General features: G+C 40.9%; 2 protein-coding genes across 3 annotated transcripts; both read right to left on the reverse strand.

Annotated features, from left to right (window-relative positions):
* Positions 1 to 382: 382 nt before the first annotated feature.
* TMEM165 (transmembrane protein 165) lies at positions 383 to 21,419 on the reverse strand (the record flags this gene model as incomplete). Its single annotated transcript, XM_084232883.1, has 6 exons — positions 383 to 459; positions 1,366 to 1,471; positions 4,981 to 5,163; positions 5,655 to 5,830; positions 12,627 to 12,852; positions 21,213 to 21,419. 6 exons carry the CDS (start codon positions 21,417 to 21,419, stop codon positions 383 to 385), a joined length of 975 nt encoding a protein of 324 aa, XP_084089009.1.
* A 13,180-nt stretch (positions 21,420 to 34,599) lies between these two features.
* On the reverse strand, positions 34,600 to 49,646 carry SRD5A3 (steroid 5 alpha-reductase 3; the record flags this gene model as incomplete). Of its 2 annotated transcripts, XM_084233834.1 has the most annotated exons (5): positions 34,600 to 34,859; positions 35,978 to 36,112; positions 40,762 to 40,959; positions 42,221 to 42,363; positions 49,426 to 49,646. In XM_084233834.1, the coding sequence occupies 5 exons, from the start codon at positions 49,644 to 49,646 to the stop codon at positions 34,600 to 34,602; spliced, it is 957 nt and encodes a 318-aa protein (XP_084089960.1). The 2 variants fall into 2 exon arrangements, with proteins under 2 accessions (XP_084089960.1, XP_084089961.1); XM_084233835.1 differs by lacking the exon at positions 35,978 to 36,112.
* Positions 49,647 to 72,089: the final 22,443 nt, after the last annotated feature.

A 72,089-nucleotide genomic window follows, 5' to 3' on the forward strand; every position in this document is an offset into this window, starting at 1 on the left:
CCAAGAGAAAATTTATATTCCTTACAAAGGGGTCAGTGCTAGAAGAAAATTGAGTGGTAGACCCCACTGCACAATGGTTCTGCATATCCCTCCCCCCCTCCAAAAAAAAAACCCCAAAAAACAAAACACCCAAACAATAAAAGGAACATAATTATGCTGGAGAAAAGAGAAATCCACACTTAGACATGAGGTTTCTTTTCAAAATCCATGTTGCAAATAGAATCAATGATTATTTCTTTAGGACATAATACTTTCATTAAATGGGTCAAACTCACAAATCAATGCTACAAAATACAGTTTTTTCCATCACTTTTAGTTATAATGTACACTATGTACATAGAGTTACCTATCTTATACTAAATACAAATGAACAAGTAGCTTGTTAAAAACCAGATTCAGGACTTATAAATAGTGCAGAAAATGCAAATGCCAAAAATATGATGCCTCCTATGATTGTCACTGTAAGAGAAGAGAAAAAAGTTAAGATAAAATCCCTGTAGTTTGATACTGTACAAAATGATGAAGGAACAAAAATACGTATTCGTCCAACCTAGTAAACCCCAAAAACAAACACAACCCCATTCCCATAGCAAAGAACATTTAACATGCCTGATTATCAACAGTAAGAAGCAGTTTGTTCTCCAGCATTGTTTGAAAATAATAATTCTATTCAGGAAGTGTTGACAAGCAACAATAGAACTGTAACTCATCTTAAAACCCAGTTTTAAGAATGTTCAACAGAGAAACTGTTTTCATTACATTTTTAGGACAACCTAACAACTATGTGGGAAATTTCCAGCAGAAGGAGTAAATATGGTTTCCACCTATGATTCCCAGTCTTGTAAGACACATTATAAGGCCCAAAATTTCTCACATTTCCACATGATGATTCTAATAACTTAAATATGTTGACCCAAGATTAGCATTACAGACCAAGTCAGTCTACCTCAGGAGTAAAAACTTAAACTCCCTTTTAAAAAATCTCAGTGGGCCTCCCTGGTGGTCTAGGGGTTACATGTCAGTTCTGCCACCATAAGGGCCCACTGCCACGACCTGAGTTTGATCCCCAACCAGGGAGCTAACCCATATTACGCAGCAGACCTCTCTGATCTTGCCGGCAGCTCCCCCTCAACAATGTCTTTCTCTAGATCTGCCTATTCTGCCCCCTAATCTGTCTCTGGTGAATCTTCTCACGATCACCTCCCCCTCACCTCACCTCCCCCTCACGCCACCCCTCAGCTCACCTCTGGCCTATATCCCAGTTCCTGTATGCATAAATAAATCCTTTTTAAAAAACAAAAATCTCAGTGATTTTTTAAGAGCTAAAACAAATGGTATTTTCTTTATAAAAATAAAAGAACTTACCTGTTCTGACAGAGATTTTTTGTGCTATCATTCTTCCTCCAATTACTGCCAGTCCTGTGCACAAGCAGTGTCCCACTGTTCCGCCCACAGCTACACCATAGGGATCCTGGAGAGACAAGGACAACTATATTAATTTAAAGCCAAGGTTGAAACTGCTCACTGAGAAAGCTAACTATTAAGTGCTAAAAATTAAGTTCAAAACAACAAAAAAATCCCATAGAACTATTCTAAAAATTCAGGTGCATAATAAACTTATGATAAGTAGGATAGACGCTTGAAGGAATACTACCAATTATGAGTGCACCTAAAAGTAGAAAAAACTTAGCAATTTGCAAAATCAAAATTTAGTTTACAGGAAATGCTTTGCTCCTATGTGAAAAGTGCCGAGGAGGCTTAATTTGGACGTCTCTTCCCTCGTAGTATGTGATGCTGTGAGGAAGCTACACAAGCCTTACAGTAGAGTCTGACTGTGCTGCTTAAGTACAAAGACTCTGCCGCCCCTAATTCTCCACGGTGCCCTCTGCTCTAGCCCAGCAGCAAGAATATTCATTCAGTAAAAGCTTATTACCAGAGCCATCTGGGAGTGCTCAAGATTGGAAAGACCAGAAAAGACAGCTCTAAAGAACAAGCAGGAGGACTTCCCATTGTTTTGCGGGAGGGAACGCACTAGTAGATGACAGCAGGTCAGCAGTAAAAACCACCGCAGTCGTTTAGCCAATGCTAGAGAGCCAATGAATGCAGCGAGGGAAGTGGCGGGGCTGTCATGAGGCACCCTGTAAACTATACTCTGGTCTGGTTTTAGCTGGGGAGTGACAGAAGAGATTCATGCTTTAAAAGTGCAGAGTAGAGAATGAAATGGCGGGGACGAGACTGCAAAGTGGCCGAGGGGCTAACGCAACAGCCCTGTTAAGAAACAACGCTGGCCTGGATTGCAGTGGGAGAAAATAGGCAGACAAATGCAGATGGATCTCAGGGAAACTAAGGACGCATAATTAATATACCTTAGTGATAAGTGCAAGGTGTTATGAAAGAAAAAAAATCAGCCATGACACACAAGTCTCCCACCTATAGTTCCCTGGGTAAATTATGGCAATACCAATGTAATGTAAAAGATCAGAGAAGCAGGGGAGAAAGGGCTTATGGATGCCGACAGGAGTGAAAAGTGAAGAGGCTCAAGAGCCAGCTGACTTCAAGGATGAATAAGCTACGGGATTAAATGCAGTAACTGTAGGAGAGCATGCAAGGATACTGACAACACAAAAAACGAGGGAAGAAAGCAAACGCTAAAGTGGTGACAGGAAGAATAGCCCACAGGAGACTGAAGAGGGGGCCGGGCGGCGGAGGTGCTAACATGACCACAGTGGACCTGCTGGCGGCTGCAGTCACTTGGTATGATGTATCTTCAAAACCAAAAGCAGGACACATTATCTGCTAAATGTACTGACCTGGATCCTCCCCCCCTTCTTTTCCCTTGCCTAGTGCTCATAAACATCTCAGAGGACCCCAGGATTCTGTGAAGGTCAATGTAGAAACACGAAATTTAGACTAAAGTGGATTAAACTAGCCTACTGCATAGTTTATACAAAACAAACAAAATGAGGCAGATTAAGGGAACAAAAACAGACCACCGTATTTCTCCCTGAGGGGTCACTCCATAGCCCAGGATAACACGGTGCTCACTACCAAGGACCTACATGCATTACCTTCCTCCACAGAACAAACCATTAAGTAGGAAATCCCCATTTTCAGGTGAGGAAACACATGGTGGTGCATAAATATAGTTATACAGGAAGAGATGCAAACCTAGTCACATTGGCCAGCTGCTAGAACCCAGTGGACCAAGGCAACTCTTGAGCCTCTTAAGTCATTCTGTGCCATTTAGAAAAGGAATTAAGAAAAATGCAATAATTCTGCCCTGACAGCGCAGCACAGCAGAACCTCTATCTCCGCCAACGTGTGTCACTTACTTTCAAGTCCCAGTTCTGGCAATCTGAAAGCCAATGAAAAAGGCTAGAAAAAATATAGGGCACAGGCACATTTTTATAGAAAGTTTGTCTTTTTATAGAAAGTTTGTCTTAAAACACGGGAACAGAATGAAAAACCAAGTGTGTGTGTGTGTGTGTGTGTGTGTGCACAGAATGAAAAACCAAGAGAGAGAGTGTGTGTGTGTATTTCTCTTCAAAACACAGCATTTTTGAGGCCTCTCATAAAATAACACTGTCCCAACTATCCTGGTCCTGGCTTTCAACTCTTGTTTCACATTTAAACTAGAGACTCTGATAAGGAACATGTTCTTTTAAGTAGACATTTCCTAGGACTTAAAACCACATTCAAATTAAGCTCATTTTAACCCAATCATCTGATAAAAATAGTTTAATAGATGTAGTAATTGACATGTGTTAACTATAAGAGACCTTAGGTAAAACTTTACTATTCCCCCAGAATATGAGATTAATTTTTAAAAAAAAATAGGTATCTTTTAAATAAGTGGCATTTGACAGCTATGACCAAGATATAGTAGAAAAAGCTAGAATGGGGCCTCCCAGGTGGTGCAAGGGGTTAAGCACCACACTATGACGCAATCCTGGATCCCTGGCCTGCCAGGGAACAGTCCACATGGCGCAGCAGACCTCTCCTGACTTGCCCGCTGCTCCCCTCAGCAGTGTACTTTGTTCAATCTGCCTGTTCTGTTCCCCACTCTGGCTCTGGTGAATCCTCTCACCCCCCGCACCACATCTCTGGCCTGTACCCCAGCTCTTACATTCATAAAGAAATTTTTTTTTTTTAAAAAAAAGAAAAAGCTAGCATGCAGGCAGCCTCAATTTTAATCCCTGTCCCAGCTTACTAACTAGCTATGTCGTTGGGAAAGTCACCCCATCTCTCTGGACTCAGGTTCTCTAACTGCAGAGCAAAGACTAGAACAAAGCAGTCTGAGGTCTCGTCTAAGTTTATCATTTTAGGATTTAGCATTCAAGATTTAAATGTTCTGCCCAGAACCAAATAATGTACTGGTAGTAGCAGTGCCCAGAGACAAGCACTGCAAACATTCTGATTTCCTTAAGTCTTTCTTCACTGAAGACTGGCACCTTCAAGAGCTACATAGAAATTTATAAATAATTGGACTAATTTTCTGCAGGACAGTTAGGCTCTTTCTAATTTCCCACAAAATATTACTTTATAAGTAGCCTTTAAAACACTCAATTTCTTTAGCATAAGGAGTGAAATAACCCAAATATACCCACTTCAAATGTGTTAAGATAATACATTGCCAAATTGGCCTTCAATAATAATATACTAGTTCATACTCTCCACAAGTACACAAAAGAAATTTCTGAGAAAAGAAAGCCAAGGCAATTGCCATAGCATTATTTTGACAAAATTCCGGGGAAAGTGAGTCAAATGAGAGCAATTTAGTCTGAACACAAGAATACCATCTGATGATAAAAATTTTGTCAATTTTAAAGACCAGCAGGATTATTAGACCTAAAACAGATAGTCTGTTTCATATGCATATTCCTCGGCCCTCTCTGACTTGGGCTCCAGTGTCCTCTGGAGCAATGTACCATTAGTTATGCTTAATGTTAATACAGGCGCAGCCTCTCAAGTCTCACTTACCTCTCTGGCTGCCAAAACAATTGTAGTTAGCTGGGAGCGATCACCCCACTCTGCTAAGAATGTCAGTGTCAGAGCTTGAACAAAGATGGGCGAAATAAAATGCAGCCACTTTTTCTGAGGTATCGTTGTGCTTGTACCTGTCTCGACATCACCTGGTCCATTTAAGAGTTTGGTTCGTTGAAACTAAATTTAAAACAAAAACATTAATTTCAGGAAGCAAATTAAAACAGTACAAAATACTTTTTTAAAAGAGTTTAAATTCTATAGAATAAAAAAATAAATAAATTCTATGGAATATGTTCCTTTTGGATCCTGGTCTCACAGAGCAGCAGATGTTGTATTCTCAATGCTTCTGTTATTCTCCAACAAAATAAGTCCAACTGTTTTACTCCTCACTTGCTATTCTATTGATAGTGTGGAAAGGATTATGTAAAATTATAAACTATGGTTCCTGCTTTTCAGGAGCTTATTATCAAATTAAGGAACCTGATTACAGCGGTCAATCCAGTGCCCTTTCTGAACCACACTCACACTAACCCAGAGTCACGTTAGCCAGTGCAAGCACGTAAATGCAGAAGAAGCACACCACAGACATGGATGGCCACTGTGAGACCCCTGGGTGTTGGTTATTGAGTGCCTTTTTGGTCCAGATAGTTAACAGTGCCAGAACTTACTTCTTCATCTTTTTTCTTTAATTCTGCTTGAACTTCTTCCAGTTCCTCTTGACCCTCATCTGGACTCATCTTTAAGCCTTCCCGAAGCATTCTAATGCCAAAAATGGCAAATAAAGCAGTTGAGACATAGTATGTATACACCCTGGGGATGACTGTGGTGGCATAACCAAACAAAACTGGAAAAAAAAATGCAACAGTATATCTGGTTAATTAGCAGGCATCACAACCAACCAGAACAGGTAACTTGGGAAATCTTAATACCTTTCCTTCCACCAATATTGAAATCTGAGTAATCAACGACACAATATAGCTTATGATGAAACCAGTGATTCCGCTGAAGAGAACCTCTGCAGACATGCACAGTGGGGGGCATAGCCCCTTCACATGTAAGTGGCATTTCTTAATCATAAATTTTTGAATTACAAACCACCAGAGTGAAGAATCATAGTAAGATTCTCATACAGCATGATTCAAACTCTGTGCCTTTGTCATTATTTAAAATAAGTATATCTTATGAAAGAAAATGAATTCCTTATACATTTATTAAAATATTTACAACACAATATGACTGATAAGGGCTATTAATATCAAGATACATTAGAAAACACACAATTCAACAATTACAAAAACAAGCCAATTAAAAAATGGACAGCAAATATCAATAGGAAATGCACCAAATAGGATATCCAGAAAGCTAAAAGACATAGAAAAATGTTCACCATTGCTTCTAAGAAGAGAGAGGTGGTTAAAACCCCACAAGATACCCTAAGGTACCATCTAAAGCCTGGCACATACTAAAAACATCTCCAACACTAAGAGAATGCAGGAAAGAGTCTATTATACTGCAACTGGTACAACATTATGGAAAGCAATACAGAATTATCTTAAAAATCTGAAAATGGAAATAGCATCCAAACCTGCAATCCAACTCTTGGGCATCTATCTAAGAATATGAAATCATGGGCACGAAACCCTGTATGTTCTAGTGTCCACAGCAGCCCTGTTTACAGCAGCCAGGACACGGAAGCAGCCTAAATGTCCACTGACAGAAAACTGAATCAAGATGTGGTACAGCCACACTATGAGGAACTACTCGGCCATAAAAAAGGATGAAATGCAGCCATTTTTTAACACAATGGAGGGCGTCTGAGAAAACTCTGTGTAATAAGGCAGGTCAGAAGGATAAAAACAAATACTGGACATTTACATAGCAGACAGCTATATAATGTGTAAAACTTTCAAAAACCCCTGAGGGGCGGGGAAGGAAAGGAATAAAGGGAAAAAACACTGGTTTCTGAATAAAAGGAAAGAGAGTAAGAGCGTGGCTCTGGATGAGAGTCTGGCATCGGGAATGTTATAGCTAGTCTGATCATCTGACCAGATCATTGAAATCTCTTAGTAACAGTTAAGGCTGTTTCACTTTCTTATCAAAGATATGTTCACTATCTTAGCACTTTTAATTTCCTTCAATAACTTCCTGTGCATTCACAACCTGTTTAACCATAAGGTGCAGGTTAGGACTTCAGTCTCCTGACTTTTGACATGTCTTCCTCACTAACCCTAACCATTTCTAGCTTTTCACTGAGAGAGAGGTGTGACTTTTCCTTTCATTCAAACACTTACAGAAGTCATTGTAAGGTTATTAATTGGCCTAATATTGTTGTGCCTTAGGGAACAGGGAGACCCGAGGACAGGGAGAGAGGGAGGGAACGGCAGGTCAGTGGAGCTGACATAATGTTTGCCATCTTATATAGGCACAATTCGTGGTACCCCACAACAATTATAATAGCAACCTCAAAGATCGCGGATCACAGATCACCGTAAGAGAGAATAATAAGCTGGAAGAATTGGGAGCGTTACCAAAATGTGACCCAGAGACACAAAGTGAACAACACGTGCTGTTGGACAAGTGGCGCAAGCACCTCTAGGATGCAGGCTTCCCACAAACCTTTAATTTGTTTGCAAAAAGCAACAAACCAAAGTACAATAAAATGATTTATGTCTGTATCCTTTTAAAAAAAGTTTGTATGATAAAACACAAAATAACAAACTGTGGGAGCATTTCAGATTAAGAAAACTAAAAAGAACTAAATGCAATACCTGACACTTAGATAGCTCCTGTACTGGAAGGGGAAAAACTGCTAGAGAGAAAAATGACTAGGTCAAATGATAAAACTAAAATAATGGGTGGATATAGTATTGTATCAATCTATGTATACAGAAATATATATTACATGTACACATTTATATTTAAATCCCTAGATATAAATTATGTGCGTACATACACACGCATACTATTATTCAGATATAGCTACATTACACATGCTAAAGCAAATGAAGTAAAATGTGAACAGGTGAAATGTGGATAAAAGGTACACAGGTGTTGTTTGTACTGCTTTATTTTTGCAACTTTTTTTTCTTTTTAAATTAATTTTTTTTTTTTTTAATTTATACAAGAACCAGAGTACAGGCCAGATGTGCGGGAGGGTGAGAGGATTCACCAGAGACAGAGTGGGGAACAGAACAGGCAGACTAACTGAAACACACTGCTGAGGGGAGCAGTGGGCGAGAGAGAGAGGTCTGCTGCGCCATGTGGGTATCTCCCTGGCCGGCCAGGGTCGAACCGGCACTGCAGAGGCTGCGGACAGCTTCACAGTGCTGTGCTCAACTGCCTGTGCCACCAGGGGAGGCCCTATTTTTGCAACTTTGTGAAATTAAAATATTGTCCATTAAAGTCTAAAAAAAATTTTAAGAAATATATAGCCAACACTTCCAAATTTCTAAACTTAGATTTTTTTTTCCTTTCAGATCATCTAAAACAACTGTTTTACTACTTACTGACACAATCCCACCTTTTCTGTCTTGACATCTCCATAGAGAGCAAATTTACTTGGTAATATAACTTTGTTTTTCTTCTGGTCCTTCTATTTTCTCTTTCTTTGGAAACCTTTCCTCAGACACTGAAGTGCTTTTCCTCTGGCAACAACGAGAGGTTATTCTCTTTAAGCAATTGCTTTGCATTAAGTCAATGCAGCTACAAATGTATTGAAGATCAAGAAAAATACTGGGAGTGAAGATATAGATTTGGGAATCACTGACTTACAGGTCATGAAGCTGAGAGCCCCCAGCACAAGAACATTAGTGTGCTGGCGGGGGGTGGGGGGGTGGCGGCGCAGGAAGGGGAGGAAAGGGGGTGGGTCAAGGAGAATTATCAATATTTTTGGCACCAAATTTTTTTTTTAGAGAGATAGAAATTTAAGTAGAAGCACATGGTGTCATAGAGCCCAACAGAGCAAATAGATGGGAATACCCACAAATGTGTTCTGCGGGACTCATTAAAATGAAAAGTGAACCCTCTAATAGGGAAAGCTGATTACTGAAGCCTTTACAATGGTGTTAGATGTAGAAGGCAAGTGAGTGAGGAGTGAAGCGGGAGGACAGGGAACAGCAGCAATAATAAAACTCAGATATGATTTATCCTCCCTGTTGTCAGAAGGCACTGAGGCTAGGTAAACCCCCAGCTACACCAGGACAGAACATAAACAGGACAGCTGCGTGCAACAGGCAAGCAAGAGAGGCAGGTGAGTAAGCGACAAGGGAGGATGATATGCCCCCAGGATTACCCAAGGACTTTACAAGGGGGCATGGACGAACATCTTGGGAAAGATTCTGTTTTCAAAAGTTCAACTTCCATTTGTGCTTTCCTAAATCTCATGTGCCTGAAAATAAGCTTGTGCTTGAGTCATGCGGGTTCTCCTTTCTTACATCCCTTCTCTTCATAGCTGCTCTTTGCCCACATTATCAAGTTGCCTTCTCCTGGCCTCCCACGGAGTGTTCCCCACGGCATGGAAAATATAAGCCCTAGGGCTCCACAGAGGGGGTGATATACTGAAAGCAGAGATGAAGTTTCAGGTCATAACTCATGTTTCTGATAAGATCACAGTAGCAGAAGTTGGGTATTTTGGCCATGGTGGGAATGATTAATTTCACTTAGAATTCTGCCTCACTCAGCCAGCATTTAAAAAATAATGCATTTCCCTAAGACAGTCTTGCTACAGCAAAGCAACGAGCATCAGAAAGAAATGCTAAAGCCTAGAGACCTGGGTTCCCTGCCTCACCCTTCCATTTTAGAATTAGAATTCTAAAATAGATGGTTGTCATGGGGATGTGTATTATGTTTACTTAAATAAAAAACCCAACTCAGATAGTTTACTATGGATTTACTAGGACAGCCACATGGCAGTTAGTAACAAGGTAGCCATTTTCCATAAGCTTAAGGGGTTAAATATGTAGCCCCAACATTCCAGCAAAAATATATGCTGCGATAGGATTAAAATGAAATCTTTAATTGGCAAAAGTACACTGAAATCAACAATATTTTAATTTTCTCAAGCAGTTTAAGAAGGACCTTCTAAGTAAAAGACTAACATGTATAAAAAGTCATTTGATAAATTTCAGAAAAAGCTTTTTTTGGTATACTTAATGGTTTCCAATTCTTTGCTTGCAACAGAATCAATAGAAGAACTTATTGTCAGTTGGTAAATCACTAAAAATCATTTTTTATGACAGACCACTATGTGATTTTTAGTATATAACTCAGGAGTTCAATAAATCAAGTGAAATGTCTATAACAAAATTTCTTTCAATGTATTTGAATAAAATTTCTCAGCCCTAACATCTATTTTTTTCAAAAAACAAATCAGAGTTGATGCAAAACCTTGCCTTATTAGAGCAATAAACATCATTCATGGGCATATAAACTAATTTTAAAAGAACAGTTCTACCTAAATGTATCTAAGAGATGCATTCCCCACTCACATAGCATATTTAATTATTTTGTGGTATATTCGATTTGATAAACTGTGTACTAATAATAACTTATAGTTCAATCCATACAAATGTTAAATTTAGAGGCTTACAGGAAAATTTCAGCACTAGAAAATTTATATGCATATTTTTGCTACAAATAATGGCAGTGGGTCCATTCAACATTTTTTTTAGATTTATTTATGTGTACAAGAACTGGGTACAGGCCAGATGTGGGGGTCGGGGGGGGTGAGAGGATTCACCAGAGATAGAGTGGGGAGCAAAACAGGCAGACTGATTGTAATACACTGCTGAGGGGAGCAGCAGGCGGGTCAGGGGTGGTCTGCTGCGCCATGTGGGTAGCTCCCTGCCTGTGGATCAAACTCGTGCTGCAGTGGTTGTGGATAGCTTCACAGGTTGCATCTTAACCCCTTGTGCTACCAGGGAGGCCCTCATTCAACATTTTTAAGCAAAAACTTATCATTAGAATTTTATGAAAATAAGAATGAAAGGAGAAAAAAGGATGCACATTTCCAAGTGTTTATTCATTTTTTAAAAAACAATGATGGTATGGTATCAAATTGTAGTAGTAATTAAATTCACCTGGTTCTATTTAAAAGAATACCAATTGCAGTTTAATTTTACTGAATATCAAATTGTACTTAAAATGAAAAGTTTTAAATAACATCAATGAGAGGGGCTAGATAGCTTATCAAAGTGATCTGAGAGGTAGACAAGGAAAAAAGGTTTGGAGACCACTAATACTGAGAAGAGTGAGACAGGTGAGAAGAGCAGACAGTCAGGACCAGCAGGCAGGCTCAGGGTTTAGATAGAGACTGATCCAGCTTTTACCCAAACAAAAGGAACTTAACACATAAAGAGGTGGGGGGAACTGATGGAAGCCTGGGTCTAAGGAGGGAATGGTTACAGCTTTCTCATTCTAGAAGGTAATATTTTACTTATTTCTAAAATAAAATCCTCTAATATTATTCAAACTTACTCCTGACAAGTGATTTCACCATTTGCAACTCCTCTCCCACTCCTTTCCTATTTCCTATGGCCAAAATTTGCTTTTGAAGAGAATACTAGACATTTATTATGAAACATGAAAAATGTTTATACTAATTTCCAAAACTGAAAAGTAGTTATTTTAATCAGTGAAATACTTATTAATAAGACTTGGGGCCCCCCCTGGTGGTGCAAGGGGATAAGTCTGAGCACTATGAAGCTATCCTCAGCCACTGCACCCTGAGTTCATCCTGGGCCAGGGAGGTGACCCACATGGTGCAGCAGATCTCTTCTGTCTCTCCCACTACTTCCCTCAGCAGTGTATTTCAGCAGATCTGCCTGTTCTGCTCCCCACTCTGTCTCTGGTGAATCCTCACACCTCCCCCCCCACCTCTGGCTCTTGTATGCATAAATAAATTAATCTTTTAAAAAAATAAAAAAGACGTAAAACTTGAACATGGGTTCTGCCTGAAGCAGAACTTGCTGTACGTTTAGAAGTGAATTTCATGAGAAAACTACAACCCTATGTAGATCTTATCTCCATTTAAAGATGGGGAAACTGAGAGGTGAAGTAACTTATCATTAGGCTAATATAGAGCAGAATTAGCCTCTAAAGGGAAAGTTACAAATTCCTACCAAAACAGGGAGTCCTTTAAATCAAAGAGTGAGCCATAACTAATTATTTAGTATTAAGCTTACTTTTTCATGGTCTAATTCTTCGAAAAACTGAACCCTACGGAACAGTAACACAAACAGGGAAAATGTACTTTAATATAACAGGTACACAATGAACTGAAAGTAACTTCTCAGTTATTGATTACCAAAGGTCCTTCAACACGGAAAATAAGTGTTTTCTGTGGTTGCTGGGTCATATTTCTAAAGTATAAGATATAAAAAAGTATATCTGGACTGAAAAAATAAAACAGCAAAAGCAAGGATAAAAAGCTAGTGAAAAATGAATACGTATCTTGACTGTGGACAGTTACAAAATTTTTAAAGTGCAATATGGTTTTTTTAAGTTTATATACTAAAACCATTTTCTGTTTACTAAGTTCTGAAATATGGACCAAATTCCAATACAACTAGCTGAATTATTCAATGACTCAATGCCATTCTCTTAATTCAATAAACTCATTACAAGGGAAAAGGCATACTCACCGGATAAGCACGTCATCAAGCCCAAGGCCAGCATAGCACCAGCCAATACTGTCAATCGGTTATAGCGCATCGCCATGATGGCGGCTATGAAAAATGTCTTATCACCCAGTTCAGACACAATGATAACTGATATGGCAGCGACAAATGCATGGATAAAGCCCAAATTAGTTTGTGTAGCTGGATCTTCTTTATTGGCATGAACTGGAGCAACTGGTGTAAATCCTTTCTGAAATAAAAAAATATAAACATCAGCTACTTTTTAAAAAAGTATTTAAAATTCTTTTATTTTGCATGTGAGTAAGAATTCTTTTGTCATGGTCATTAGACTGACTTACTGTCTAAATCACTCTGAAAATCATTAGTAATGGCAGCAACCTGATGGATCGGCTGCCAGAATGCAGATCCAAATATAATTCTTTTAAAAAGAACCAGCTATATTTACACATTGAGATTATCTTATTTTCTAAGTATCTGTGATTTGAAATTTAGTTCTTAGCTATGTCTCATTCAAATTTTTATTTATAACTTAGATGGAACACCTGGTTATGTTTATCAAACATTCAAGTAACAGGAAGCTGAGAGAAATTTCACTAATGCTTTAGAGGAAAAAGATCCAGAAAATTTTCAACGGGATAAAGCAAGAGATGGCTCTAGCTAAGATGAGGCCTGGTATAGTCTGATGTATGAACCACCCTATTCTAAAATTAAAAATATCCTCGTAGGTAATGCAGACTAATAAAAAAGATAAACCAAATGCTGGGTTGGCACTAAGGCCAAGTTAAGTTGAAAATGTGGCAAAAGCTCCCAAAAGACAAACATCTTAAGCACTTAAAGAGTTAGTGACAGATGCACCATTCTCTGCTGCTCACCCCTTACGGAAAGTTCGGTACTGGCTCTAAGGCACTACTTTTTAAGTAGGTACTGACTGCCCTCTGAAGATCACACCAGATGGAAGAAAATCTAAAAGTAGGATTAGCTAGCAATGGCTGAGACCAAGTCAGTCTGTGCCAGCTAACAATGTATTTAAATATTTAAACATGCAAAAAATAAACTGAGGGAGAGAAAAGGAAAGGAAAATTACGCAATAGAGACCTTATATAGCCTACAAAATATGTGGCCTGCAAAACCAAAAATATTTATTATATGGCCCATTACAAAAAAAAGTTTGCCAAGGCTCTAAAACAACCACAGTAGGAACTAGAAAAGATTTGATACCTATGTTCCAATATCTGCAAGAGTGTACCTACACTATGCGGTCCCAAGCCGGAGAGCTAAAAAGATGCAGGTGGCACATTTTACCTTAACACAGAGAAAAGATTTCTAACCCAAGAGAACCACCTAAAGCTGAAATGGACTGCTATTAAGGGGACAAACTCCCCCTCCATGTCAGCACTTCAGAGAAGGAAACAGCCACTTACAGGACATGAAATTATAGTGCCCCTCAACTAGGGCAATTTTGTCTCCAATGGGTCTGTTTGCAGTATCAGGGACCATTTCTGGTTTTCACAACTGAAGGGGAGCTACTGGTATCTAGTGGGTAGAGGCCAGAGAAGAGATGCTGCTTATAGACAGCATTATATTTCACAGCACCCTCATAACAAAGATTATCAAATCCAAATATAAATAGTTTCCAGGCTGAGAAACCCTGGACTTAGATGAATCATTTCCAGAGGTCTTACCAATCCTAGTAGCCTATCTTCAACTAAACAGTACAGCCTATGAATATCTAGGAACCCAAGTTAAAAAGAAAAAGAAACCCAAGAACATTTGACAGGGTAAAAGAGAAGTATTTTTATTTACAAAGGTCCCAGTCAGAGATAAGAATAAAATGTTAAATTTTTAGTGTGCCTTTCTTAACACACAACAGAACTATGACTCCCAGGTCCCATAGTGAAGATCAGAAATTTTTAAGCATTTCTCAAATTAGACTTCGAGCAAAACATTGGTGAAATTTAACATTTTAGAAAATGATTGGTCTTAGAGTTAAAGGCAAAGGTCAGCCCTGGAAGCCAGTTCTTGATCAAGCATGTACTATTTTTAAGACATTCTAGCTTTTGCCCCATTACCATATTAGTTCATCTATGCTGGCGTTTCTTTAAAAATGATCTTTCTTTCTCTTTCAATACCCTATGAGAAGCACCATTTCATTCATTCACATATATGTACAATCTAGACACATAAGAGCTCACTACCCATTCTTAAAACCTTCGTTTATACAGAACACAAGAAAATTCAACTTACCACTTTTGTTATAAATTATAAGCTGGTCCCAGGGACTCAAAATTAGTGTTAAGCTACCACCAACCATGGTGATAACAATTTAAAACAAAAATATCAAGGTATTATGAAGACAGAAAATGTTTAAAACTAAAATGCGAATCAGTAGGTTCAGAAAATGGTCAGTTATTTTTTTCTTTTTTTGCCCAATTCTCAAGTGCTTGCTATGTGCAAGGATGATGACCTTTTCCTAACTCACCTTCAGAGTGATATAATTAAGTCGTTTACTACATGAGTTCTGGAATCAGACTACTGGGTTCATAATCAAGGTGGTCATTATCAGTTACTTTACAGGGGGCAGTAACATTACTTCCCTATAAGTCAAATTTCATCTGTAAGATGAAGGGCCTACAACTTAAGGTCTGTTAATATACATGACCCCTTAGGATGGTGCCTGGTAAGCAGTGAAAGTTAGTGTAACACACCACCTCGTGACAAATTTAATCTTCCTAAAACTCAGTTAATCACATTACTTCACTGTTTAAGAAATGCTGCTCCCCTCAGCAGTGTATTGCAGCCTGTTCTGCTCCCTACTGGTGAATCCTCTTACCCCCTGTACCTCTGGCTTGTACCCCAGTTCTTCTACCCAAAAATAAATAAAATCTTTAAAAAAGGAAAAAAATCACAAAGGTATTTTAAGTTGAAGGAAAAAAAAGTACTTATGTGTATGGCGGATGGGGAGACAGGTAGATAAAAATATATACACAGCTGTTTTAATGCCCGCCAAATCTCAAAGAAATAGTAACAGTGAGTGTTTCCAAAGAAGGAGCCAATATGATTAATACAGGGGTCATTTTTTCTTTAAGGGCCCAATATTTAATTTAATGGGTAATAAAATCTTTGTGGTAACCACTCAACTCTGAGGCTGTAGCTTGAGGACAGTCACTTGTAGATTGAGGAGAGACAATACTTAAAATGAAGTATGGCTTTGTGCCAATCAAATTAACAGTAAAAGGCAATCTAGTGGTAAACTACAGTTTGCTGCCCCCAACTCAGAATACAAGAGAAGGAAGACACAATTTACTGTGAATTCATCTGTACCTTTTGGATATTTTTTTTTTTTAACCACAACAGGATTACAGACACCGGTTTTATACCACTTCAAGATCTCTTGATCCGATCCTTGTAAGGTGTAATTGGAATTAGGTCCAAAAAGAAAGCCCTGCACTTGCTCATTCACTACCCAGAAGTATGGAGGAGTGAAATGAAGATTGCAGGGCAACTTTTGACCAAAAGGGGAAGTCAGTTCTGAGGTTCATTTTGTAAGTCTCCTTGAAAGTCTCAGGGGGATTCAGTACTAATCACTGATGGAGCAGCTAACATGAGACTGCTTTGGGGTACATGTATTTACCTTCTTCCTTGAACTGACAATTTGAAAGAACACAGGCATTTTCCAAGAACAGGGAGTAAACTACCAGGTGAATGGTTGGGGTAAAATGGGAATGATAAACTGGACCCGGACTAAAAATCTTACATGTGTATGGACCAGGTTAGAGGCAATCGATAAGCTTTCATGTTTTCAAGTAGTAAGCCTTAAACACAATTTAAGTCACCATGACTGACAGATCAGGGCATATATTACTCAATTAACTAGGAGGGCATGTGCACAAGATCAATGTTGAAGATAAATTATGAAGGAAAAAATCCTGCACATGATAGAAAGGAAAAATTGACAGAACTTAAAAAAAAAAAAAAGGTGTTGAATCAAAGATGATGGTAATGTTTTTTGCCTGGTTAGCTGGAATAAATATTCATATTCCCACAAGTGGGAAACAGGGAATAAACTAAGGGGTTTGGTTTCAGACATGTTCAATTTGAGGTGAAGGTTTCCAAAGGGCATGAGAAATGGAATAACCGAGTTTAGATAGCACAGCCTCCAGGTATGTATCTTGTTGCTGGCAGCCTACATTTATCAGTTAAGAAGGCTGCAAATAGGTAAGATTTCTAAGGGAAAAGACAGAGATTAAATGGAAAAATGAGCCTTAAAGAATGTCCATATTTAGGAAAAGGGTTAGGGGGTGAAGGGAGACAAAACTGTGTTAGATATTTCGAGAGCCAAGCAGTACAGCTTCATAGATGACAGGTCAAGAGCAACCATCACTTGCTGAACTACTAACTTGATGCTAAGTGTGTTGATATACATAGTTTTACTTGACACACAAAAACCATTAAGAACTGAGAAATAATAGGACTAAAAATTTCTCAAGATCATACAGCCTAGATGGGGTAAAAAATAAAAGACTGAAAAATAAGAAAGACCCCTGGATTTAGCAATTAGAAAGAATACAAGTATCTTCAAAAATCAAATTTCACCAAAAAAAATCAGGGAATAAAGCCAGGTAATGGAATACTAAATGAAAAAGCAGCTAATTTTCAGTAAGAAATTCGATTCATAAAACTGAAGAACAGAAAATAATGCAGTCAAGCAGAGTTAAATTACAGGCTATTCACCCCCATCTCCCACCCCAAATATGAAAAGCCGGCACGCACGCATATGTAAGCTGACAGAAAGGAACCACTGAAAGGGAGAGAATAAAGTTACTAGGGAAGGAAGTACTAGAGGTCAGAAGAAACCAGGCACAGGAACAGGGACTCAGAGAGGAGGTATGACAAAAAGGTAGTTTTGTCCAAAACATGGCACTGGCAGAAAATATGGGAACAAAAGCGAATATTAAGATGTGTACAGGAAGGTCAGGTGCAGTGACTGTATAATTCAAATTTTGGTATTCCACTATCAGTTACAGTGTTATATTATAGTAAGTAATGAAATACCAGTGTTTTCTTTGGGATAAATATCATTTCAGTATTTTAAAGTCTAAATTACTTCCATCTTGAGAGCAGAATCAACACTTTTTTTAAAAATCTTATTGGCTAAAACTCTCGTTAACCAAAGTTAAAATTAATTTCAAATTGAAATGTTGTAGGGAAAAAATACCCTCCTTTAGAAAGTATGCTTTCATGACCTTCAAAAGAAGGCAGAAAATGACAATCAACAAAGAAAAAAAATCCTATTCTAGTTCTAGATTTCAAATGGACAAATACGTGACTATTGAAACTGACACAGATACCTGCATCGTAATCTCCATGTACACATGATGAAATTAGAGAAGATGCAGAGATGCTTTCTTTGAAACAAAATCTATAGCCTGCTACCAAGAAAAAGACTGATGTTCCCGCAAAAAAAAAAAAAAAAAAAAAAGTTGTTCAACAAAGTTATCAAACAAAAGGTGAGATTATTTGAAGACAAAGGAGACGGAGGGAAATACTTTAAGTTGGCTTAGAACTGCCTCACCATTTATCATAGTCTGAAAAGCTTTTCTGAAGTTGGAAAAATGTACACAACATACATGCAGCTGAATGATACCATGAATTTAAAAAACTGCATTAAAATAAAAAATATAGGGCCTCTCTTGGTGGCGCAAGGGGTTAAGTCTCAGCACTATGAAGCTATCAGCAGCCACTGCCCAGCCAGTGAGCTAACCCATATGGGGAAGCAGACCTTTCCTGTGTCCCTGCTGCTCCGCTCAGTGTTGTATTTCAGTCAATCTGCCTGTTCTGCTCCCCACTCTGTCTCTGGTAAATCCTCTTACCACCCCAGGCAGGATACCACCAAACAAATTCAGTAACCTATTGATCATTTCATCCTGGCACCGCATTCATGAGATAGTAAAGTCCTCATATCTCAGAGCCTCTCCATCTTAGCTGTAAAGAAGCTAGCACCGGGAGGTTGGATGGAACTGAACTACAACTTAATGAAAATGGAAAATATCATGGGGAAGGTGTTCTCATAGTCAAAAGACAATAAAAAGAAATGCCAAGAAACAGTAAAGCAGAATACAATAATAAGAATTTGTACTGGGTAAGGTAATAATAGGCTTTCAGACTTTCATCAAACAGTGCTGTGCAAACATTTTTTTCTTTGGACTTCCAAAATAAAGGGCAATTTACAAATTACTTTTATTAAATCTATCTGATCTCTGCCAACTAAAGGAACTTAATACATCCTGTATTACATATTCTGCCCAGGGAAGAAATAAGGGAAAAAACTAAGTCACCAGAAGCACAAATTGCATAAAAGAAAGAATCCAAGCAATCAACAGAATTTTTTCCATGGGTTTGCAAACTGCAGTTCAGAGTTAACTCCCCTAGCTTTATCTTTTACCTTTAATACAGAGAGGGCAAAACATGCCCAATGCAGAAAGCCTTGTTAATTCAGTTATCTTGCTTTAAAGCACACTACAAGATATGACATTTTTATAGTCAAGCTTATCCAGGAATGCCTACTAATGAGAGATTCCCCCCCTCCATTTCCCAGAAGTGCATTCTCATACAGTGGCATGAAGAGAAAATTTAAATGTCCTATTCTGTTAAAAGACCTACTGCATATAGTTGCAAAGAAAAAAAGCTGAAATTTCCAGGGATTTAGCAATGTTGAACCCTACTTATGTGACTATTAAACTGAACTTTGACCATTTCTTAGCTTTACCAAGTATACCCCCCCCAAAAAAGCAAATAATGTATTTACATAGTTTTAAAAACGTAAAAGAAAAATCCCTTCCAACATATTGTAGCATTTTGAGGAAAAAACACTATCAAAGAGTTATATGAACATATAATTAAAACATATAATTAAGACAGTTAAATTTTGCTACCATAGATAGTAGAATAAACTCATTGTAAAAAAAAAAAAACCATCAACATATCAAAATATTAAAGACAGGTGGGGGGCAGGAGGGGGAAAAAAATCCCAAAATAATAAAGACAAAAATCATATTGCGGGCCTCTTCTCTCCAAATTCCAAGTTATGAAGATAAAAACCCTTAAGATTGTTTACATACGGTCACTGGACACCCATGCATTTGATATTTTCCCCAGCTGTCTAAAAGGATATTAATCTCTATACCTACCACTATTTGTATCTCAAAAATCACCCTATGACTCATATAGACCATATGCTACACTCATCAATTAATTTCAGTCAATCAAATTGATAGAAAACTACATTCATAAGCTATCAACTCTCACAAAATTCTTTAATCCCAAAGAATTACTGCTTTAAAATAAACTGCAGTTGAAGTAAAATGACGGAAGACTAAATGCTGAACACTAAGACTACAATTCATGAGTCAGCAGCTCAGTTCGATTTCAGAAGTGGAAATGATTCAGAGGAGTCCAGGAGAGAGAATCACTTTTAACCAGGGCATTTCAGGGACACCTTCACAGAAAGGAGGTTAAGTGCAGGTCCTTGAAAGGTAGGTTTCTGACCAATGAGCTAGGAGTTCCCCGAAGGCCTGTTTTTTAGGGAGGTCTTTTGTTGGCGAATAGGAGAGCACATGGCAGTCCCGGGTTGGAGCACAGCAAAAGCGCAAGGGAGTGGTGGCTAAAGAGCCTAGAGGTAGATGGAGAAACCTGAACATCCTGCTAGAGAGGCTGGCCTGAAAGGAGATGCCAGGCGACTCACTGCACATTCGGGACTAGTAAAATGCTAGGGTTCAATATTTAGGAAGATTATTAGGTGTCCACAGCTGAACATAGCCTGGGGTGGCAGTGGTGGAAGACACTGAAAGACGCTGATGAAACTTTGAATACAAGCTGATTCCAGCAATATAAATGAAGATGTTCATTTCTAGCTATTCGTGCACACCAAACTCAGGAGCCTGGCGTCCTTATTAAATTCAGTGTTGGCTCTCCACCCCGCTGCAGCACTCTGCACTGTCAAAGACAAATGATTCTCCTGCGTTCCCGAGGGCTACTTCCTCCAAGCCAAAGCACGTTTTTTTTTTTTTTTTTTTTTAAAAAAAGTGAGAATCACGCTTCCTAAACCATATGCATCGGGCAAAAATTCAGAGGTCGTGCAGAGCTCAATCTAGCCAAGCAGTTTGGGATAAACTGTGGACACAATGAAATGGCCGAGGTGATTATCCTCAGAGACCCCGGAGAGTCCCAGCTGCCCTCGGCCAAAAACTTTCTACTTGGGAGGAGGCTTCCCAGCTCCCCAGGATACAGCTGATCAAAAAGCAGCCAGTGGGTGGGCAGCCCGGTCGTGCGCCCCAGATGAAGGTTCACAGCGGGCCCCCGGCTGGGAGCGCCCTCTCCCCTCCCCCAGAAGGAGCCGGCGCGGCCGGCCCGCCCCGGGAAGAGGCGCCTCCACCCGCCTTCCCCCGGAGGAGGCGCCGGCTCCCCTCCCCCAGCCGGCGGCCGCGGCGGAGGGCGGCGCTCCTCAGCCCCGAGCCGGGGACCCCGAGCAGCCGGCTCCGCAGCCTCGCCCGGCCCGGCCCGGCCCGGCCCGGCCCGGCCCGGCCCGCTCACCTCGGCCCGGGCGGCTTCGGGGCCCTGCCCCGCCGCGGGCTGCGGCTGCAGCTGCTGGGCAGGCGCCGGCGGCTCCTTGTTCCGGTGGCTCAGGTCCTCCTCGGGCACGGCCCGGACGCCGGCCGCGGCCCACAGCAGCGGGGCCAGCAGGAGCAGCAGCAGCCGGAGCGCAGATGCGCGGCCGCCCCCCCGGGCCGCCGCCGCCATCCCGCCCGCCCGCCGGCCGCGCTCGGCGCCGCAGGAGGAAGTGCGGGCGACGGGAGCCTCCGCCCGGGCCGCCCGCGCCGCCCGCGCCGCGCGTCCGCACGCCTCGCCGCCGCTCAGCGAGGGGCCGGCACCATGCGGGGAGCGGCAGGGGCGGGCGTGCGCGGCCGCCGGCTCGTCGGTCCCCCGGCCCGCGGTGGCCACACGACTCCGCCAACCGCCTCGGCGCGGCCCAGCCCCAGCTTCCCCGGGCCCCGCCCCCGCCCGAGGCGGCCTCCCATTGGCCCGGCGTCCGCCTCAGCGTCGTGACGTGCGCGGGCAGGTTGAGGCGCGGCTCGCGCCCTCCTCCCATTGGCCCCGCCGCCCCGGCAGGTACCCGGCGCGGTGACCTTCCCCGCATCCTCCGGCGCCCCACCCGGACCCTCGGCCGCCCGCGCTTCCCGCGGGCCCGGAGCGGCGCGTCTCTTCACGTCTGCGCCCGCCAGAGCCTTTCGCCCCGTCCCCCGGCCCGCCTTTCGGTTCTTGCTCAGCTTTTTCTAGATGTCAGATTCATTGGAGCGCCTGGTTACGTGGCACTGGCTGCGGGAACCGCCACACCTGGCCCGGTGCTGCGCGGGGTGCCGGGGCTCCGCGCGGGCCTCCGACGCGGCCACCTGCAGCGTTCTTGGGGGTTCAGAGCCCATCGTTTACAACAGTACACCTGGAAGGCGATTTCGGAAATGACGTGAAAATGCTCGAGTCTGGTTTTAGTTATTGTTGGCTATTTAGATATTTCCTCTAATAACCCCCGAACAAAATAAGAAGCGACGTTGGCCTTGTTCTGGAACGCTTTTCCGTTTTGGATACTTGTGTTCCACAGTCCCTCTTAGACTGACCCCTTAAAACGTTTGGCTTTTGAAAAGAGCGTTTAGGATTTTTGCATGATAGGGATTGGGATAGGGAAGAGTAAAAAAAAAAAACAAAGAGGTTTGATTGGATTTGAACGTATCTTTACCTCTTATTCTTTAAAAAGTTGAGATGTCTAATTATCAGAAGTTTGACTAAGAAAGTGCTTAGTGCCAGACATTAAATTCTAAGTATTTTATATATGTTAAAAATGTACTTTGAAGAGCGAAGGAAGGTTATCACTAAATACTGGAACAAGGAATGAATCCATTGAGGCCAGATGTGGCAAAGTGGACAAAGCTTTGAGTTCACTGAAGAGACTATGCTATGTCTTGGGTTAGTAAAGCTTTCGCTGCACCTTCTTTTTCTGACAATAATTAACTTCCTCCATTCTGTCATTGGAAGCTACTCACTCGTTCAAAACCTGTGGAAGCAGTCTTACTAGAAGTGTTCTCCAGCATTTCCCCTCCCAGAATTCAAGTCTCTTGCTTCATGCTACTGTAACTTGTTGCATGTATTGTGTAAGTAACCAGGAAGTCTCCCTCACAGTTTGGGGTAATCTTGTGCCTCCCAGTTCATCCCAGAGTGCTAATGTTTGCACCCTCACAAACTGATAATAAAAACCCCCATGTCCCATGTATCCAGACCATCTCCCCCTGTGACTCTCTCTGCATTAAGCCTATTGGACTCCCTGGTTTCAGACATGTCTGAAAGGGAGTCTAATGTCTCAGTGTAATGGCCGAGGCAGAAGGAAAAATGTGGCACACTGGTCATGTGGCCCTGATTCCTGGAAGGTGCTTGATTTGTTTTCTGGGATGGCCCATCACTCCATAGCACTTTAACAGGAAGTGTTCCTGGCCAAATTCCCAGTCACCTTAGAAGAAAAGGCGCTGAGGACCTCTGGGATACAGCTGCAGAATTGATGCTAGGCTCTGGCTGCTGAATGAGAGGTGGCTTGAGGGCAAGGAGCAAAGCAGGGTAGCAGAAGTTATAAAGTAAACATATATAAAGTGCCCACAGGACACTGCCAGAATCTGAGTCAAAGTGTGGCCTTTCCTGCCTGCCCTAGAGTCACCCTGATCTCACAAGTCTAGGCTCCAGGTGGCAGATTCTAAAGTGAGAAGTTCTTTTGTTACACACACCCAGGTACCTAGGCCATGCTCAGGAATGCACAATCAGGACTGGTTCTAATTGTCACCAACCTGAGGAATTACAGGTATTGTTCTATGCCTCACTGGTGACTAACTCCTTTAGAGAGAAAAAAAGACAAAAAACAGGTGGTTACTTTTCCCAGTGGATACTAGAACTACTTCTTTGATCCTACCCCTGAAGCATGCAGAAGCTCACCAATTCCAAGATGATTTTTTTTCTGTCCTGGCCTACATAGAGTCTTAGGAAACGTGAGATTCAAAAAATGTAAGGCTGGAGCCTCCCCTGGTGGCGCAGTGGTTGAGCGCTGGGCTGCGGGACTGCCCATAGCCTCTGCAGCGCTGGTTTGATCCCCCGCCACGGCGAGGGTCCCACATGGCGCACAGACCTCTCCTGCAGCACCTGCTACTCCCCTCAACAGTGTATTTCGGTCCATCTGCCTGTTCTGTTCCCCGCTCTGGCTCTGGTGAGTTCTCTCACTCTCCCGCGCTTCTGACTATGCCCAGTGCTTGTATAAAAAAAAAAAAAAAAGTAAGGCTGTATCCATGTAGTTTCTTCCAGTAAGAAACCCTACTTTACAAGCATCACACTGTGTGTTAATATTTTTATTCACTCCTACCGCCTTACTGAGCCTTAAGCTCCTAGATGGTAAGATTATGTCTTTGATATAAATATCCCGGTATCTAGCAGATTCCCTAACATGATAGTAGCCATGGCTGTCATTATAGTAGTAAACATTATAAATCTTTTTTGAGTGCTTAGTCTGATCCAGGCAGTACACTGAATGGGTTACATAAGTGACCTTACCAGGTAAGTACTAATTTTCGTTTTTATAACAGAGAGATTTGTAATTTAAAGTCAAGTAACTTTCCCCAAGTCACACAGCTAGTAAGTGGCAGAACTGTGCTTGATATCTGTTTCATTTAACTGTTCCCTACTTACTAAAAATCCAAATATATAAAACCTGCCAATTACCTGTAGACATTAGCATTATGTGTTAGAAGGGGATGATGCCCTTTCTATAGTCTAGGTTTCCATCAGAACTGTTTCCTGGCCTCCCTCAGAGCTGTAACCACTTCACTTCTGCTGATATAGGTGAATCTGGGCAGAGTAACTGGATGTACTGGGCTTAGCTCCCCCACTGTTTATCTCTAGGGAATAGGTGTTTTTCCTCAGGGGAAACCATTTTCTGCTGTTCTCCCTGGGACTGACAGCAACTGGGGGACAGCTCTTAATTCAGAAGTTCAGTATTAGCCCAGCACACCAGGCTCCGGACCGAAAGTCCTTTCTTCCCACCTGGCCGCCTGTCTGTTCTACCTTTTGTTTTCCTCCACAGCTTTTCAGAAGAAAGAGGGGAGCTATTTCCTCATCTATGTTAGAGACCGCACCTGCATCCTAGTGTCATCAATAGGTGGATTAAAGCTTTTTACGTTAAACAGTCCACAGAGTAAATGTTGGTTAGAGAAGCCAGGACTGCAAGTGGAGGAAAAGGAGAGAGAACAGAAACCAGAAAAGTCTGTGCTAAGAGTCAACTGAAGATTTTGGGGCCTCTCTGGTTGTGCAAGGGGTTAAGCACCGCACTATGAAGCAATCCGTAGCCAGTACAGCACTATTTCGACCCCCGGACAGGGAGGTGACCCACATGGTGCAGCAGACCTCTCCTGATGCGCCCGCTGCTCCCCTCAGCAGTGTATTTCAGTCATTCTGCCTGTTCTGTTCCCTGCTCTGCCTCTGATGAATCCCCTCACCCTCCACACCTCTGGCCTCTTCCCCAGCTCTTGTATGCATGAATAAATAAATCTTTTTTAAAAATTAAATCTTTTGTTGCAAATTGAAATCTAAGAAAATGACAAATAGAAATTTGCAGACTGCCTGACTTTCTCAACTCTTCAGAACGTTTCTGCTTGTGAAAAGAAGCATACTACTCCCTATAGGTCTGCTAAGACCCTTTACATAATGACTTAGGACCTTGTTGGGGACTCTGCTAGTCCAGGGAAAAAGGGAGAGAGCTGCCCACTTTAGCCTGTATTTAGACTTTCTTAGATTTCCATCAGTAGGCAGAAAATTTTTTTTTAAATGATTAACTACACTCTCATTTATCCACTATTTCTTTCCCTTCTCATCTATATATTTATTTCACACACAAAACAGAGGCCAAAAAAGGTCTCTCTTGATTGCCCTCCACAAACTTGTTCCTTCCCCAGGCTTCCCATCTTAGTAAATGGCAACAGAAATCCCCTATCCGATCCCCCCTACCCCACGTTCAATTCTGATCAAGTTCTGTTGTCTCTGCCTCTGAAACAGATCCTCAGTCTGTTCCCCCGTCTCCACTGGTACCATCTTGTCCAAGCTAAATGTCCTTTCTCACCTGAACTGTTAAAATGCCCTCCTGATTGCCCCCTTGCTTCTACTCTTGCCATTCCATATACTCTAGCCAGCAGGCAGGACGAACTTTCAAAATTACATAATTTCTTTCCTCTATGTAACATTATCTGACGGCTTCTAAATGCTCAGAATAAAGTCCAAAGTCCCTATCTCTGAATTAAAGTTCTAAGTGATCTAAGTTCTGCCTTCTGTGTGACACCCTCTCTCGGCTTTACCTCATGTGCCATGCCCAGCCGAGCTTGCTTCCACATCAGGGTCTCTGGACTTGTTTCTCTTCTTAAAGCACTCTTTTTTCTGATCCTATTCTGGTCAGTTAGGTGAAATAACACCTCCTGAAGGGATATGTTCCTGCCCACCCATCTAAAGTAGGCCCCTCCCTCACCCTTGTTGTCTCTCTCACCGTTTTTTTTTTAATAACACTTATCACCATCTGATATTATCTTGATTGCTTACTTTTATTATCTGTATTTTTTATTTTTATTATCTGTATCAATTAAAACAGAAGCTCCAACAGGGCAGAAATCTTACTGTTTTGCTCACTGTATTCTCAAGATATAAACTGCCTGTCTATAGAAGACACTCAGACATGAACAAATCATTAGTTTAATAAATTCTGACTGTGGAAGATGCTATCATAGCTGCAGTAGACTCACTTACTGTAGTCATGACTTTTATTTTTTATTTTTTTATTTATTTTTTTGGTGCAAGCATCTCCTGCTGAGGGTCTCAGTGGGTCTTTATTTATACGTTTAAGGCAAGTGATGGGATTACATCATCGTATGCACAGAAGCAAAATAAAACAATCAGTACATTCCTTTCCCATAGACATTTTGTTGCCTACGTGGTTTTTTTTTTAATACACTTTTATTTATTTATTTAATATTTTATATAATTCTTACATTATTTTTTATCTTTGCTCAGCAATCAAAAAAGATAAACACATGCAGTTTGCAGCAACATGGATGGCGCTGGAAGGGATCATGCTCAGCGAAATAAGTCAGAAAGAAAAAGAAAAATACCTGATGGTCTCACTCATAGCAGGAATTTAGAAAACCTAAATAAGAGACCAGGAAAAAGACTAATCAATACAAAGTAATAATCAAAATCAACAAGCAACTATGAACCAGAGACACACTGAGGGCGGGTGGGAGGAAGAACTAGAGTCATGACTTTTAAAGATACCAGAAAGGATATTGTGGGGTTCACTGAATTAGAATTATTTCTAATGTGAAATCTTTGAAGGTGTGTGCCAACTTGATCAGAGGTACAAAGGAAAAGAATCTCAGCATGAAAGCACCAGTTGGAATGCCTACCAAGACTCGGAGAATGGATACAAGAAAAGCCCCATGTGGGCCTCCCTGGTGGCGCAAAGGGTTGAGTGTAGCTCTCTGAAGCTGTTGGCAGCCTCTGCAGTGCAAGTTTGATCCCTGGCTAGGGAGCTATCCACATGGCACAGCAGACCTCTCCTGACTTGCCCGCCGCTCCCCTCAGCTGTGCATTTCAGTCTGATACCTACTTATGCAAAGCAAGTTGTTTAAAAATAAAATAAAATAAAATAAAATAAAATAAAATAAAATAAAATAAAATAAAATAAAATAAAATAAAATAAAGGGAGAGGAATGCCCCCTAACACCAGTGTCAGAAACACCTTCCTTTGTGGACTCTATCAGTTTGGAAATGTTTTGTGGAAAATGATGCAAAGAGAAAGACTGTAAGTTTTAAGGTTGGCATCCATCATTTTTCCATCCTGACCCACTCCCCAAAAGAAAGTAGCTGGAGAAATAACCTAAGAGGACAAAATAAGTTGTATAAAGATCCATCACACTGGCTGTAAAAGTAATAGCCCAAGATCTATGCCAGGGAGGGCAAGCCCAAAAGTCTCTAGCAGCAGAGGGAAAAGACCTGGTGTGGTCTCCATCCCTGTCTAAAGCATTCAGCATCAAGTGTCCTGCTGTAGACAATTGTTACAATGAGCAATATGACCCCAAGTTTACCAGATATTTGAAAATGTCAAGGGAGAAATCAGAAATCAGAATTTTTTATGTGAAATTTCCTAATTTTTGAATTTGGAGTACATTCCACTAAGTATAAAAGAATGTTCAAGATCACATTTAGATAGATAAGAGAGCAATGTTTTTCTCTCAAGAGAGGCAGCTCCACAGTGATTAGGGATCTGGGCTCCTGCCAGCTTTCTACTCTATCCTGCCTAGGGTGTGGTCTTTATCTTCATGACTCAGTATGGAAGCTACATCTCCAACAACCAAGTTCAGGCAGCAGGATGGAGGACTAGCTGGGAAAAGTCAGGGTCATGTATTTCTTTTTTTTTTTTAAAGATCTATTTATTTTTATACAAGAACTGGGGTACAGGCAAGAGGTGCGGGTGGGTGAGAGAATTCACCAGAGACAGAGCACGGAACAAAATAGGCAGACCAAAAACACTGCTGAGGGGAGCAGTGGGCGAGACAAGAGAGGTCTGCTGCGCCATGTGGGTATCTCCCTGGCTGTCTGGGAATCGAACCCGCGCTGCAGAAGCTATGGACAATGTCACAGTGCTGTGCTCAACATGCTGCACCACTGGGAAGCCCCAGAGTCATGTGTTTTAAGGAGTTGATCACAAAGCACATCTGCTTATACCTTACTCGCTAGACTTTAGCTTCATGGCCACAGCTTACTGCAAAGGAAGTTGGGAAACATCACATCATTGAAGTTTACATTCGTGTTTTTCTATTACAGTCCTTGGGGCGGAATTCCTTCTTCTCTGTGAAACCTCACATTTTATTCTCAAGACCTTCAGTTTATTTAACAAGATCATTCACGTAACTGAGGGTAATTGCCTTCACTTAGTAAGCAGTTTGTAGATGTTAATCACATTGACAAAATATCTTCACAGCAACATCTAGATTAGTGTTTGAACAAACAACAGGACTGTAGCCTAGCCAGGTTCACATATCAAATTAACCATCACAGCCATTAATTCAAAATTTAAAAATCTGTGCAGACAACACCTATCTATGAGTCAGGTTTGGCATGTGACCCGCCAGTTTGCAGTTCTTCCTTCTCATGCTGGAGCAAGGATCAAGGAGCCTGGGCCTCTATAGACCTTCAGTATAAAAATATCCTGGCTGTGCACCTTCTATTCGACTAGAGTATCCATGTATGGTAATGTTACAGGGCAGAGAGAAGGGCACCCCAGAACCCCCCAACCTGCCCACTCTAAATAAGTTCTGCCATCAGCCACATCAAGACAAAACATATAAAACCTCTAATGGAAAAGAACTTTAATACAATTAGTGTGCCACAAAGAAAACAGGAAGAATAAAGTTTCCAAATCAAGCCCCTGAAGTTACCCATCCCCTCATGGGTTAATGTCCAGCCAAAGAGTGTTGGCCCAAAGCAGGGCCCGAAAGCCTGCCACAAGTCTAAAGCACTTTCTGGTGGGAACCCACAGGAAAGGGGCAGAGGGGACCAGACAAGGCTGGAAGGAAAAGTGCAAAATCAAAATAAAGATAAAAGCTGCCGTTGTTAACCCCCCCATGGGTCTCTCACCCACCTTTCAACCAGTCCAGGACCCAGAAGCAAGTGCAGCTTCTTCACAAATCTCTGCTCCTTGTACCTCCTACAGGTCTCCTTCTGGCTCTCCATCCTTTCTCCTTCCTTCTCCAGTCTCCTCTCTAGCTTCTTCTCCCTGCTCAGTGGGGCAGGAAACCTGGAACCCCCCCCCCTTTTCCTGGGGACCACCTTGTAATGGTAACAGGAAGCCTGTGGTGAAAGTCCCACTGTTTCTGGAAGACTTTACTAGATAAACAGCTAGCCTTGGTATTTGTGTGTGTATTTACCATGGTGGTGTAGGGTGCTATTTGATAACTCTCTTTTCTCTTAGGCCCAGTTCTAATTCATTAAATTATTTTCACTGTAAAATCCACATCCTCTTCAAACTGTGTTCTTTGAGAATAAGAATCTTGTCTTCCTTAACCTGTATTCACCATAGAACCTAATTCTACGACTTGCATATAGTAGACCTAATCAAAGTTGGTTGAATAGTTACACTGCTATTGTTTTGTTTTCAGAGGTGTAACGTGTAAAAAGCTAGAAATAGATAAGTGCTCTTTTTAGAAGAGGCACTAAACTGAGGCCCATACAAAAAAAAAAAAAAAAAAAAAAGAAAAAAGGCATCTGTTTTTCTGATCCAGAAGGAAATATGAAACATTAGTAGACATTGTGCTTCCTCTGCCCACCCTACAAGCGTGTAAACTTCCTACATTTAATGGGAATCTTTCTGTCTTTGCCTGTACTTACAGAGATTGTCATCTTTGATTTCTAGCCCTTTTCCTTTGTTTCCTAAAAGGACTTAGTTTTTTCCAGATCCAAGAATAAGACATTAAGAGTTTTCAAAGGTCATTTTGCAAATACTGTCTTTTTTTTTTAAATTTATACAACCACTGGGTATAGTCAGAAGCGCGGGAGGGTGAGAGAATTCACCAGAGCCAGAGCAGGGAACAGAACAGGCAAAAGGACCGAAATACACTGCTGAGGGGAGCAGCGGGCAGCAGGAGAGGTCTGCACGCCATGTGGGACCCTCAAGAGGCTGCGGGCAGCTTCGCAGCCCAGCGCTCAACTGCTGCGCCACCAGGGGAGGCCCTGCAAATACCGTCTTAGACCAAAGTATGAAAGACTGCTAACTACAGAGTACAGTGTGCAAGCAGAAGGAACTGGGAAGGAGCAAGGTTTATAATTTTGCCTATAGCTTTTTGTCCAATACTGTCCCTTTTAGTAGGAAAATCAGCTACTGCTTCATCAAGTAGCAGAAGTATTTGCCTTGGTCTTTCTTGCTTCACTTACTATAAAAAAGTTTAAATTTTATGAGGAAGACAGACTTTGAGTCATGTAATGAAAGGCAGGCCTGGATATCAGAAGGCCAGTTACAAGTGAGTCTTTAGGTAGCCAGACCCTTGGCAACCCTCTACTAACCATTTTTAAGGTCGAGTCATATCCCCAAATACCTTCAGATCTTGATAATAAGTTTACACCCTTTGAAAAAGTAAGATTAATAGGCATATCAAAAATGGCATGCTCAGATGTTAACTGATTCATTCTTACACACTCTCATAATACCAGGTGCTTCTGCATCTAAATTATACCCCAGTAAAGACATTTGAGAATGCAATCCAGGAAATGAAAATAAAATTCATCTGAGTTAAGCTCCTACATCCCTCATATAAAACAACAACAAAATCTAAAAATCTGCAAAGTTTTCTGAGAAGGGAAAAATATTAAATTTTAATTAATTTAATAAAAATTTAATAATAAATTTAATAAAATTAATATTAAATTTAATTAAAATTTAATAAAATATTAAAAAACCATGATTTTGGGATAGGGTAAACTCTGACTTTTCAACATATTCTGGAATTCTAGAATGGGAAAAAAAAACTCTGGAAAAGTGAAAGAGGGATTTTACCAAAGAGAAACAATGTGTAATAAACTGAGAGGATACAAGATCACCAAATATATTACTGAGACGATGAACGAGTCTCTAAATGAATTTAAGTAAACATAGTTAGATTAATAAATTACTCAGAAAAATCAGGAATTTTGATGTCTCCTCCATCTCTAAGTTTTTGTTCCTAATTTCATGGAAGGCACTGATCCCCTAACAGATTTTAGTCCCAGAATAGTTGACTCGGGGGTACGGGAATGCAGAAAGGAATCCATTTCTATTTCACTGCTGCTCATCAACTACTGTAATCCTGAACTGCACAATTGTCCTAAAGTTCCTTCCCATATCTCAAAAAATAATGGAAGGAGACTCCATAGACAATTTCAGACGAAAAAGAAGAAAGATGAATTGGAAATAAAATTTTGTCAGAATTTGGCAGGAAGGAGAGTAGGCCCCAACGTGAGCTGCCTTTGTGCCTACAGAGTTCATGGCCAGCTATCATGGGGATGTGGTCTTTTCACAAATTCACAAAAGGTGCTGGGGAGGCCAAGAAACCTACATGTGTGCTATCAGGTTTTACCTGGATGCCTGGCTACAAGATGCAGATTTACTTTTCTGCTGAGAAATCCATTGTGTTCTTTTAGCCTCTGGGTCTTTGGTAGGAAGAAACCCAATATTAAACTTTCTCAACTCTATGCACAGAGTAGCACTTATAATAGTTTTCATTAGCATAATTAAATTTTGCTTTCTCCAAAATCTAACGCATGGCTTTCTAGATGATTGGTATTTTGAGAAAAACAGTGACATAGCCATCACATGTACTATCTCTGTATCACTATCACCTGCTTTCTTTCTTGTCTACCTATCAGCAAAGTCTTAGAAGGTTAGACTAATATATGTACAAGAAACAGTTTATTTTTTCCCCCTAATAAACAATTTGACAGAGTGGGCAGAAATTGCTTATTAAAAGGATGACAAGAGTATAAAAATACCTACTTGCTTATTTACTATTTTAACAGCTGATTTAATATATCAGTCCATTTTGAGATATATTACTGATGAACGGTCCTTGAGCTTTCAGGTATTTTTAGTTATGTCAATGTTTGCAGTCTCCTTAAACTATTAAGTGTCACATAAAAATATCTGCAAAGGTTCTTTTTTGGTAGGAATTCTAACTCTAACCAAGCATGGAATTAAAAATGTAATATAAAGCATAGCCTTGTGGAGAAAATAACCCATGCTCACTGGAAGTACATGTTAACCTAGAGGATGAGCTGCAACAGTGGAGACTCAACAAAAACACAGGCTATTTTTAGCACATTTTTATCGTTAGTGGTAAATCAGGGAATGCTGTTAGGAGGTAGTTCAGTATCATTTCCACAAATTAATAGTATCAGATAATGAAAGATGAGGTTATTCAACTCAGCCAACAGAAAAATCAAGAATATCCACTGCCAAGCGCTTTCTAGATTATCCATGTGAAGAATCTGCAGACTCTCCATGGTATTCTCCCTCAGGCACATGGAATATTTTCTCTAACACAGAGAGCAAAGCTGATTGTCCTCTGCAAGCACAGCACAGTTCTCAGTTATTTACCACTGGCAAGATTTCACTAAAGACCAAGCTACTTTGTTCTGAACCCCTTTGAGAATATTCCTTTTATACCTTCACTTAGAAATGCAATATTTGCAAGGCAGGGGAAAGGAAAGTAAGAAGTGGAGGATGTGTAGGGACCTCTGGGACCCTGGGGATTGGGAAGGCTTTCTCAAGCCTCTGGAAATGGGGCCTCATTATTTTCCTTAAAAGCACAATGACATTCCAGAACGGTGGTCAAATTCCAAGTCTACCCCTGGCATAATGGTATAACATCGCATGCTAAAGCAAAATATACTCTTCTCCCAAATTATTTGCTATTAAAATGGTTCATGCTACCTGTGTGGAAATGGAGACCAAACTGGATATGCTTCACATTTCCATCACAGTTTTGCCTTCATGAGTCGTGATCCCCAGGATGCCAAATTTAAATGACAACTGAAATGTTTCTTGATTTACACTGAATTGATGGTCCTAAGTGGTATTCCATTCATGGGAAAGAAAATGCTACATCAGAATTATCATAAGAACTTCAGCATATGCTTTGATATGCATAGGTTGTAAATTAGTGAGCAAAGACTCTCAGTTTAACAGCACTGGCTTACCACTCCAGGGATGGGGGTGGGGCTGATATTCTTGGACTGTGCATTTGAAATGTCTAATAAAAATGAGATTCCTCCCATAACAAGGTTCACATTAGTGTAAGACTTTAGTACCTACCAGATTACAATATGACATCTGCATAAAAGGAATAAAGTTAATACCTCAGCCAACAAGTCAGGAAATCTTACGTGGCATGAACGTGCAGTTTTTACTGTGCTGCTCAGGCTACAGTGTTATTTTTCAAGTTTTATTTTTCTTTCACAACATGTGCTCTTATTTCCCGTTGATTTAATCACAGGCATTTTCTTTAACACAAGCTATTTTAAGTAAATTTTATTCCTAAATATCTTCAGATTTATTCCATTAGTTAAACTCAGGCAGACATTAATCCAATTTGAATACTACAAATGAATGAAGTTACAGCACTATTCAATTTGCAGTCAGTTCCATTCACAAAAGCCTTTTATGTATAAATATAAAAATAATTTATTTTCAGATGCTTTCACTTTTACATTCCTAGGGAGATAAGGAAGTTAAATAAAAGGTGTAGGCTGTGATTTGAGGGGGAGAAGAGTAAAAACGACTATAAGGGTCACATAACTGGAATTCTTTGTGGGGATGTGTGAAAGCATAAACTAACTCCAACAAGCTCATTTCCCTCAGAACACACGGATGTGAAATTGTATCTTGTTATTTTCAAGGGCTATTCTGCTTTAACTGAAAGGCAATAAACATTTACCAAGCACCTACTCTGCGGCTTATTATGGAGTCCTGTGAACATTTCCCTAACAAAAACAAAGATTATCGCATCTCTGTGCATGTCTGTGTATGTCATCGTATGTCTGTCAGCAGTTGGGAGAAGACATCTTTTAGTAGCAGGTTGGTTTTACAAGCATCTCAGCAAGCAGGTACAGAAATTCCAGGTCTGTCAGAAGTATTTCTTCTTCGACAACACTTTGAAGATTCATTTTCTTGAAGGGTATTGCTTTCTTTATTCACTGAAGACTTTGGGATATGAAAATGGAAGACTTTCAAACAGATCTGAAGAAACTGTACTTTGGTCTCTAGACTTCATTGTCCTTGGGAACTGAACTGGTGACCTGGTTTGCATTCTTCATGACTGAGGTCATCTTAAAACAGAAATGGCAGGAAAGCTTTCCTATGCTTTGGATAGGAGACAAATTTGCTTTTGTAGAATTTGTGGCTGAGGAAAGCAGATAGTGCCTGGTTGAAGAAGACATACATCACCACTAACCACCAAGTTAAATTCTGGAATCCAAAAGTCACAGCCATGGAGATGTAGATCATCAGCTCTGCTAAGTAGTTAGGGGAAGAAACATATTCAAACCAGTCTCCAAAAGGGATGCGGTGGTTACAGTGAATGACTACTCCTAAAATGGAATAAGAAGACTTCCTGAACATCTGAAGTTGAGGAAAGAAAGTTTTACCACATCACTCCTCAAACCATTTACGAAAACTCTTCACAAAAGAGAATCTGGATGTTGGAACCACCATCCTGTCAGATTTTTTGTTTTCTATCTACTACATATTAAAAAGCCACATGCTTAGTTTAGCCTATCACCTGTTCATAAGGACAAAAGGAAAGTCCCCATTCCCCCAACAATCCTCCAAGCTAGTAATTAGACTCTAGACTGCATGAGTTCAAATCTTGACTCTGCCATTTACTGGCTGTGTAACATTAAACTGCTTAACTTCTCTGCCAAATTTTCTCATCTGTAAAGTGAGGATAAAACTCTCCTCACCTCAAGTGAATACTGTGAACAGAATTGTAAAGCATTCAGAACAGGGGGTGGTGAAAAATAAGGACTCAATAAATGCTGACTCGTACTATTCCATTTTTAATATTTCAAAAAGACTAAAAATGCCATACTTGTAACAAGTTAACTAAAAACTCATTTTTAAAAAGATTTATTTTCTTAAATTTATGCATACAAGAACTGGGGTATAGGCCAGAGGTGCAGGGGATGAGAAGATTTACCAGAGACAGAGTGGGGAGCAGAACAGGTGGATCTACTGAAATACACTGCTGAGGGGAGCACTGGGGAAGATAGGAGAGGTCTCCTGCACCGTGTGGGTTAGCTCCCTGGCTGGGGATTGAACTCATGCTGCAGTGGCTGCCCATAGCTTGATAGTGCTGAGACTTTAACCCCTGTGCCACCAGGGAGGCCCCTCAATTTTTTTTGACTTTGGCTGGAGTGATACTAGCTCACCATGGGAAGGAACACTAGTGCTCACATGCTGGTCAGACACAAATGCAGCACAGAACAGAATGACAAAATGTCAGGACTAGATGGGTCCTGAGAGATTTCCAGTTTTATGCCTCATTTGATGAGAGGGAAGCTCTAGACCCAGAACACTATTTTGTCAAAAATGAGTATGTGACAGATTATTCTCCCACTTAGGGCAGGATGGAAAAGAATGAAGGAACATGGACATCTCCCTTCTGAGGGTTAAAACCCACATGCAATGGCTCTGAAAGGTACCTCACCTGCTTTATTTTTCCTGAGATTGCCGAGAATGACGTGACACTTATACTGATGGACAGAAGACCAGATGAACATCATCATCCCGAGGATATGGAACCATCGTGCCTGCATAAAGAGATTTTTCCCTATCACGTAGACTGTGGAAAGAAGAATTATCTTATTAGCCAACTCTTCTGAATTTCAGAGGTTCAGAGAATTAAAAAAAAATCATACAGCTAACCAGCAGAACATAGTTATCTACTTAGTAGTCATGTTCCTTGTGGCTAGAAAAGCATCCTGATATAATTCTCGAGTACAGAGGGGAGAATACTGTTCCTCTCGAACATGGGGTATGCTGCTCCTCAGCCAGGAGAGCTCAATGGCCCTGGCGGAATTCCATGTTGACATTTTCTCTTGCTCCTTCTTCAAATGCTTCTAGCAGGGAGTTCACGTGGGTCTCCTACTCTCAAGACCCTACACTTCCCTACTCTTGAGATGTACTCTTGTGTGGTAAGACTACTCTGTATTTCTAAGTCTGGCTTTTTCTTTATCTTTTGATCTACTGTTAGTGTCCGGAAAACACTTTCTAAAGAAATCTCTCTCTAAGCGACCATCTGAAGCCATTGCTAGGGAGGCCCTGAATGCGGATGTTGACTGGGCTGGATCCAGCCAATGAAGAAAATCACTGAAGGAAAAGGCTAAGGGGGAGCTTCTTAAAAAAAGGAGAAATGCAAATTGCAAGGTGAAAACCAAAACAGTATCCCTTTCCGTTTAGAGAGAACCTAGTCAGAGAGAGATTTAGTTTTGGGAGAAGAAACACTCAAAGTACCATCTTCCTCTTTCTACCAGGAAGAATTCAGGTCAGCAAATGACTGAGGAGCAAACCACTGGCTCCAGAAAAGCAAAAAGCAGTCAGGCTAGTCAAGGTCTTGGCTGAAGAAACATATTTGTCCATTGACAAAGGGGAAGAGCCTGCGGCACTGGAGTCAAGTGGGAGCCCCTAAAAGCTGCTTCAGGTAAGAGAACCAAGGATCATGCTTGTCCATATGGGTACCTGGAAGTAGCCTCAGGGAGGAGCTGATGACTAGTCAGTGTCTACCAAAGTCTCCTTGTCTTCATTTCTCTTAGAAACTCTACATAACAATATATAAACAATCTACTATAGTCTCTTAATATTTATTACGTTTACCTATTTAACTAAAAGTTCCTATCAGTTAAAAATAAACAAAATATGAAACACCAGTTTTAAATCTGAAGGGCTTTATGAGCAAATCACTCTATAGGATTAAAAGTTGAAGCAGGGCCTCCCTGGTGGCACAGGTGGTTGAGTGCAGCGCTGTGAAGCTGTCCGCAGCCTCTGCAGTGCCGGTTAGATCCCCGCCGGCCTCGGAGCAACCCACACGGCAAGCAGACCTCTCCTGTCTTGCCTGCTGCTCCCCTCAGCAGTGTATTTCATTAGTCTGCCTGCTCTGTCTCTGGTGAATCCTCTCACCCTCCCATGCATCTGGCCTGTGCCTCAGCTCTTGTATAAATTAAAAAAAAAAAAAAAGTTGAAGCAACTGTCTGAGAGTTAATGTCACTACCAAGTCACCTACTCTAATGCAGGAAATGACCTACGAAGGAAAAAGGCTCGTCATCAGTCAGAACTATAATATAGGAAAGGGGAGGCAGGTAGAAGGCTCATACCGTCTGAGGGTCTAATTTGTGGAGTATTTAATGATTCACATGGTCACTCATTATTTATTATTTACTGTGTGTCTGCTGAGCCTGGCCCTGTTGGAGGCACAAGGGAAATAAGGCAAGATTCCAGGCCTCGTGAACTCACAATCCAATGGCAAAGGACAGACAGGACAGGAAAACAATTCAGTTAGATAAGATAATTTCAGGTAGAGATGGAGCTCTGAAGAAAAGAAAATAGTGCAGTGTAATGGAGAGTGTTGGGTAAGGTCATCTGAGACCTCCCTGGAGACAAAGAGCTGTGAAGATCTGAGTGGTGTTCAGAGGTGCTCTCTTTTCACTTTCACAAGAACCCTCTGAAATCATTCTTTCTCCCTAAGTCAGAGGAAGGTTCTAGGCCCAGAGAGGTTAACTAAGGCAGAACTCAGACTCAGGTCCACCTAACTCCTAAGCTCAGGGTTCTTCTATCAGGCTCTAGGGCTGGCAAATACCCTAATATTTTTTCCCTCAGTGAACTGCTGAAACCAGTTCTAGCCATATTGTCCAAGTGGTCTCTAATGTCCTTTGGCTGACTTTTCTTAACTACTTATTTAGGAGAGAGACAGGGGTTGGGGTTCTGCCAGCAGAGGAAACTCCAGAAGAAATGTGTAATGTTGATGACAACCAACAGTCAGAAAGCTAGTGGGTAGCCAAAGTGCTTTAGAAGTACCTATGGGTGGAAAATCCAGTAGGTTCATCAGGAAGGACAGCTCGCACCATTATACGGGCTGCATGCTACAACTTTTATTCTTATGGAGTGACTTGCTCTTAAAATCCTTTAGATTTAGATCTGGTGTCTCATATTTTGTTTATTTTTTAACTGATACAAATAGGAACTTTCTGTTGAACGGGTAAACATAATAAATATTACTAGGCTGTAGTAGATTGTTTATATATTGTTATGAAGAGTTTCTAAAAAGAAGTGAACATAGAGGAAAAACTGACTTTTAAGTTTAGAGAAATTAGATGGAGAGATGCTAGTGTTAACATGCAGATTGAGAGGCAGCCCAGGACCCTCAAACTTGCACTTTAAAGGGGTCTGTCTACCTGTGAGCACAAAGACAAAGCAACTCTTAGTGTGAAAGAATTTTAAATAGCCTTAGTGTGCATAGAGAAGAAAGAGAAGAAAGAATAACAGCTTCCTAATAAAATACCCAAAGTACCTTCCCCTCATGGGTAAATGCCCAGCCAAACAGGGTTGGCCCAAAGCAGGGCCACTGAGGCCTGAAAGTTTGCCACAAGCCTAAGACACATGCTGGTGGGAAACTATAAAAAGGGGGTGACTTGATAGGGGCCAGGCAATTTGGGATGAAAAGAGCAAAATCAAAGTACAGATGAAGATAATGGCTGCCACCGCCAGTCTCCCTATGGTCTTTGCCAGTGTTTCTACGTGTCTTTCCTCTACATGTCTTCTTCAAGTCCCCCAAGTCCCTGGTGGGAGTCTAAAGCCAAGAAGGAAGTGTACCCTTCTAGTCTTCTCCTTGAGCCCTCCTGCCTTCCATCTTACATAGTTTCACCTGGCCACTCAGTTCTGCCCATATTTAAGCGGGGTGGTGGAACATGGTACCTCCTCCTTTTATGGAGGTGATTCTGTTATACTAGTTAAATGGCTGGATAACGTCATTCCTCAAGCCATGCAGGCCTTCAGTTGTACTGCAGCAGCACAGAGATGATATTCAAGGGGTACCTGATTGTAAAATCAAACCTGAGGGGACAGCTCCCTCCTTGATGATGGGAAATATCACACCTTCAGTCTCAATTTATGAGGATGGACAGGGCAACTTTAGGAAGCACCGAGACTTTAGAGAAAAGAATCATGAAAGATTTAACCCACCATGTCTTAAAAACAAAATTTATCAGGGTGAATCTGGAGGTCTAATTGGTTTTATTCAATGATGCATGAATTAGGCAGCAAGGCATCTAGCTAGTAGGAAAGTGCTCAAGGAGCTGTAGCAAAGGTGTTCCTGACCAGAGAGAGGATGAGATAAGGCTACAAGCAAAAGAAAAGAAAGATTGTTTTATGCGAGGCCTCTTCTCTTAGGAGAAGACAAGGATGCCTCACCATGCAGATGACGTCACTTGTGCTGTAATTCCAGATGGAGAGGTTTAAAACCATGCTTTAGGGAAAGGCTGAAACTGCAACTAGGTTAGGTATTAACTCTTGGTGGGGGCTTAACATAAATCACTCCATTTTTGGCTTATTCTTTTTTAAACAATTATCTGGGCCGACAGATAATATGGCTGCAAGGTGAAGTTACCTCAGCACTAAAAACTCATTTCAATTACTCAAAATAGCTTGAATTCTTTGTACTAAGTATGTATTATTATTACCAAAGGAAAAAAAAAATCAAAAAATACCCAAACCTTCTCCATCCCCATGAAAACAACCTTCAGTGCCTCCTCCTAAAACAAAGGCCATGATTTCCCTTCCCTCTTCCTGATTAGTGAGAGCTGGGAAAAGGTACAAATTTGATTTACCATAGCACTCTTTCGTCCTCCCCTCTGAGGCTGCTTTACTGGAAGAAAAGTTGTGAAAACAATGGGAACAATCACAAGAACTAGACAGCCACCAAATGGTGCCGACTCCCTCTTCAGAACTCCTCCCTATTCACCATGAGCCAGGCCACCCCCACCTCTGCTTACTGTCAGTGATTTTTACCACATGACAACTTCCCACTCTCCCCTTCCCCACAAGCACCCCAGGAGGCCCAAAGCTTTGGAGAGGCAACTTTGCTGACTTTTTCTCCTCTTCTCCCTGCTTCCTGGTCAACTGGACTGGATCAGTCTGGAGGAAAGCTGCTGAAGGAAACCCCATGCCCCATTTCTTCATCTTTAAATTTAGACTCCTGAACACTTCCCACTTTATTGCCTTTCCTGAAGCTTTACTGAAGGCATCGCTGCTTTTGTCAGTTTCCTTCAGGTTTTGGCAGTCATGGTTAGTGTACATAACCCAAGGCATGCTGACTTTTAAAATCTATTAGGGTGGCAGGTCTCTCTGACTTTCAATCTTACACAATGCTGGTGAAGGCCTGCAGCTGACGGCTACCTCACAGGCCCTGTGACTCAGCGCATGTGTCCTGGGGCCACTCACCGTTCCTGCCGTCCATGGGCACTTGGCTCAGCACAGTGAGGCCCACGAGGACATAGTAGGCAAGTCCAAAACAGTACTGCACGACATGAATCACCGCGTTGGAGAAGACACTGACGTAGAAGCACTCGAAGAGTCTTTGCAAGCTGTGCAGCCACAGAAATACTAATACTAAGAACGCAGACAGCGCCAGCTCACCCCCTACAATCATAATGCAAAACATTCAACATTTCTCTTCCAAAGTTATGTTTTTCCTATGTTATTATGTTAAACAGAATGTTAAACAAGATGAGAGGTAGGAAAGGGCCCCAGAAATCACCTGGTCTACCATTTTCCTTCTTTTTCAGCAATGAGGAAATGGGCCTATGAAGCCAAGGAAATTGGCTCAAGGTTACTGCAAGCTAATGATAGAGCTGGGCAAACCCGGGTCTCCTAACTGCCTCCTCATCTGAAAGCCATACTGGCCTTGTGGACATCACTGTGAAAGGATCACAGGCCAGGGTCAATGGCTCTCCTGGCTCTCATAGCCAGATGAAGAGGGTCAGGAAGAGTTCCAGATGACCTTGAGCACCCCACCTAGTGAGACCCTTTAGGGCCATGGGAGACAAGAGACATAGGTACCCACAGAGGCAGAAGAGGGACAGACAGGGAGAGCTATGCATTTCTTTCTCTATATAAAAATTACAAAACTCACAATCAACCTTCCAAATCCTAGAACCAACAATAAACAGATGAAGAGATGAAGTTTCAATGTGTGAAGTGTCCTCCCTCCCAAACAGAATTTGCATAGCTCTTCCCTTCTGACTGTCATCTTTTGCAACAAGTTCCTCTGGTTAGACAGAAAAGGATTGTTCCTTGGAAGCCAATGGTTTGGCTGCTGGAACAAAGGACAGAGAAAGAACCAGAATAATTTGTTTCTAATTCTACTCCTTACCAGCTGCCTAACATTAATTGAGGGCACTTTATGGTTTTTACTTTTAATTCCTTAATGTAAAAACTTGTCTATCCGGGACAGAGTGAGGCAGATTTAAGGGCTGTTTTGTAATGTTCTGGTTAACAACTATTTACAGTCAATATTACTATATACCCAAAGACTTTCAGCGTAGCAAACACTTTTAATGGGTGACCAAAAAAGTGATTTTCTGTCAAATTCCTGGAGTTCTGAGATATGAGTTTGGATGGAAATATATAAATGATAAATGTTTCAAGGCAGGTCTAAGGGATCCTGAAAACTTTTCCGTTTAAGTGCAGAAAGGCCTGTATTAGTTATCAGGGGAGAACAGCCAGTCCTGTACCTGGTCCTGTACAGAGCATGGCTAGGAACCATGCCCTCACCCTCCACTTCCCAGGCCCCACTGGGGAGGAGCCTGAGGGTGCCTATGAGATTCAGAGAACCGCCCCCTGCAGGCAGGAAGGACAGGAACAGAAAGCGATGACTGTTATTAGCCAGGGGAGTCTTTACCTCTGAACTGCACTGCCCCAAGAATTCTGAGCAAACCATGAAGCCAGTTTGGAAAAGGCGCTCCCAGAAACAGAGATTGAGTAAGGCACCAAAGCAGGAAGCCATTCCATAGCACCGACAAGATGTAGAAGTGAGAAAAACACCTGCAAAGGAAAAACAAGTTAGGTAATAGCTTGTAGATCCACAATGGGGTTTATTTCCAGTTATTTATCTTTTTTGCAGCTTTTTATTTTTTATTGCTTTTTTATTTTTTATACAAAATTTTGTAAGAAAATTTTGCGTAAAAAAATTTTGTATAGATCCACTTTAAACAATTAGGCAGGAAGACTATTTTTGTTTCCTTATCCTCTTTTCCCTTGTCCTGAAGTATAGTATTGCTTTTTATTAAGATTTTTTTTTTCAGTTTTCTTTTTTGGTTTTCTTTTTCTTTTTAGTTTTACTTTTTAATAGGACCTAAATTCTTCAGGTGTTCAGGTTAAAAAAAAATATTCCTTTCAAATGATGGACTCGGTTAACTCATAGGAACAAGAGGCCTCCTGGGGTCAACAAGAACATGACTGACCTCATTCAGCTTAGATTGAGGGTCAATTAGCAATTTCTCTTATCTCTGGGTAACAGAATTGGGCTCAAGTTCCAAAATAGGGGGCCCTGGACCCTGGCAGAGAGAACCTAGGTTGTGCTAACACAAGCCAGGTCTGTACAAGATTTCTAAATCTCAAGCGATATTGCTGCAATCACCACACCACTGTTACACAAGATGTGCAAATCACAGGCACTCGGGGCCATAAGAAACCTTACAGCTCTTCTGATTGAACGTTCTTCTAGATTGTGTTTCCCTACATTACTCTCAAAATATGATGACAAATATTAATTCGTACAATTAGGTATTCACTCCTCATGGTTACCGTTCTCTTACAAGGACAAAGCCTATTTTGCAGTCAACAGTGAAAAACTAAACAAACCTCCCACACAGCCAAGGCAAGTTGAAATGAACAATGCTAATTTAATGTGAAAGACATTGATTTGCTGAAACAAGATCACCCAATATGACACAAGAGCCTACCACAGATTCATTCTGAGAGCTGTTTACCTATACTTTGCCTACTATTTTTCTCTATGTCCAATGAATTCGAAATTTTTCTGACTCTGTAGGTGCTTGGCAGTCACATGGCCTTCCTTGGTCTTTAATACAACATGCATATATTAAACCCCCTTTCTCATTTGTTTGTGCCAAAGACCCTTGGAATCAAAAAGATTAAACACAAACTCAAGGGCTCCTCTTACAGATGATCCAGAATATCCTTGTAGGCTGTGAGAAATCACAGCCTTCCAGACCTGGCCCACAAACCCAGTCTGACAGATCTAATTGGTTCATTCCATAGCAACTCACTTAGTTCTCCCAATTACTGTTAATGCTCTACTACTGGATATGCTCTCTTTCAAAGGTCCTGCTAATCTTGGTTCTAACCTTCCGTAGGCTCAAAAGCTCACGTCCTCAGATTGTGCATAGGTGTCAATTCCATCCCAAGTCACTCACTGGCCTTTACTGTCCAAGGCCTTCTTCAGGTACACTTCCTAGAACTGAGCCCAGGTCTAGTCTGGCTCCTGGAGCTGAGCAGAAATTCAGCAGCACCTGACTCTGCAGACTCCCAAGGAGGAACTGCTTTCTGAAGGGCAACTTCTGGGTCAGCCACTTTACCTACTTCATTTTCGCAAATATTTACTGTGCAATTACAAGGTGCCAGATAATGTTCTAGGAGCCAGGGATTCAGCAGGGAACAAAGACACCAGGTCCCTGCCTTGATGAAGCTCACCTGTCAGCAGACAGCCAATAAATGAACATGTAGACATTCAGCATGACGTTGGGTGAGGGACAGAGAGGAAGCCATTCCACACAGCTGCTGAAAGATGGCCTCTCTGGAAGTGATGTTTGCTGAGAATGAGTAACCCTGTCACAGACTAAGGCATGACACTTGAGAATTTCTGGGAGAACAATTTTCTAGGCAGAGGAAAGGACAACCAAATAAAAGTCCTGAGGAACAATAAAGGACATTTGTGTGGAAGGGGCCAGGCAGTGAGGTGGAGGGTAGATGCTACAGGGCCTTGCAAGGACACTGACTTTTCATTAAGTGTGATGGAGAATCATTTGAGCAGAGTGACTTGACTTTGAAATAATAATTTCAAAAATTCTGGTGCTGGACAGTGGTGATGGTGCCACAATAATGTGACTGCTGGATAAAATCACAAAGGGTGAAGATGGTAAATGCTATGTCATATGTCTTTTAGCACTGCAACAAAAAAAGCATTACTTATTTGTTTCTTATGTTTAAAAAAAATCCCTCTGGTAACTAGGTAGGGAATAATTTAGTTGTGGGGAGACTAGACAAGATTATTTCATCGTTATAATAATCCTGTAAAGATAATGTGGTGATCTTGGTGTGGCACATAAGAAAATTAAGGCTCAGAGAGGTTAAGTTACTCATTCAAGGAACAGGAAGGGGCATGGTTTGGCTCTACACTCAGCCCTGATGGCTGCAGTTCAAATCACATGAGTGAGCTCTATTCACGCAACCCTGACTTGCCCGTACCTGCTTTTCTGGCCCTATGAAGCATGTTCCAATTTATATCAAGCCCCAAGTCAACCAAACCAAATCTTATCTGTTTGGTGTTAGCTGTTAAGTCACCCTGCGGTGTCCTGCTTGGGCTGGTTGCTTCAGAGGCAGACTGCTTGTCTATTTCCTACATTTTGTACATCATCTTGTTTTGCTTGCCTGATTTTCCTCTATAGGAGATGAGTTCTACTCTGTATACAAGGAAATATACATATATACACACACACACATAATCATGTATGAGACATATATACATATACATGTTTCATATACATGTGTGTATATCTCCTTATATATATGTAGTTTTAAAAAAGACCCAGCTCTAGATTCCAAAAGCTCTGAAAACTCCACATCCCTCTCCTAGTCACCCTTTCCCCTCTCCTGACACTTTGCCACAGATTTCCAAGCCCTTGGGAGAAGGGATAAGGTGATCCTATGGTAACATTGGGCTCTGCACCCAGCAAACATGCTTTTAACTTAAAACATTTTAGAGCTGCTTATAAATCTCCAGGGAAGCTCTGGGGATTCAGCAGTGAAACAATTCCTGCCTCCATGGAGCTTACACTCACATATAAAATTAAACTTGATAGCATGTCAGCGGGCAATAGCTTACTGAAAACGAAAGCTGGGAAGAGGAGAAATACTAGGTATGGCAGAATTCTACTTTTGAATAGGGTGAACTGGGCATGCCTCATTGAGAAGGGGTAACTGGTTAGAATTATAGGAAGTGAGGACATAAACCATGTAGCTATCTGAGGGAAGAGCTTTCCAGGTAGAGGGAGCAGGCAATGCAAAGGTCCTGAGTGGGAGAGAGGTCTGGCAGAGAGGCCTGGAACACTTGGAGCCACAGGGGGGACCAAACTGTAGGAGACCAAGTACAGGGGGGACAAGACTACAAAGGGTCTTGGGATCTTCCTGTGAGTGAGGCTGAACTCACCCGCTTGTTTTGAGTCAGGAGGCATGAACTGACTGAATATGTATTTGCTGATTGCCAGGATGGAGCCAGGGCCCGCTAGAGGAGTAGTGAGGTAATGAAGGAAGGTAACTGATACACATCGAGGCCTGATGGGTGCCTGGCCCTGTGCTAAGTGGTTTAATGTCATCACTACCTACGTGACCAAGCAGTTCTATCCTGTTCACATTCTAATACTACCACCTCCTGCCTGGACCACCTTTATACCCCTGACCCATTTCTCTCTATGCAACGGCCAGTCATCCTTTCAAAACAAGTTGTAATGCCATGCCCCCTTCCTTACCCTAAAGCTCTCCATTGCTTCTATGCATTCTGGATAAAATCTAATCATGACTTATAAGGCCCTGGTGAGCCAGCCCTAACTTCCCCTGTGAACTCATTTCCCTGCGCAGCCCTCCCTGACCAGACTTTCCAGTGCCACCATGGCTACCTTCACTTACTCATCATCAAGGAACCTTGCGGGTTTCCCTCTGAAGCCCTTATCACCATCTGAAAAGATCTCATCAGTTTTATAACATTTGTTTACATATTTTCTATCTTCCTAGAACATGAGCACCAAGGAGCACAGAGTAGCTTCTGGCCCAGAGGAGGTACTCTGTAAATACTGGCTAAATGAATGAAAGGGAAGGGGTTCTTAACTTTTTTCTTCCAACTCCTATGGGGGTCTGACAAAAGCTACAGATACCCTCCTAAAATGTCTACCACAAGCATAAAATACATAGTGGTTACAAAGGAAAACAATCAAACAATAGGTTAACACAACCACTAAAAACAATGTGTGGTATAATAATACATGCGTCTTAATTAATGTGTCAAATAACAAGACCTAAGCAGAGCAGTCACTGCCCTATTCTTCTAGTGATGAGAAGAACGTTTTGAGATCTCTTCAGTATTTTAAATGCAATATAAAAAAAGTTGTCACAAAATTGTAGGTATTACTAATTTTCCTTTGGATTGTTGATTACAGTTGCCATTAAAGAAACGCTGAATTTCAACTAGAGGTTAGTGGGGGAAAAAAAAGATATGTTTTTTTAAAAAAAGTTCTATAGAATAACACCCACCTCTCTCCCATGCCCTGGACCTTCCTTGAGATGCTGTGGAAGGTCTGGACAGCTCTCTTTGCCTCTAGAGCTCAATTTCATCACTATGTTTTTACAAAATATTGAACTTTTAGAAACAGGAGAAGTAGTTCCATATACACTATGCAAGTCAAGAGCATTATGACCTCAAAGTGCCCTATTTATTTAGACTTTCTGGGAAATCAAAACCCTAGGGAACAAATGGAAAATGAGAAAATTATTATCTTTAAAAAACCCAAACAACAAAACCCTACCAGACAGGATAATGGAATCAAACATTCCATAAACTTATTTAGGCTTCATTCTTGCATCCATTGGAAAAAAAATACCAAACAAAATTACCTACTCATCATCTTAGATGCAGAAACATGATTGACAGGTGTAGCTTATTTCTAAATATAAAAACTAATAGGCTTATTTTGAATTTTGCACAATTAAAAGATATAGTAGCTAGATATTTTTGTCTCTCACTACTGGCCTGGATTAGCTGTACTTTCTTCAATGCTAAAAGAAATGTTTGTTTAAATTCAGAACAAAAGAACACTTGAATACTGGTTCTCTTCTAGAATTCTGGAAAAAAAAATGGTGTCAATTATTGCATCATGTAGTAGAAATTACAAGAAGCCCAAAGAATAGCAATTGTAATGATGAATAAGGGAAAGGGACCAAGTCTGTTTCTTGGCTGTCACACAATGACAGACTTGAGAACTAACACCTGGGGTGTGGAAACTGGAGAAGTGAGTGCAGGAAATTGCTTGAAATGTGTCCTTTAATCCAGGGATGCTAGCGCCTTTTTTAAAATTTAGAAAACAGAATTCACACTCTAAGAAATATCCTTCACTTTAGAACATTAAAAAAAGTGACCCTCTAGGAATGCCAGTGCTCTAAAGTAGAAATGGAAGTTGTGCAATCAAACTTGATTAAAAATAGAAAGACAGGATAGTTTTCACTTAAAAAGAAATAGGTTTAGGAGAGTTCCTTTTTCACCACATCCTCGCCAACACACGTTGTGGTATATATACACAATGGAATATTATTCAGCAATCAAAAAGATAAACTCATGCCATTTGCTGCACTGTGGATGGAGCTAGAAGGAAGTATGCTCAGTGAAATAAGCCAGAAGGAAAAAGAAAAATATCGGATGGTTTCACTTATAGCAGGAATACAGGGGAACCAAATAAGACATTAGTGTAAAAAAAATAATAATAGTACAAAACACAACAAAGCAAAAACAGACAATTATAAACCAGAGACATACTGCAGGGGAAGAGGAGGGAGAGGGAGGGAGGAGCAGAGGGGACTGTGGTGATGGTGCACGGGTGCCTTGGGAAAGGAAATTCTATGGGGACTCAACCTGAGGGGGTGGGGGGAAAAGCAAATATTGTTTACAAATAATAATTAAAAAATAGGTTTAATGAATTTGTTCTGAATACTTCCACTTCTCCCTAACTGAATTCCTCATTTCCTTTTCTTTTCCTCCCAATGACCTTCTCCCTTCTCAATTTTAACACCTGCTAAATCTTTCTCCAACAGTGGAAAGTAGGGGTGAGGGGCCTACCCAGGTTTCAGAAACCAAGTAATACTTAGCCTCTGTCTAGTCTGCGGGTCTGGGAAACTGGTGCTTGAGTACATTACAAACCGCAACACGTTGCTCAGATTCCTCCCTAAATATCAACCTCAGAGGCATCTTCAAGGTAGAACAGGCACTGCTATATTCCTAGGGTCTATGATGATGTGTTTGGTTGCCTCTTCCCGGTTATGTTCTGAATGCAAAGTAAAAAACCAAACCTAACAAAAGGAAAACATCTTACACTTCTTGAAAGAATTCCTTTTAAGCCCTAATGATTTACTCCTTTGAACCTGATTACAGAATCTGTTGAAATTCCAATGGAGCTAGAGGACCACACTTGCCTAAAATGTGCCTTCTTGGGCTACCTTCTCTAGGGGCACCTGCTAAGGTGCGTGTTAGGAGGGTCACAGCAGAGGAAGGCGGTGGCGCCCTAGTCATGACCTGCATCTGGCCCTTTGTCCTGATTTTGAGGGTCAGGAGAAAAACAGGGGAACTAAGAGGTGCTTACAGCGCGCCTGCCTTCACTTCTAGCTTGAACTTGGTGACCTCAAGTCAGATTAAGACCTCCAAGAGTGCAAGGGAAGGGGGAAGGAGAGAATTTGGGGACACGGGCGACTTTCACATGCCTCCTGGGGACAAGGCCTAAATTCAGAAGCGCTGCCATTCCTCTTGGGGAAAAGACTCCACGGGGCCCCAAGTTCAAGCTCCTGCGCCCTTGCTAATGCAAGCAGCTCAGCTTCCTCGGTGTCCACAGACCCTCGGGGCATTCCACCCCCAGGGCCCCGAGGCAGACGTGGGCGGCGCCCGCGGGCCGGGCCCACCAGCGCTGCGCAGCGAACCCGCCTGGGCCTCCCGGGCCCGGTTCGCCGCGGCCCGCGCCCGCCTCGGCTGCCCCCTGCCGGTGGCCTGAGCAGGGCGCCCCGGGATCTCCGCGTCTGGGCAACGCGGGCTCGCGCCCCGGGCGCGGTTACCTCTTGGGAACATCAAAGACCCGGCAGATGGCCGGGCGCGGCGGCCCCCCACACTTGGTTTTCCCATAGCGGATCAGGTCCTGGAAGAGCGCGCAGCTGGGGAGCAGGCCGGGCGGCACGAGCTGCAGCAGCAGGGTCAGCAGGAAGGCGGCGGCCAGCGCGAGCCACAGGGCGCGCAGCGGGCTCAGCGTGGAGAGCGCAGCCCCTGCCCAGGGAGCCATGGCCGCGGGCGCGCCCCGCTCCCGCGCGCCCAGCGCGCACACCGGCCGCCGGCCAGGAGCCGCCACTCGCGCGCCGCGCGCTGGGCTCGGCCGGGCGCGACGTCGGTGACGCGGCGCGGGGCGGGGATGCGCGGGGCCCCGCCCGGGACGCGCCCCTGGGTGGAGGCGCCGCCTGGGCGCGCGGTGCGCGGGGCTGAGTCATGCCAAGCCTGCCTGGTGGTTCCCTGCTCGGAATCCGCGTCGGGGTGGCCTAAGTGGCTCCCCGGAGTAGGGCTGCGTGCTGTGATTCAGGGGAGGAAAACTCACCAGGCCACGTTGCTGCAGGTCTGCAGTACAGTGTTACTTTCAGTGGAAACATGGAAACCCCTAATGTTCCCCTGCAGGGTATCTAGGTAAATGATGGTACCTTAACATGTTGGGATATGGTGCAGCTGTTAGGGGGAAATGATGTCCCGAGCTAATCCCATACAGGCTTTGTGGACCCACCCCGACTCCAGACTAAAGCCATCAGGACATTGGGAAAGACAAATCCCATCACCACCAAGGGGAGGGTGGCTGGGACCTGAGGGTGGAGTTGGGCAGCCAGGTTGGATATAAAAACCAAGCACGTGGGGGCTCGCTGTCGCTGGCCTCCTGACTTCACGGCTCCTGGCTCGTGGCCAGCTCTCAGAGCGCCATTTTGGGATTCCTGATCGGTGGATCGGGTGGGGCTCATTTAAAACTTTGTCTCCCACTTTTCTCCCTAAGCTGTACATTTCCTCATTTCCCCTTCCCTTGTAAATAAACCTTTTATTAACCTTTCGCGTGTGCCTGCAGTGGAGCATTGATAAGTCCTTTTAAGCACGCGGGTGAGGACCCACAGTCAGGCACCCCGTTTTGTATTGGGGCTGCTCTACAACACAGCCATTAACATCTTGAGGACTGTAGAAGCGGAAAGCTGCTTGTGAGAACTGAAACAGATTAAGTGAGGGGGAAAAAAGACGTTTATAAATACACAGGTATTGGTATAGGGGCAGCCCCGATAAAAACGGGGTGCCTGACTGTGGGTCCTCACCCGCATGCTTAAAAAGGACTTATCAGTACTCTACTGCAGGCACACGCGAAAGGTTAATAAAAGGTTTATTTACAAGGGAAGGGGAAATGAGGAAATGTACAGCTCAGGGAGAAAAGTGGGAGACAAAGTTTTAAATGAGTCCTACCTGATCCTCTGATCAGGAATCCTAAATGGCACTCTGAGAACTGGCTGCAAACCAGGAGCCATGAAGCCAGGAGGCAAGGGACAGCGAGCCCAAGGCCCACGTGTTTGGTTTTTATACCCAACCTGGCTGCTTAACTCCACCCTCAGGTCCCAGCCACCTTCCCTTTGGTGGTGATGGGATTTGTCTTTCCCAATGTCCTGATGGCTTTAGTCTGGAGTCCGGGTGGGGTCCACAAAGCCTGTATGGGATTAGCTCAGGACATCATCATTTCCCCTTAACAGTATGAATACAGTTACAGCAATGTGTGGTTGAACTTGGTGACCTCAAGTCAGATTAAGACCTCCAAGAGTGCAAGGGAGGGGGGAAGGGGAGAATTTGGGGACACAGGCGACTGTATTGACCGCCTTTCCTAGGGCATTTCTTACACAAAGATGAATAGTTGTATTAGGGTGTTGAGACTGTATAATTTTAATATGCAAAGCATCAAGGGCACTGCAAAAAACAAAAATAAAAGGGAAATTGTATTGAAAACAGCAGTCCTCTTCCTGCTAGTGTTTCACTCCATCTAGCAAAAGCTTTTAACTCCATCAACTGCTTCTTCGGAAATTTATCTCCATGGAGTGACTGTGCCGTTTATTGACTCATTAATTTTAAGCAATATTGATTTTTTCAGTTATGCCAAATGAAAATTTCGCTGTTAGGTATTTTTTTTAAGAAGTCATTAAAATGTGACTCTCAAAAAATGTTTATATATGCCTAATATATGACAGACCCTCTTTTGGACACTGAGGACAGAAGTTTCAGGACTTTAAGGACAGAGATTTACAGGACAATGGGGCTGCCTTTTCGGAGCTTATATTCTTGGGATTGGGTGGCAAGGGAAGAGGTGGAGAGGGAAGAGGCAACCCATACTGCAATGCGGTATCTTACCTGTGTGGAATAAATATTAGGAAACTGAGTGGGTAGACTATGCTGCTTCAATAATCCTTTGGGTTGTTAAATGTACCAGCTTTTTAGAGTTTTGCTTCTTTTTTAGAAAAGATTTATTTTTATTTATTTATGCATACAAGAGCTGGGGTGTAGGCCAGAGGGGTGTGTGTGTTGGGGGTGGGAGTGGTGAGAGGATTCACCAGATACAGAGTGGGGAGCAGAACAGGCAGATCTACTGAAATACACTGCTGAGCGGAGCACCACGTGACATAGGAGAGGTCTGCTGCGCCATGTGGGTCAGCTCCTTGGCCAGGGATGTGCTGCAGTGGCAGCAGAGAGCTTCATTGTGCTGAGACTTAACCCCTTGCATCAACAGGGAGGCCAGAATTTTTGCTTCTTTATTCAAGGACACTCAAGGCTTTACTGATGCCCTGAGAACCATATAATAAAGGATGGACAAGTTGGCATTGCAGGTAGGACAATGAGGCCTTTTGAGTGACTCAGGATCCCTTCTGCAGGGCTAACCCTTTGTTGTTCCCTCATTTTTCGTAGGTCAACCCCACAGAAATGCAGCTGGCCCTTTTAGCTCCTTTCTAGACAAGCTGCTTGTGAGTGCGTGGCAGGACCACATTTCCTAGGTAGGTTCTCTTAGTGATTTAACACCCGGAAAGATTGCAAAACAAGATTGGGGGGGTGTGTGTATTTTGGGAACAGGAAGATTGAGAATGAAGGGGACAATTATCCGTTAATTTTTCTGTTTGGTTTTAATCAGACTGCATAGCTTATATTCAGACAAGCCCCTGTAGAGGGCAGTGGCTGAACAGGAAGCCAGCAGTCAAACCCCACTGAGAACATTTGAAATGTTTGAATCCTTACCAGAATGAGTTACTTCAAAAGTGGAAAAACAGGCTAAAGTCTGTTGGAAAGATCATTGCCAGTAATTTGCAGTTGGGTTTTGTCTTTCTCCATTTAATTACCTGGACTATATGATGGACAAATCTCTGGCCTTGTCTGCAGTAGATGACAATGCCATTCTTCCAGTTGTTCAGGCCAAAATCTTGAACTCAACCTTGATTCCTCTCATAGTTTAAATACGATTTGTCAGCAAATCCTGTTATCTCTACCTTTAAAATATAAATCCAAAATTCAGTCACCTTTGGAGTCAGTGCTTTCCTAAAAGTCTTAGCCAGAAAAATAAGAAGTCTAAGGACTACCGAGCCAGAAACAAACTGTCATTTGAAGATAACATAAACTCCAGTAGAGGCTTACAGATCTACAGATAAGCTATTAGAAATAATGGGAGAGTTATATAAGGTTTCTGGATAGAAACATCAATTTATAGATATTGATAACTTCTATTTCCCAGCAATAAATAGAAAGCAAATGTCTTAAAGATACCACTTTTTGGAATAAAATATTGTGGGATCCCCAGCCCTCCTTGTTCTCGGGGCTGGTGTCTTGGTACCCAGAGTCCTGGCTGTCAGCAAGGTACCAGATTTATAGTCAGGTTGGAGGCCCCTCACAGACAAGGACAAAAATCTTGGTATGAGGAGCATGCTGAGAAGCTGGCATTTGCTGAAAACAGCAGGCAGATATTATAGCCAGATTGGCAAGGTCAGCTAAAATACCTTGCTTGAAAAGATTATCGGAAAGTTAGGTAAGCATAGAGAATAAAGATAATATGCTTTGACTGGCAGGAACAATGGGGTCCCCTAGGCAAGAGACCCTGGCCACTCCACCCTAGTTTACATCCCCCAATAATGCATCCCCCATTCATGTACACTCCCTAGTATTTGCCCCACCTTTGTACTTGATTCTAATAAATACAAGATTGCCTTTGGATCGGGGCTGCCCATTACTGCCGGTGTTAGCCCCTCTAGGCTCCAGCACACTTGGACTTCAAGTAATCTTCCCCTTGTCCCGCTCTGTGAGGGGGGCAAAATATTATGAGTCTGTTGCCTGCTGCAGTCTCTCTGCCTGTTCTGTTCCCCACTCTGTCTCTGGTGAGTCCTTTCACCCCCCACAGCTCTGGCCTGCATCCCAGTTCTTGTATGCATAAATAAATAAATCTTTTAAAAAATATTATGAGTCTAGGGGTAAATCTAGTAAAAGATGTGCAAGTCTTCTTTGAAGAAGACAAACTGCTTCTGATATTAAAGAAGATGTGTTTTAAAGGAGAAATTTGCTCAGCTCACAGTTTAGAAGATTCATTTTGGTTAAGGTGACAGTTCTGCCCAAACTGATTTATGGGATAAATGTAATTTCCAATTTCTAGTTCCAATCAAACCCCAAATTGTGGAACTTAACACTGTTTCTAAAGTGTAAATGGATGTAGGAAAGTCTAAAGATGGCCACAACACTCTTGAAGACAAAGAAAAAGGTTGGAAGTCTTGCTCTGTGAACTATCAAGTCTAATAGAGAACTCTTTTTTTTTTTTTTCCAGTTGTGCATTTTATTTTTTATTTACTTTATTTTATTATATATATTTTAAATCATTCTGCCTTTTTAATAGAGAACTATTAATTCTCTAGTAGTTCTGTAGCTGACTAGTAATCATGTCAACGTGGCACAGAAGCAGAGATGGACAGTAGAACATAATGACCCGTCCAGAAACAGACACCCATGAAGTATAACACTTGATATTTGGTGGAGGTTGCATGATACATTGGTGGGAAAAGGATGAACTTTATAATAGAGCTAGGGCAAAAGAGTAAACCTTCAGTATACAGATAGGGAGTGGTAAGGAGGGAAAGAGGGCAGCGGGGAGAGAAAGAGAAGGGACTCCTTTCTCACTCCACTCATAAAAATCAGTTTCAGGTGGATTTAAGACCTTAATGTGAAAGGCAAAACTATATTCTAGAATGTAATATAGAAGACTGCCTGACCTCAGTAGTGAAAACGTTCTTTCTCAAGCTATAAAAAGCAACTAAAGAAAAATATGAATATATACTACAACATTAAACTTAAAATCTCTTCATCAAAAGACACCATGGAGTGAAATATGAGTGACAGAATAGGAAAGGTATTTACTACACATATAACCAATGAATGATTCATATCCTGAAAATTCATTAAAAAAAAAAAAAAACAACAGACAATCCAATAGAAAAAATGGCCAAAGACTTGAACAGGTACTACCCCAAAGAGATACTCAGGTTACCAATAAGCCTATGAAAAAAGGAGCAATCACTGGCGTCTCTGTTTGGCCAAGCCCTGGAAAAGTGCATTAACAGAGAAACCTGTCAAAAGTTCTGTTCCCAAAACGAATGTATTAATAAAGAATTGCAAATTCCGGGGCCTCCCTGGTGGTGCAGGGGGTTAAGCACAGCACTGTGAAGCTATCTGCAGCCTCTGCAGCATGAGTTCGATCCCCGGCCGGCCAGGGAGCTACCTTCATGGCGGAGCAGACCTCTCCTGTCTCGCCCACTGCTCCCCTCAGCAGTGTATTTCACCGCCCCCACACACACCTCTGACCTGTACTCCAGTTCTTATATGCATAAATAAATAAATCTTAAAAAAAAGAATTGCAAATTCAAACCATAATGGAACACAATCTTACATTAGAATGGCTAAGATGGAAACAACTGAAATACCAAATGTTAAAATACTAGAGCAACTGGAACCATCAAACACCACAAGGTGTTTGTTAGAACCACCTGGGAGAAGAGGTTGGCATTATCTGCTAAAGTTGAAGACATATTCTATGATCTAGCAGTTCTGCTCCTGGGTATATATGAGAACAGTGTACACACTTGTGCATCAGGAGACAAATACAAGAATAGCTAGGGAACATTCATGATAATTCAAAACTCAAATTCAAAATTCAAAATCACCCAAATGTCAATAGAACAATAGAATAAATAGAATAAATACTGTGAGCTGTGTTTGGACAGCCCAGTACTGTGGAGTGATTAAAATGGACCTGCTGTAGCTCCCTGCAACATGGATGAATTTCATAAACATAATGTTGGGTGAAAAAAGTCAAGGAACAAGAGTACACACAGAGTAATTCTATTTATATAAAGTTCAAAACAGGAAAGAAGGGAGAGGAAATGGTTATTATGAAAGGCAGGTCATTTACAAGGGAAAGAAGTCTGTGTTTGGTAAGAAGTTATACATGAGCTATTTGGGGTCCCGTCTGTGTCTTACTATCCTGTGTGGTGCTACATGGGTGTTTGCTTTATGATGATAATGTATATTTATGCTTTATATACTTTTATGTATGTTTATCTATAAAAATGTTAGGAAAACATATTTGCAACCTGACCATTTCTTTTACCTCCTTCATTACTACTACCCAGGTCCACTGTATTATACTGTAATAGCCTCTTAATTAGTTTCCCTGCTATCTCTGCTCATCCCCCTGACAATCTATTCCCAATACAGTAGCCTGAGTAATCCTGTTAAAAATGTAAGTAAATCACGACATGCTCAGAACACTCCTCTGGGAGCCTGTTTCACTCAGAGTGAAAGCCAAATGGTTACAGTGAATGAGGCCAGCCACCTGTTCTGCCAAAGCAACACCCTGTCCACCTTTGGGTCCTTCTCCTATGCTCTCCCTTCTTGCTACACTGGCTGTTAGTTTAATGGGGCTGCCATAACAAAATAGTATACCTGGGTACTGAAACAGAAGAAATTTATTTTCTCATAATTCTAGAGGCTGCAGTCATAGACCAAGATCCCGCAGGATCGGTTTCTGTTGAGATCTCTCTTCCTGACTTGTGAACAGTCGCCTTCCCCCTGTGTCCTCATGGGGCCTTTTCTCTGTGCTGCACCGGGAGAGAGAATGCAAGTGATTGAATTCTATGGAGTTGAGCTCAATCTGATGCAAATCCTATCAGATTCACAACCCCACCCCTATGACCTCATTTAATGTTAATGACTTCCTTATTCCAAATACAGTCACACTGGGGGTTAGGGCTTCAACATTTGAATCTGGGCATGGGGAGGACACATACATTCAGCCTTAATACTAGTCTATTCATCACTCTAATACCCCAAACCCCAGGGCTTTCTGCCTGGATTCCTCTGCCTGCATTGTTCTTCCTCTAGATAAGTGAATGGTTCCCTCCTTCAACACTGTGAGGATTTTCTCAATCTTAACATTTACAATAGCAGCCTCCTCCCACTTCTCACATTCCTTTTATATTTCCCCTTAGCCCTTGCCATTACATGCCCTGCCATATACATTTAAAAAATCTTTGTTTATTGTTCCTTTTAGAATGTATATACCACAAAGGCCAAGATCTTTGTCATTTTGTTTACTAGTGTAGCTATAGCTCCTAGAACAGCATCTCCTAATAGTAGCTGCTCAGTACTATCTGTGGAATGATTGAGTTAATGCAAGAACAAAGTAATGTTTACTGAGCCTCCAGCCCCTATCAGTCCTTAAGTGTGCCAGTGTCGTAGAGCCCTTGGGCAGCTTGTGGGGTAGAAGGCTCAGAGGCTTTGGAAGCAATATACTTGGGTTAAACTGACAACTCTGTCACTTATAACAAGCTGTATGACCCTATCTGGGTTCATTTTTTGCCCCTAAAATAGAAGCGTTTCACTGAACTGCTGGATGAGTTGAGTGGCATTTCATATGGAAAATTCTGTACACAGAATAAGTCCTGAGCTGCGTCTTGTGTTTTTATCACCTATACTTCACCTAAACAGGTGTGCTGGATCCCATCTACCCTCCTAACTGTTATACACTGAGCTTTAATGCTTTGTTGCTCTCCTCGGCAGATAGTATCACATTATGTGGAAAACAAAGTCAGACCTATGTTGTTATCTATCATTTGTGCTGTTGAAATCCATGAGTTGGGTTATTATTAATTGAGCTTCTGATTTTTTTTTTTTAGGCTGTCATTGCTTACAAACTATAAACTAGAAAAATAGACAGTAACAATAATACAATGATAATTGCAGTAACCAATTTTTCTATAATATGAGAAAAAGGTAGAAAGTTTAAACGACAACCAATCCAGCCAAGAAAAATCTGGCACAAACATAAGCAAACCACAAGTTTAGCCAAGAGTCGCGAGGGCAGCATGTTGAGAAGATTTGCAACTGTCATCAGGTGCTTAGCTGAGGTAGCTGCATTCAGTTATGTCCATGCACAACTGTGGGGTTGATCTCTCTGAAGTCAGTCTCGAGGGTTTTTTTTTTTTTTTTTTTGACTTCTAGTTCATGTAGTTTCAGAAAGTGATAGTCAGGGTTTTAATCAAAGTTAAAAGATTGGGAGCAAGAGAAGAAAAAACTGGAAACATTACTGCAAATGTAGCTTTGGAAAATTATTCCAGACATTAGAGAAATTCAGGATCCAGTCCAGGTCACAGGTTAAAAAGTAAAAGTTCTCAATTGAAAAAGCAAAACATGAAAAGCCAGTGTTATTTTAAGCAAAAAAGACATTAAAATTATGTTAGTTCTCCATATTATTCAGTCTCATCTCGATCTCTTGTTAGCAATTATTATGAGTCCAGTTTTCCCCATAAATTCTATAGCTTCTTAATCCTCAGTTCCATGATGTCAGTTTAAATAAATCAAGGCAAACAAAATAAATAACTTTATTAAAGAATCAAGAGGGAGGACTTGAACCTGGAGCAACCTCCAGATAACTCTGGGAAAGATGCCCAGATTCTGAGGCTCTCAGTAAGGATTTTTTACAGTTATCCTAGGATTTCTGGAGAGCTCAAAAAATTGGATTGGGGGTGTGGTTAATGTATCCATCTGGTGTTATCTGTGCATTGAGGAAAAGAAAGGAGGTTGTTAAAGGTTACCCATTTATTTGGAGCCTTGGTTAGTACCTTTCTGGTCATCTGTGCAACCTGAAAAGGACATTCCTAATACACTTGTGTTAGAAACCCAAATAGCCTACTCCTCAGTAGACACAAACCATTATATAATCCCAAACCACCCACATACCTCCTAAATAAGTAAAAAAAAAAAAAAAATCTAAAAATGACCCGTTAAAAATTTAATGTATTATTAAATCACTTCCACTACTTACAATCAGTGCTAAAACACCACAAATAAGTGAAGGTTTTGAAGAAAATCCTGCAAAACCATCTGCAAAATATACTCAAAGTAAACGCAATGCATGTTATCATTATTCCTACATGGAATTTAATGATATTAAACATAATTGAATCATATATGATATAATCTAACTTAAGATGGTCCAACAAGAATCTTCTAAATGAAAGCACCTTGTCACACCAGGTGTTCAAAATGCCAGTTACTTATACATTAGAAAAAACCACAACGAGGAAGAAAATAAAGGCTAAGTGGAAGGCATGGAGCAGTCATTTCTAACCAGTATGGTCAGTGAAGGCTTCCTGAAGCAAACTGGATCTTGAAGAATGGTAGAAGAGTAAAAGGGAAAGAGAAATCTCTAGGGAATACTACCAGCAAAACCCTATTTTGGGACATGCATGGAATCACATCACCAAAGAAGCTACTTTGCTCATCCTGCATAAGCAGAAGGGGGGTTTTGACATCAGCTGCAAGCATCTCTGATTTGATGCTACTGCTCTTTTTTTCTACATGATTCTTGTTGGCTTCTCCTGGTGCACAGAACACTGTATACAGCATGCAGTGGTCTGCTATATTTAGGCAACGGGGCAGGAGACAGTGACTGAATTTTAAATAGAGGACTAACATTATTAGTACTCCAGCTCATTCTGGCAGCAGGGTGGAGAATGGACAGGAACAGAGTTAGGTAAAGTTGCACAAGATGAAAGGCAGGAGAACAGTTAGCATTTTTTGTAGCAGTTTATTTTTTTGAAGATTTATTTATTTATGCATGCGTAGAAGAACTGGGGTGAAGGCCAGAGGTACAGCGGGTGAGAGGATTCAGAGAGACAGAATGGAGAGCAGAACAGGCAGATCTACTGAAATATACAGCCAAGGGGAGCAGCAGGTGAGACAGCTGTGGGCCAGCTGCCTGGCCAAGGAGACCCCCTCTTGTAGCAGTTTAGTTGTGGACCTAAGTGAAAACCATGGCAGTAAGGAGTGGGGAGTGATACTTTTGGGAATCCTGTGCCTTGTTGATTTTCCTTCCCAGTCCGAATTCATGCTCCATTATTTTCTTCTATGTCCCGTGTTACACACACCAATTCTCTTTCCTCCCTGCTCTTGCAGTAGCCAGGCAAAAGCCTAACCCTTTGTGAATCCAACCCTTTGTCATTATAGGATTATGTTCTCTGAACTCAGAAGGACAACTCAAGCCACCCGACAGTCCTTTATTTCCAAGCCCATTATCCTGCATTGGTTTTTTTACAACCTTGGTCATCCAAATCACCTAGCACTTTGCCCTATCATCTTTCACTCTAAGAAGGTAATCTGAATACTTAGGCAACAGAAAAGATAATGAAGATGAACTCAGTGCACCTATAATCATGCCAGTGGCCACACCTCTCTGCCTCCTTTTGGCTCTCAAACCTGAGAAGATGACTTTAATCATGCCCACCCCTTCTTTATTTGCTTTTCTTTTTTTGGTTTTCTAAGCTATACAGTTGGCCTGGGAAAGCATTCAATCTTTCACCATTAAGTTTGGTGTTAAATCATGAAAGGACTTGAATAGTATTATATATCTTTAAAGCATTTGTTGAGATAATTATGTGTTTTTCCCTTTATTCTCTTAATGTGATAAATTTCACTGATTTTTGGAAATTATATCAACCTTGCATTCTAGGGATAATCCCACTTGGTTATGATTTGGTATACTTTTTATATATTGATAGGTTTGATGAATTTTTTTTTTTTTTTTTTGCTATCTTTTCTCATGAGGGATACTGGTCTACAGGTTTTGGAATGTCCTGGTCAAGTTTATGTAGCATGGTCATATTAGTTCATAAAGCAAGTTGAGAATTGTTAATTATTCCTCTTCTTTCTGAAAAGTTTTGTATATGAATGGCTTACTTTTTTTCATTAAGTATTAATAAAATTTATTGTTGAAGTCATTTGGGTCTGGAGTTTTCTGTGGGACTAAGAATTATATTTATTTTTGTATCATTTTAGGAAATTTGTGTTTTTCAATAAATTCCCTCATTTTTTACAAGTGGTATAGTTATTCATAGTGGTTATATTGGCTGATTATAATCATTCACAATAATCTTGTATCCTTTTTATAATATCAGTAGGTATCTATTATGATGACTTTTCCCCTTTCTGATATAAATGGTTGTATTTTCTTTTTTTACTAGTCATGTTGTTTATTTATGAGTTTAATATTCATTATCTTTTTAGATAAACTTTTATTGATTTACCATACTATATAAAATTTCATGGTATAGTGTCACCCCTCAATATGCTTATATGCTCACTGCACTTGTTAATTTCATCAGCTTTGCTAATGTTTTCAAACCAAGTTGGATTGCTTATTTTCCTGATTTTTTTTGTCTCCTATTTCATTGCTTTCTCTTCCTGTTGTCTTTATTCCAGTCTCTTTAATATCTGTATGTAATTGCTTTTTGTGTTTCTTTAGATGGCAATTTAAAATCACCCCCCACCCATGGGTGTTTAAACTATCTATTTCCCACCAAACACTACTTTGGCTGCATCCCACACATTTTTTTTTTTAAAGATTTATTTATTTATACAAACACTGGGTACAGTCAGAAGCATGGGAGGGTGAGAGGATTCACCAGAGACAGAGGGGGAACAGAACAAGCAGACCGATGAAGTACACTGCTGAGGGGAGCAGCGGGTGGCAGGAGAGGTCTGCTGCGCCATATGGGACCCTCACCTGGTGGCCAGGTATCGAACCGGCGCTGCAGAGGCTGTGGGCAGCTTTGCAACCCAGCGCTCAACTGCTGCGCCACTGGGGAGGCCCTGCATCCCACACATTTTGATAGATTGTCCTTCATTATTGTTTAGTTGAAAATATTTTCCATTTCTGTTGTGACTTACTTTCCTCAAATCTTTGGTTATTTTTCTGTTATTGATTTCTAGTTCATTTCTGGAGTGATTAATGAACATTCCTATGTGATTTTAGTCTTGAAATGTATTGAGACTTGCTTCATGCTCCAGTAGGTGGTCTGTTTTGTAAATGTTTATATGTATGTGTGAAAGAAAATGTGTTCTGTCATAGTTGAGTTAGTATTTAAAAAATGTTAATCATATCAAATTGATTAATGATATTTACATATTTTATGTTCTTACGGATATTCTTGTTTGACTTAAAGCCTGAAGTTAATGCTAAAAATGTAAGGTCAACCAATACAATAGAAGTCTGTTTGTGTGTAGTGGGAGAAGACATAAAGGAAAATATACAAGTGACCAAAAAGCACAAGAAAAGAGCTTCATCATTATTATCTATCAGGGAAATGCATATCAAAAACTTAGTGAGATACTACTTCACACCCCTAGGTTAATATAATAAAACAACGAGTATTGTGGAGAAATTAGAACTTTCATATACTGCTGGTAGAAATGTAAAATGGTGCATTTCCTCCAAAAAGTAGTCTAGGAGTGCCTCAAAAAGTTAAGCAGAGACTATTTGATCTAGCAATTCCACTTTATGAATATACTCCAAAGAACTGAAAACATATATCCAGACAAAAACTTGTACACAAATGTCCATGTTAACATTATTTGTAATAGCCAGTGATGTAAACAATTCAAGGAATCATCAGCTAATTAATAGATAAACAAAGAAGGGATGAAAGACCAATAGATGGTACAACATGGATGGACCTTGAAAACAATATAAAAGTGAAATAAACAAATTACAAAAGACCATATAGCAATGTATTAAAATTCGAGGGGGGATAATTTATCCATCCCCTGCCTCTTAGGACTCTTTCTTAGAACTCCAGACCTTTTCATAGAAAGAGCCCAGAATCTGCTGAGTCTCCCAGTCTCAGTTTTGTTTCCCAAATTCAACAAGCAGGTAAGTCATTCTTTCTCCTATCAGGAGGCGTGAGCAGTGAGAACTGGGGAAAGATGCCAGACATTGCTATTTCTTCCTTTCTCTTGTAACCCCTCTGCACAGTGCCCTATAGGTATGTTCCATCTGTCAAATATTGATTGCTCACCCTGGGCTACAAGGGTAACGAGGAATACAAAGACTTGGGCTATAGCCTCAGGGACAACAATATGTAATATCTGAATTGTTAAACAACTAGCCTCTTCCAACATTGGCTATTTCAAGGCTCAGTCCTGAAATTCTTCGTGGCTCCATCTCCTCTAATCTCTTGGTGATCTTAAATCTCAGGGACTGAAATAATGCCAAAGACTCTAGTGTCAACCTTTCCCTTGAACTCAATTGTAGCCTATCCGATTGAAAAAAAAAAAAATTAAGTCTATGGCTATCTTAGCCTGAACATGCATTATCTCCTCTGATCTCAGAAAAACAAAAAAGTAAAAGCCATCTTCAATTTGTCTCTATAAGCCATCTCTCTCCTTGTCTTCCTTCCCTGCACCTGTCTCCAACCAAATTTACTCAGTTTTCCCAGGACCTGCTATTTCTATTCTTAAAATTGCTCAAAATCAGGAAGTCTTATCTTTTTTCTCATCCATACATTAACTCTAACTGAAAATTCTGCAATTCTACCTTCAAAATATGTCTGGAATATGATGCCATTTCATTACTTCCACTACTATCATCCAGATCCAAGTCACCATCACTGCATGCCTGGATTAGTATAATCTTCTAACTTGCTTTACCTGAGTGATTCCTTCCTAAGGTTAAGTGAGATCTTGGCAAGTCTTTGCTAAACCTCCCTGCCCCAGTGTTGTTCCTTCTTACTTAAAGGACATCACTGTTCTGAAAATGATGTACATAGGCCTACCTGAACTGCTACCTCTCTGACTTCATCTCCTTCTGCTATTGCCCAGATTAACTCCATTCCTGTCACCCCGGCCTCCTCTCTGCTCGCTGAGCATGCTCCTGCCTTTGGGCTTGCGAACTTGTGTTCCATTTGATGGGCAGTTTTCTCCCTTATATCTGCCTGACCACCTCCCTCTTTTTGGGGGATGGATTTCCACTCAAATTAGAGACCACATTATATAAGATAGTATCCTTTCTTCTGTATTCCCCTGTAATGTTTTCTACATTACTCATTACGAGTGGACATATCATTCATTTCATCATCTAAGTGTGCCTTGTTTGTCTCTTTCCAAGAGAGTAAATGCTTCAGGAGGGCAGTGTTAGTGCTTTTCTAGAGCCTGTGTCAGTGGCTGGCATACAGGTGGCTCAATGAATATTGTTGAATGAATGAGTGAGTGAATGAATGTTTCCATATCTATTCAAGTCATCAGTAGAAGAAATGCTGAAGGTAATATATATTTCATTGTCAAATTATTGATATATAAATTCATGCTTTGATCTATTTTTATTATTATCATTCCAGTAATTACATATGACCATTATCTGTACATATTCATATAACAAGCAGGATTGATGTCCTATTATTTAGGTTAATAACAAAACATAACATGAGTAATGGATAAAACATGAGGAAATGGGACAATTGAAAGGAAAAGAGTGGGAGTTAAACTTTCCTTCCTATATGACTTACATCATTTAAAAAAATCATTTCATTAATGTGTTTCCTATTCTACTTAGAATATTCAATTCATATAGCACAGAAATTCATTTCCTAAGTTAAATCTACTCCAGTTGGTATACAAAAAAGTAATCTTTTATGAGAGAAAACATTTGGTTATGTGCATTGAACAATGGAAATTGATTAGGTTTGACTGACCTGTCTTAATAAAAATCTTCATAGAAAAGAGTAAAAATAGATTAACAACTTCTGCTCCTTGGAATTAGTTGCCAAATATTATTTTGCCTGGAACCTCTTCTTACTCTGTGATAGATTATATATTCACCATGAAAGTTAGCATTTATTTGACTTTTCTCTTAACAATGTGATTAATTACAAAGGGATTTTGACATAAAAGCATTACTAATTTTAGCTATGGTTTTTACTTAAGTGTTTTCCTGAATTTCTTTACATTGTTGCCAGACAATGTAAAGAAGGGGACATTTCCTGAGGTATAGAACCTGATCAACAGAAGGCAATCTTTTCATTCAACAAATATTTATTCAAAGACTTTTTTATGGTAAACAAATTGTGAAGAGTTGGCTGTTGAAAGAATGAATAATACCCTCCCACAAGAAGCTGGGTTATAGAGCCGAAATAGAGCCAAAAATACCTTCTTTTACCTTATTACTTTTCCTAAAGGAATCAGTCTCCTTGAAATCGTGTTTACTGACTCAGATTTTGGAATGCACATTATTGAGTCAAAACTCTGGCTTTTCTCCATGGTTAAAGTATGCCTTTTGTAGTAATAGCAGTGACCAACTCTAGTTTACCACTCTGGGCCTCAGTGTGCTTATTTGTAAAACAGGGGAATTAGATTACACTGGCAACTCACAAACTTAATGTACATATCAACCACCCAGAGATTTTGTTAAAATACAGAGTCCTACTTAGTAATTTCGCATGGGACCTGAGATTCTAATACATTCTCAGGCAATGAATACCTTACTATATATGGTCCTTAGCCCGCAATCTGATTAGCATTGCCCAGTGAAGGATAGAATGTGAGCTACATATGTAATTTTAAACTTCTAGTAGCCACATAAAAAAAGGTACAGATAAACAGGTAAAACAGGTAAAGATAAATAGGCAACAACAATTTTTTGTTTAACTCACATAATCTAAAATATTTAACGTGGGCCTCCCCTGTGGCGCAGCGGTTGAGCGCTGGTTTGCGAAGCTGCCCGCGGGCTTTGCGGCACCGGTTCGATCCCCGGCTGCTCCCCGGCCACCAGAGGAGGGTCCCACATGGCACGCAGACCTCTCCTGCCGCCCGCTGCTCCCCTCAGCAGTGTACTTCGGTCCTTCTGCCTGCTCTGCTCCCTGCTCTGGCTCTGGTGAATTCTCTCACCCTCCCGCGCTTCTGACTGTACCCAGTGCATGTATAAACAAAACAAACAAACAAATAAAATAAATAAATAAAACATGCCTCTATTAAAAAAAAAAATTCTTTCCACCCAGCTAAAAAAAAAAAAAATAAAAAAAATAAAATATTTAACGTCATTCATATAAAAGCTATATATGAGATAGTTTATATCCTTCCCACCTGTATTAACGCTTCAAAATATGGTGTGTATTTTACACTTACAGCATATTTCAATTTAGATTTTCCACTTTTGAAGTGCTCAATTGCAGGTGTGTGCTACCATTTAGGACCCATTTCAGTGCAGGTAACATTCTCTCACCATTCATAGCTCACTCACATTGCAAATTCACTCCTGCCTCCAGGTGGCGCAAATGTTCTTTGTTTCATCTTGGTAAATTTACCTTCTTAGAGAACTTTAGGAAAGACCACTTAATATTATTCATTTACTTACTTATTTAGTCCTGTCTCTTCATGTGGTCATTCCAAAATTTATATTTACAGGATATATAGTGGTAAATATATTCTTTGTAACTATGTCCTGATAACTAGAGCCCAATAAAATTACTACTAAATATGCCAAAGTACAGTAGAGAAGAATAAAGTCATTGTTATTCCTTCTTGGAGGGGCTAAGTAAGATTCAACTCTGATTATATAATATTTTTGGATACAGGATGGTGATCAGCTATTTAATAGAGAAAAGTAAAAATAGTAAACTTGCTGTCCTGTATTTAAATAATTTTTGTGACATGGTTTTATGAACAGGAGGGAAATATTTCTCCTTCAATTTTATCTAATGCGGGATGACTGGTAATTTGTTTCAGTGGTTTATGTATTAAATTTTCAGAAAGAGAAATGATGAATATAACCATTAACCTTAATTTCAACTCTGAAATTTTGTTGTACTGTAGGCATCCTACACTTGAGGGATTACAGTTTCCAAAAGAATACTTTTAATACTTAGACTTAGTTTTATGAAAGTATGTCCAATGTTTAAAAGCTTGCTGTTATTTCTTTTGTCTGGGTGTGCTTTGAACGATAACTAAAATATGTAAGCTTGCTATTATTTCTTTTGTCTGAGTGTGCTTTGAATGATAACTAAAATATGTCAGTATCATGACATATAATGTATTACAGTCATCCTCATGGTAAGCCAGTGAGGTAGATAAGTTTATTATCCCGTATTTCAAGTGAAGAAATGGATGCTCTAGAGATGAAATATCTTGTCTGGGCACATGGCTGATAAGTAGAGTATGAGTCCCAGGACTGATCGCTGTGACCATGCAGGGGTCTCTTCACAAACCTGTGCCTTTCAGGGGCAGCTCTTTCTGCCTGCTTGTGTTTGTGCAAGCATCCTTTTCTTAAAGTTTTTTAATAATAAATATTCTCTTTTGTATATATAAAAAAGTAGAGTGTTAATTAACCTTCTACAGGTTAGACCCTACAACTCAACTTCAACTTCTATAGGTTGGACCCTCAACTCAACTCAACTTCTCAACTACAAGAAGCTCTCATCTGTCTTAAGTTGAATTTGCTGATCAGTCAACAAAATTGTCAACAAAAACTACAATGTACAATGGTATGGGGGAGAGGGTGTCTTTCATAATGATAAGTTGTAACATGCTTAAAATAATGTCAAAAAGCCAAGAGTTCAGCTAATGTTTAGTCTTGATTCTAATTAGATTAATGACTCCTTAAGCGAGGTTACTTAAACTCTTCTCTGCATCTGTAAGAGTTTATAAGAGATCTCTTTTGTTGATGTAAAGGTTGATTATATGACATGGTACATGACAACTCACTTCAAAAATATAAATTTCTTCCATGTAATCATTGTAAACCTGTACCAATTATATTGTATCACATATGGGTTCCCAGCAGTTTTTATGTGCTCTCTTGTTATGCATATATACAAATTGTGTGTGTGTGTATGCGTGATAGCATGACATTCAGATCCTTTCTTTGCCACCCACTGACTCTGTTAATTTGGGCAACTTAGTGAATTTCTCTTGGAAAAACAGTTTCTTCAATTGAAAATCAGGATTGCTTCCCCTCTTCCCCTGCCCCCTGCCCTGAAAGATATGTCATGAAAAACAAATGAGATGATATATGCAAAGTCTCTAGCATATAGTTAATTCAGTCAATGCCAATTTTGTAGAACAATAAGATGGAAATATCAATAAGTTACATTCATACCTGCATACTTTACTTTTGAGTAAAATTTGATATCCAGAAGCAAAAGGAGCTGAAAAGTGAGGCTAGTCCACAAAGAGAGTGTAGTTCCCATAGCTCCCCAAATTCTCATTTTTTAAATGAAATTGGGCCAAGTTTATTTAATTCATGCAGCAAACTGCCTTAGTTCTTGACTTTGTGCTGGCAGTGAAAACTAACTTTTAAGTAATCTTGTTGAGGGTCTTATAAAGACGTAATGGTATTTGGCTTCTTATCTTACCCAAGTCACTTGGATGAAAAATTTGTCTTTCCTTCCCTTTTTTCAGACAAAGGATTTATAACTACTTTAGCATATTACTGATGCAGAGAGACAGTACGGAAACGTGACTCTGGCTGACTTTTACAGGTCCTGATATGGATGTATTGCTTGTGATGCATGGACAGAAAAAATACAGTTTTTTAAAGAGTAAACACTTCCTGATCTAACAGATTCTTTTTGTTTCATTTTTTTAAAAAGATTTATTTATTTATGCATACAAGTACAAGAGCTGGAGTGTAGGTCAGAGGTGCAGGGGTGGGGGGTTGGGGGTGGGGGTGGGCGGTGTGTGAGAGGATCACCAAAGACAGAGTGGGGAGCAGAACAAGCGGATTGACCTACATATATTGCTGAGGAGAGCAGCAGGCGAGAAAGGAGAAGTCTGCTGTGTCATGTGGGTCAGCTCCGTGGCTGACCAAGAATCGAACTCTTGCTACAGTGGCTGGCAATAGCTTGATAGTGCTGTCTTTAACTCCTGCGCCACCAGGGAGGCCTCTGTTTTCTTACTTTTCTATCTCTCCTTCCCCATCCTTTTCTTCTTCATCTGTGTGTGACTGCATCTGAGAACAAACAAATCTTGAAATATGACTAAATTCTTGAAAACCGGGTCAAATCACTTGTCCGCATCAAATTCCCTCTTCTGTTGCTGCCCAGGTACAAAAACCTTCTGAGCCACGTGGTCACAGCTCACTTCACACTTAGGGAGGAAAATCTACTTAATTCTCCCAAACTAAGGGACTGTCTGCTTTTGACACTGAAAGGGGATCTTGGAAAAAAAGGATTCACTGATAGAGCATGATCTCAAAATGTCCTGCAAAGACTCAGAAGGTGCCCAAACAAATATGGCATCTTAAAATTTCCCTTAATGGGTTTGCAAAAGGACTGGAGAGTTAGAGAAAGAGGAGAAACTTTGTCATGAGAAGACAATGACCTGGCCTGAATGATATCTTGCAGAAGATAAGGAAGATTTAAACAGGATGGTTTTGGATGACATACAGGGTTGAATTGAGAGTGAATTTTCCCACAAAGGAAGCTGGTATCTGCTGTCTTTTCTATAGAGCAGCTATAAAGCAGATAGTGACATGTGATAAATTGGTTGTGGGAGATAATCAAGAGATGATTGTCCTAGAGCCCTACCCCCTTCCCTGTTTCACCTCATTCATTGCTCACATTACGAGGGTTGTTGTCGTATAGGCTTTGTTGCTACATAAAACTGAGTTTGAATCTCTGCCCTTCTCCTAAATGACCCTGGCAAGTCACTTTGCTTCTCTGTGCCTTAATTTCCTCCTCTGGAAATGCAACTATTATCTGTCCAGATAACCTAACCCTGTTGTTGTGAGAATCATCTTACGTCATGAAAGGAAAGAGATTTGTAAATTACTGACTACTGCAAATGTAAACGCTGACAATAAACTGTAGAACTGGTGAATGGTATGCCTATGGGTTTCTGCAGATCTGTAGTTCAGGTTTGCTGATGAACTCTTCCCTTCTCTTTGTCAAAGAACAGAGGGAAGGACTTGGTGAGTCTATCAGATGGAAAGAGCAGTCAGTGTCTTGCTGTCAGGCCTCAGTTACAGTTTTGATCAGTAGCACTTTCTGTACTCCCTGCTATGTGCTTGGTGCCAAGTTAGACAACTCACCTAGGCTTTCTTACTAACTCTCCTTTGCAGAAGAGAAAACAGAGGATCCAAAAATGAAGACACTTGCTCCAGGTCACACAGCTGTTAAGTGAGAGGGCCAGGATTTCTCATGTTCTCTTTTTATCCCACAGCTTTGGGGGTGAGTGTTGGTGCCTCCCAGTTTTCCCTTTTTACTTTCTTCCTCTTTTACCCTGCGCCTCTCTTTCTCTTCCCCTCTTCTTCTTGAGGTAGGACAATTTTTTACTAAATAGTAGAGGAAATTTAAAAGGAATTTAAATCCAGGTGAACAAGCGTTTAAACTCTGCAACAAGTAGCTTTTTTCCAGAATCCTCAGGGAAAACACCAAAGAATAAACCTGTGGATATAGGAAGTTTCCCTGGTGGTAGCTGTCCCGAAGAGTATCTTTCTTTTAAAAATTAAAAAAATTTTCTTCCTGTTGATTGCACAGAAATTACACAAGTATATATTCACTGTAAATTCTAAAAATTGAACATTTCACATCAAGTGAAGGGGGTCTTTTGACCCCTTTTACCCCACCCCTAAACCTAGATGTAACTATGGCTATCATCTGAACATATATATATGTGTGTGTATATATATATATATATATTATATATTTTTTTAGAACTTCCCATCTCTAGGCATACATTACTCTATTTTTTTTCCTGCTTCATAATAGGAAGTTATAGTAATGAAAGCATTCCCCTACTGATAAATTTTTAGGTGGTTTCCATTCTAGTGCAAACAATGTTCCAATGAGCAACGTGTGAGTTTTTCTAGGGTAGAAACAATATGGATGTAATGAAATTGGTAGACTGGCTTCCATCCTTTCCCTAATCCCTGTCCTCAAGATCTTTTACCAGGATCACTATGATCACTTGGATTCTCTCAAATTGTGAGTTTTATACAACTTAAGTTTATGATCTTTACTTTTGTGCTTTTGTGATATTATGGTCTGACTGAAAAGCATTGTTTGCATTACTCTTGTAACAATGCTGCACTTGACATGGTTGCATTATGTGTGTGTGTGTATTTAATGGGTTCATAGAGTAATGTATATGGCCTCTCAAAAGATTATAGTATTCCTGCCAGCACTGTGCAAGAAACCCATTTCCTCAAAATTTCACCAACACCTGATATTTTCAAACATAAGCATTTTGCCATTCTGATGGGGTGGTTGAAATGATGTTTCAGTGTTTTTTAAAAATTTATTTTAAAGATTTTATTTATTTATGCACACAAGAGCTGGGGCACAGGCCAGATGCGGGGGTTGAGAGGATTCAGAGACAGAGACAGAGTAGGGAAAAGAACTGGCGGACTGACTGAAATACACCGCTGAGGGGAGCAGCGGGCAAGATAGAAGAGGTCTGCTGTGCCATGTGTGTTTCTCTCTGGTCAGCCAGGGGCTCGAACTAGTGCTGCAGAGGCTGCGGATTGCTTCATAGTTCTGTGCTTAACCCCTTGCGCCACCAGAGAAACCCCACTGTTTAATTTGTATTTTTATCTTACTTTTCTTCTAGCATAAATATCTTCCTGAGGGAATTTTTATGTCCTCATCGAGGAGTGGGGGATCCTATCCCCAGATCTGTTCCGTTCCACCCCTAGATTCAGGCTGGAAAAAATGCCCAGAGTGGAGGCGAGATTCTGAGTCAACACATAACCTGGACTCTGGGTCCTGGAAATTATATTGACACGGGGGTGCTAAATCCACTTTTTAGGAGTGAAGGTTTTTGGACTTCAAGAAGAATAGAAATCAGAGTCCAGCCTTAGAGAAAAAAAGCAAAGACAGTTTATTAAGCTGAGCAGACAGGAAGCAGGCTGCTTCATAGGCATTTGGTATTATCAGGACATTAAATGTGCCGCAGGGTTCTCTCGAGATCAGGTGCCTTCTTAGTTCCAACAGGCTTAAACCAGCCATAACCCCAACCTGTGTGTGTGCAATTGCTAAAAGAGAACTGTCTGACTTGTTGTCCTGCCTTAGTACTAGCATCCCCACCCATGGTCCAGGTCTGGAATATTAACACATGATTCAGAGATGCTGTAAGGTGATCACATACTTACAGTCCCCTTGTTTATTTTCCTGTTGTAGGGGTGTGATTTTTTGCCTAGTATGACAATTTTTAAAAATTATTATTTTTTCATTGACATCACATTACTTTATAATGGTACATGAGTTTCTGGTTTACATCATTAAAAATCAACATATATAGAGAGTACATTAAGTTCACCCTTCACATACAATTGCTCCCTTTTACCCTCTTTGCCCACCCCCTTCCTTTGTGCTAATCA

Source organism: Talpa europaea (assembly GCF_964194135.1).
Source record: "Talpa europaea genome assembly, chromosome: 5".
Lineage (NCBI taxonomy): Eukaryota > Metazoa > Chordata > Mammalia > Eulipotyphla > Talpidae > Talpa > Talpa europaea.